General features: G+C 61.5%; 2 protein-coding genes across 2 annotated transcripts; both read left to right on the top strand.

Annotated features, from left to right (window-relative positions):
- The first annotated feature begins 32,626 nt into the window (after positions 1–32,626).
- On the top strand, positions 32,627–47,728 carry SLC6A19 (solute carrier family 6 member 19). Its single transcript, XM_027606254.2, has 12 exons — positions 32,627–32,863; positions 38,477–38,617; positions 39,490–39,627; positions 41,118–41,299; positions 41,667–41,777; positions 42,006–42,118; positions 43,664–43,792; positions 43,877–44,033; positions 45,636–45,840; positions 45,938–46,097; positions 46,961–47,123; positions 47,306–47,728. The coding sequence occupies exons 1-12, from the start codon at positions 32,662–32,664 to the stop codon at positions 47,507–47,509; spliced, it is 1,905 nt and encodes a 634-aa protein (XP_027462055.1). The 5' UTR covers positions 32,627–32,661; the 3' UTR covers positions 47,510–47,728.
- Positions 47,729–51,045: 3,317 nt separating this feature from the next.
- On the top strand, positions 51,046–66,414 carry SLC6A18 (solute carrier family 6 member 18). Its single transcript, XM_027606420.1, has 12 exons — positions 51,046–51,271; positions 55,675–55,815; positions 56,569–56,706; positions 57,262–57,443; positions 58,913–59,023; positions 59,855–59,967; positions 60,974–61,102; positions 62,583–62,739; positions 63,260–63,464; positions 63,787–63,946; positions 64,977–65,139; positions 66,157–66,414. Exons 1-12 carry the CDS (start codon positions 51,082–51,084, stop codon positions 66,343–66,345), a joined length of 1,878 nt encoding a protein of 625 aa, XP_027462221.1. The 5' UTR covers positions 51,046–51,081; the 3' UTR covers positions 66,346–66,414.
- The last annotated feature ends 936 nt before the right edge of the window (positions 66,415–67,350 follow it).

Raw genomic sequence — 67,350 nt, 5'->3', positions numbered from 1 at the left:
AGAACACGCAGCTGGCTGACAAGTCAGTCTGAGTGGTGGGGAGACTCGCCCTCAGAAGCAGGGGCACCAAGGACCCCCAAGCCTGGGCCCTTCACTTTGGAGTTCTCCTTGATGACTCCAGGAGCAGGACAGCACCCTGCACTCCCTACCCAGGGCTCAGCCAGAATCTGGGCTCCTACCGCCTCATTCAGCAAGCCTGTGCCCTGGGGGCTCTGGATGGGCTCAGCAAAACCCTGGAGGCTGCCCCCCAGCAGCAGCCCCTGTGAGGGGAGATGGTGGGTGTCTCGGGGGCATGGCCACCTCCTGCCAGGACTGGGCTCCTGGTAGTAAGCAGAGGATCAGTCACGGGGGTGAGGGCCAAGGCAAGGAAGACACAGAGCAGAGACAGAAGTGCAGCATAAACAGGGGAGAGACAGGGAGGAGCCAGGGCCCCAGGTCCTCTCTGCCTGTTCCGGGAGCCAGCCCACATGACTGATGGATGCCCTCTCTGCCTGTCCTGGGCCAGGCTGTGCCTGCGCCTTGGGTCCAGTGGGGCCAAGAGGGGGTACAGCACGTGGGGCGGGAAACTCGCGGTGTGTGAGGCAGTCCCTGAACCTCAGCAACAGTGTCTGCGTGGCTGCTCTGGGTGCTGGACTCACTCACGTGGCATTTGCCTTTCTCTGACTGACTGACTTTGTTTAGTATAATACTCCATGGATCCACCCAGGTGATTGCAATGGCAAGATTTCATTGTCTTTTATAATATTCCGTTGATTATACATACCACATCTTCTTTATCCATTCATCTGTCAATGGACACTTGGGCTCTTTCCATACCTTGGCTACTGTAGATAGTGTTGCTATAAACATCGGGGTTCATGCATCCCTTTAAGTTAATGTTTTTGTATTCTTTGGGTAAATAATGGATGTGCGATTGCTGGGTCGTATGGTAGCTCTATTTTTAACGTCTTGAGGAACCTCCATACTGTTTTCCAGAGTGGCTGCACCAGCTTGCATTCCCACCCACAGTGTAGGAGGGTTCCCCTTTCTCTGCATCCTCACCAACACCTGTTGTTTCCTGACTTGTTAACTTTAGCCATTTTGACAGGTGTGAGGTGGTATCTCATTGAGGTTTTGATTTGGATTTCCCCGATGAATGATGTTGAGCATCTTTTCATGTTTCTGTTTGTTGGCCATCTGGATGTCTTCTTTGGAGAAATGTCTGTTCATGTAGTCCGCCCATTTTTAACCAGATTTTTTTTGGGGGGGTGATAAATTCTTTATATACTTTGGACACTAACCCTTTATCATATATGTCATTTGCAAATATCTTCTCCCATTCCGTAGGCTGCCTTTCAGTCTTATTGATCATTTGCTGTACAGAAGCTTTTTATTTTGATGAAGTCCCGATAGTTTGTTTTTGCTTTTGTTTCCCTTGCCTGAGGAGAAATATCTAGAGAGAAGTTGCTAAGGCCGATGTCAGAGACATTACTGCCTATGTTCTCCTCTAGGATTTGTATGGATTCAGGTCTCACATTTAGGTCTTTCATCCATTTTGAGCTTATTTTTGTGTGTGGTGTAAGAGAATGGGCCAGTGTCATTCTTCTGCATGTGGCTGTCCAATTTTCCCAACATATTTGTTGAAGAGACTATCTTTTTTCCATTGGACATTCTTTCCTGCTTTGTCGAAGATTAACTGACCACGTAAGCATGGGTTTCCAAATAAACCTGTTTTTGTTGGTAGAATAACTGTTTTGTTTTTAAGGCTCACAAGATTCATGTCACACACCCATGCCCCCCAACCCATGAACCCTATTACCCTCAAACACCCAGCTGGAGGTCGACCTTCCCTGGCTCGATGGAAGGCAACCAGATCCCACTTGAATTTCAGGCTCCGGAAAAGCAATGTGTCACCTCTGTGTGAAATGCACTGTCCTCATGTGAGAGCAGGGGCCACCCCCATTCCTGCAGGGCGGCCGGAGGGAAGGGGGTTGGCAGCCGCTCTGGAACATTCTCATGCTCAGCAGTGGGGGCTCGGAGCCCTGGAGGACCCAAGTTCCCTCTGTTCCTTCACTGTCTTTTTTTTTTAAAGACTTATTTATTTATTTATTTATTTATTTATTTATTTATTTATTTGCGAGCGAACAAGAGAGATCACAGAGGCAGAGGGAGAAGCAGACTCCCCGCGAACAGAGAGCCCGATGCGGGGCTCGACCCCAGGACCCTGAGCTCATGACCTGAGCCGAAGGCAGACGCTTCACCGACTGAGCCACCCAGGCTTCACTGTTTTTTAAATGCTGCCTCGGTTTTGGTTCTGGGAAGGGCTGGACGCTGGTGCAGAGCTGCTCCCGCCCTGCCCGCCACTCACTCCCACCCTGGCTGCACCTCTGAGACCAGGAGCCAGGAGCCGCCCTTCTCCTGCTAACACTCAGCCAGGCTCACAAAGGAGGGAACACTTCATACGGTAGATGAGTTAGGAACATATTGATTTTGGCTCATCAGTTGTAACAAATGTAGCACATTAACACAGGGCGTTCAAAACCAGGGAAACAGGGCATCAGGGGAGGGGGCTAGGGGAACTGTCCGTACTCTCCATTAAATTGTTCTGTAACCCCAAAACTGCTCTAAAAAGTCTTCGAGTTAAAAAAATCAAATGGTTGGGAACACATTATATTCTTTAAGACATTGAAATGAACCAGCTGGGTTATGACATCCTGAAAGACTCATATTTTTTCTCAATCCGTATGACCCGTTGATACCCAGGAAGGCAGTGGCTAGCAGAGACCTGAGGGCTCAGGGAGTGATGTCCACATGGGCCAATCGCAGGGAAGGCCCCATCAGCCAGGCCCCGCATGGTTGGGGGCAGCATCTCCTGGGTATCACGGACCCCCACATGCGTGGGCAGAGAAGGCGTGCCCCAGGTCCCCGTGCTCTCTAGGGGAGGGAGGACATTGCCGCCTGAGCCTCTCCCTCTGCAGAGCCTGGCAGGGTGGCCCAGCCCTGGACGCGGGTAAAGGGACAGCGTGTGGCACAGCTCCCACAGCGGTGCCCACCCCTCTTCCTCAGGAGGCACAGGGATGCTCCCATTTGCTCTAGACTCCAGGAGGTGGCTCCTTTTGGGGTAACTGGAACTGGGTGCTGAAGGGCTCTGGGTGGTGGTGGAGCTGGATCCAAAGTGGCCAGTTGGGGCTAACTCGGGCTGACATCACCCGCGATCCTTGCCTCTGCAGACAGAGGGGCTGGTTTCCATCCCTGTGCGGTCACAGACTCAGCAGGAGCGTTTGGACGATGGGGCAGCAGATACTCACTCCCCTTCCTCTCCCAGAGTCAGGGCACTTCCCCACCCCAGTGGTGTTGGGCTGGCAGGTGGCTTGCTCTGGTCATGGAGCATTAGTGACTTCCTGCAGATGGGACTTGTCCTCTCTTGCCGCCACGAGGAGAACATGCCCGGGTGGCCTGCTGGCTTCAGATGACGAGGAGCCACGGAGAGCTCTAGAGCCAGCCTGCAGTGTGGGGCCAAGCCTGGATCGATGGACCCCCAGCTGGCCTGGTGATGCATGAGTGAGGAGAATAATCATCGCCTTGGGGTGATTTGTCACACAGTCTTGACATAGCAACTGCTAACTCATACACTTGTCCTGTGAACCAAGCAAATTGTCTCAAGGTCTCAGTTTCCTCCCGTTTGAAATGAGAATAACAATGATGCCTTTCCCATAAGACTGGTACAAGGGTTCAATGAGCCAGGTTATGGCATTAATTGCAAAACACCAGTGAACCCTGCTCTTGTCACTAACTCTATAGGCGGCCAGGACCAGATGAGACCATGGGAACTGGATGTGTCCTGGCTGTGAAGAGGATGGCGTAAGGCCCTGGCTCAGAGCCTGCGTTTGCCTGGCTCACAGTTCTCTTGTGCACTCTGCCATGGGCAAGTCCTGCCACTGCCACAGCCCTCTGTCACTGGCCGTCAGGAGCTTGACGGAGAGATGCAATGAGAGGGCACTGGGGCAAAGCTGGGGCCAGGGGTGTGATGGAAGATGCTGGGCATGCGCTGGGCTCCCGGACGTTAGCCAGGAAGTGATTCACACTCAAGACCCCGGCGGTGGCAGGGAAGGTCTCCCCCCTCCCCGCCCACTGCATCTGAAAGATGTTTCCCACCTGAAGAGTCCTCACTGCACCAACGAAGGAGCATGTCAGCCATTCTGGGGAGATAGAGCTGGGCCCCATACACATAGAAGGTGCCTCCTGGGATTCCCAGGACAATCCAAGGGAGAGTTAGATTACCTTTGGTACCACTTCCCCCTTTTGAAATGTCCTCTGGCTCTGAACCAGGGCCCCAGAGGTTCCCTGTGTGCTTGTTGGATGGCTCCTATCGGCCCAGCAAACCCTCTTGGACAGAAGCAGCTGCCCATGGAACTTGGTTTTCCCAGGGGCCCCTTCTGTACTGTTTCCTGCTTTACTTCAGCACCCAGGATGGTGTACAGTGCCTCTAACATTCAGAAATTAATATGGAATGATGGATAAATGGATGATGAAGGGATGCATGGAGAGATGGGAGGATGGATGATTGGATGGATGGTGTACAGATGGATGGAGAGATGATGGATGGATGGAAGGAGGGATGATGGATGGAGGGATGGAGAGGGCTCATGGATGGAGGGAGGGAGGGATGATGAAGGTGGTTGATGATGGGTGAACAGATGATGGATGGATGGAGGGAAGGAGGGACGGTGGATGGAGGGGTGACAGACGGATGTAAGGAGGGATGGTGAATGAATGGTGGATGGAGGGATGGAGAGATGATGGAGGGGAGGAGGGATGGTGGATGGAGGGATGGAGAGGGCTCATGGATGGAGGGAGGGAGGGATGATGAAGGTGGTTGATGATGGGTGAACAGATGATAGATGGATGGAGGGAGGGAGGGATGGTGGATGGAGGGATGGAGGGCTCATGGATGGGGGGAGGGAAGGATGATGAAGGTGGTTGATGATGGGTGAACAGATGATGGATGGATGGAGGGAAGGAGGGACGGTGGATGGAGGGGTGACAGACGGATGTAAGGAGGGATGGTGAATGAATGGTGGATGGAGGGATGGAGAGATGATGGAGGGGAGGAGGGATGGTGGATGGAGGGATGGAGGGCTCACGGATGGGGGGAGGGAAGGATGATGAAGGTGGTTGATGATGGGTGAACAGATGATGGATGGATGGAGGGAGGGAGGGATGGTGGATGGAGGGATGGAGGGCTCATGGATGGGGGGAGGGAAGGATGATGAAGGTGGTTGATGATGGGTGAACAGATGATGGATGGATGGAGGGAAGGAGGGACGGTGGATGGAGGGGTGACAGACGGATGTAAGGAGGGATGGTGAATGAATGGTGGATGGAGGGATGGAGAGATGATGGAGGGGAGGAGGGATGGTGGATGGAGGGATGGAGGGCTCACGGATGGGGGGAGGGAAGGATGATGAAGGTGGTTGATGATGGGTGAACAGATGATGGATGGATGGAGGGAAGGAGGGACGGTGGATGGAGGGGTGACAGACGGATGTAATGAGGGATGGTGAATGAATGGTGGATGGAGGGATGGAGAGATGATGGAGGGGAGGAGGGATGGTGGATGGAGGGATGGAGGGATGGTGGATGGAGGGAAGATAGAAGCATGGATAAATGTCTGGAACTCTCCTTCTGGAAGGATTGGCACTCAGTGAATGTTGACTCTCATTATGTTCTTCTGGAAAGTGTTGGAATGGCTATTTGGCTTACCTTCTGCAGCTCTCCCCTGAATCGTGTGCTGAGGTATATTAAGCCCTCGAGGAGTTTGACCTAGCTAAGGAGAGGGAGAAAGAGAAAGGTAAGGGGCCGGGCACATGGGAGGGCACATGTGGCGGGGTGTGCTGGGGAAGATGCAGGGATTGGCTTCAGAGATGGCAGGCTGACCCTGAGGGCTGGCTGGGATCATCTAGTGGGGTTGGGTAGAAGCCAAAGCAAGGGGCTGGGGGGAGACCACACGGGGGGACAGGCTGAGCAGCAGGGAGTGACCACATTGCCCTCCATCCCCATGGCCATTCCCTCTTGCCCTCCTGCCCTGCTGGGGAAGCCCAGGTTTGTCCAGATGACCACCTCTCTGGAAGGACTCCAGCAGGCACCCACGATCTGAGCCCGTCTCTGTAGCCCCACCCTCTTGCGGGGCTTTGGTGTGGATAGGTGAACAGTGTCTAGCCAGTGAGCTGTGGGGATAGGTGTGAAGGGCGAGAGTGGGGCAGAGAGGACACTTCTGGGAATGATTTCTATGGGCCAGGGGATAATGTTCCACCTGGATGGCAGTCCCCTCCTCAGGCCCGTGGCAGGGGTGTGGAAAGCCCTATGCCTAGGTATGCAGTCCATCTGCTCGCACCCTGTGGCTAGCACAGTCGAGGGAGCCCTGTCCTTATCTGGGGTCATTCAGCAGTGGTGTCTCGTGCTGTGGGGGTCGAGTCAGACGTGTCAGCCCAGATTCTGAAATCAGTCTTGGAGGACCCCAGGATCAGGGTGCTCAGACACCCCCATGATGGACTCCTTGTGCCCCTCCTGCCTGGAAGCCCCAGTCCATGGCCATGTTGCTCCCAAGTCACTGGGTCAGCCTTTTGCCATGGGCCCCTCCCTATGGCGAGACCTGCCCCACTTTGGATGTGTAAACACGGAGACTCGGGCCACCCGACCTGCTGCCTTCCTCCGCATAGTGACCTGATCCTTTGGGCTCCCTTGGCCCGTCAGTCCCCTGGGAGGTCAGGTTTCCTGGGCTGGGCATCTCAGCCTACTCAAACGAGGGGTGTCCGGGGTTATCCCAGCCCCGAGTCTCCCCGAGCTACGTCCCAATAGTGTATCAGACCCTGTGGCCCTCAAGCCTCAAGAGGCAGCAGACCCCACTTGGCTCTGTTTCCCATTCTGGGTGGCCTGGGTGCTGTCCATGGGTAGGCAGTCTGAATCTCAGTGACTTCTCACATCACAGACTGCTTTTTGGGAATGGCTAAGACAGAACGCCTTCAGTACATGCAATTTACTTCCCATCACCCATTCACCATCCATCCACCATCCATCCACCATCCACCATCCATCCACCCATCCACCCATCCATCCACCATCCACCATCCATCCATCCATCCATCCATCATCCACCATCCATCCATCATCCATCCACCATCCACCATTCATCCACCCATCCATCCACCATCCACCATCCATCCATCCATCCATCCATCATCCACCATCCATCCACCCATCCACCCATCCATCCACCATCCATCCATCCATCCACCCATCCACCCATCCATCCACCATCCATCCATCCATCCACCCATCCACCCATCCATCCACCATCCATCCATCCATCCACCCATCCACCCATCCATCCACCATCCATCCACCATCCATCCATCATCCATCCACCATCCACCATTCATCCATCCATCCATCCATCATCCACCATCTATCCATCCACCATCCATCCACCCATCCACCCATCCACCCATCCATCCACCCATCCATCCACGATCCATCCATCCATCCATCCACCCATCATCCATCCACCATCCACCATCCATCCACCATCCATCCATCCATCCATCCATCCATTCACCATCCACCCACCCATCCATCCACCATCTATCCATCATCCATCCACCATCCACCATCCATCCATCCATCCATCCATCATCCATCCATCCATCCACCCATCCATCCATCCATCCACCATCCATCCATCCATCCACCCATCCACCCATCCATCCACCATCCATCCACCATCCATCCATCATCCATCCACCAACCACCATCCATCCATCCATCCATCATCCACCATCTATCCATCCATCCATCCATCCATCCACCCATCCATCCACCATCCATCCACCATCCATCCATCATCCATCCACCATCCACCATCCATCCATCCATCCATCATCCACCATCTATCCATCCATCCACCATCCATCCATCATCCATCCACCATCCACCATCCATCCATCCATCCATCCACCATCCATCCATCCATCCACCCATCCACCCATCCATCCACCATCCATCCACCATCCATCCATCATCCATCCACCATCCACCATCCATCCATCCATCCATCATCCACCATCTATCCATCCATCCATCCATCCACCCATCCATCCATTCACCATCCATCCACCCATCCATCCACTATCCATCCATCCATCCACCATCCACCTACCCCTCCACCCATTCATCAGTCCTCTCATCCATCCACCCATCCACCCATCCATCCACCATCCATCCATCCATCCACCCATCCACCCATCCATCCACCATCCATCCACCATCCATCCATCATCCATCCACCATCCACCATCCATCCATTCACCATCCATCCATCTACCCATCCATCATCCACCTCTCCACCAACCATCCATCATCTATCTACCTCTCCCTTCCTCCTTCCCCCCCTCCATCTATCCACCTTCCTTCCCCCCCTCCATCCATCCATCCATTATCTGTCTACCCCTCCCTCTCTCCTTCCATCCATCCATCCATCATCCACCCATCCATCATCCATCCACCATCCTTCCACTCCTCCATCCATCCATGGTATAGGGAATGTGGAGGATCAGCTGCTGCACTGGGCTGGGGACACAAATAGGAGCCCCTGTGGTGGCTCTCCTGAGGTGCCTGCCATCAGGAGGAAAGCAAGGGGATCCAAGGGTATCTGTGAGGAGCCCAGAGAAGGGCAAAGTCATGATGGACAGTGCAGTGGGGAGGGAGCATGGGGCCCATCCTGCCCATCAGGACAAAGATGGGGGTTCAGAGCAGTTAGGAAGAGACAGAAGATGTCTGTGCATAGGCCCCAGGCTGCAAGCAGCTTGGAACAAAGGAAAGATGAGAGATTGGTCCTGCTTTCAGCTTCCTGGTCATGTTCTGCCTGTGAGGCTCCCGAGCTCTTCCTTCTGTTGTTGAGAAATTTTCAATTTGTGCGTCTGTCACTTAAGGTCCAGAAAGTGATAATGAAAATGAGTGAAATAACCTCCTCGATCCAGTGCTCCCTTTTTCCTCCATTCATGCTGCCCTCCACCTGGAACCTTCAGTGGCTCCCTATTTCCAAGTCTAACCCCTGTGTGGCTGTCAAGGCTTCTTGTGGCTCCCCCGCCACTCTGCACACTCAACCCCCATCTCACCCTCTCCTCTGTGAATGCCTTGGACCTCCAGCCTTGCCCCCAAGGGCCCCCACTTGCCCCCCCCCGCTCACTCCCGCTCCCCTCCCCCTGTTTGCCCCCCAGCGAGGCTTCCTCCTCCAGGGTTGGCTCATTCCCAGCATCCCCTTGCTCTTCCCCGTCACCTCCTGCTGCTCCACCAGCCCAGCCTTGTCCCTGAGTTCTGTCGGGTGCGTCCGACCCCTGTGTCGGCTCAGACGTGCAGAGGTCCTTCCTGCACAGACTCCGCTTGGAGCAGCACAACGTTGCAGCCGAGGACGGACACGCCCGGACACGCGGGCGCTCCGAGCAAGGCCGGGCACCGCCTGGGTACAGTTCAAGGCAAGAGCAGGGCTTTCTGCCCGAAATGCCTGCCTCCCCGTGGCCCCGGCGACACAGGGGCGCGTGCACCGGGCAGGTGGGCTCAGAGGCCGGAGCTCTTCTCCAGGCGTGGTTCGCACGAGACCTCAACCCGTCAGGGCAGAGCTCGGAGGGCCCTGTGTTTGCACAGCTGCCGCCGGCACAAGCAGAGATGCACCCTCGCCCGGAAAGCCCTCTCGACCCCCAGGTCAGCACTGCCGGATCCCGAACTCCGTGTGACCCGGATGGCGCCGTGTGTGGCTGGACACACCTCCTCCCTTCCCGCCACCGAGCGAGATGCCAGTGTGGACACACTACAGTCGGTTTCCCCGTTTCTTCGGCTGACGGAGGCCGCATTGGTGCAGGGGGCGCTGCTGGGGGTAGGGCCTTGCAGGCCTGCGGGTGCCAGCACCCGTGTGGACGTTTCACTGTGTCCGCCTCCCCTGGGTGGACACCGCGGGGCGGAAGGGCCATCCCACCCACTGCAAGCATGTTTAATTTTCTGACAGAGTGTGTGCCAAACATTTTCCCAAAGGGGTTGTCTCGTTTTACCCTCTTGGGGTCCCTCCCCTAGTTTCATGAGGCAAATTGTGCTCCATGCCCACACCTGGCCTCTCTCCCGTGTTGGCATTTGGTCGACACAGTAGAATAAAAGCCACACTCAGCGCTGACCGGGCCAGGGACCAGACAGGCACTTGATGCACATTATGCCATTTTTACAGAACATTTTAATTGACAGATGGGGAAACTGAGGCCTGGGGCAGGAGTAACCTGCCTGGTTCCCAGCTGGTCGGCACTGAGCAGGTTTGCCCCGACTGTCTGACCTCAGAGCCTGACCTTGAGGTGTTTGTCCCCCATCAGCCCTGGAGTCGGACCTCTGCTCTCCTGGGCACTGGCCTCGTCCACTAGGGTTTGAAATCCCCTCCCCGTGGATCCTTGTGATCACTCTGATTTGCTTTTCAAGGTTCGTCTCCCTTAGGAAAAATAACTCGGGTGGGCTTGGGCTGGGCTTGCTGGCTGTTGTTTGGGTGACGAGCGGATCTGGGGTCTGTGAGCCCCCGGCCGGGCAGCCCACGTGCGGCCACAGCCCTCTCTCCTGTGAGGAGGCGTGCCCTCCGCAGAAACACACTGCAGTAATTCACACATGAGAGTGTGGGCGACAGGTGTTGGGTGAGGTCTTCTGTCCTCTTGGTTTGGTCCCAGGACCCTAAATCGTGCTATGAGCCAGTGGCCTGGCGCCCTGGAGAAAGGTGCGGGAGGGGCCCGGAGTCGCCCAAACCAGGAGAAATGGCCGGGATGGGCGTGCCGGGTAGGGGACCCTGCCCAGATAGGGTGCTGCTGGAGGTGTCAGCCCCCACTTCCGTGGGACCGACAGGGGCTCCGGCAGCCCTCAGGGCCCTGGGTGTGCGTACCGAGCCCGTGGATGCTGTCTGGCTTGTGCAGGGAGGTAAGGAGTTGGGGGGACAGCTCCCATCGGCTGCAGAAAACCCTCCCTGAGGTCCATGCCTCCACCTCTCCACCTGGAATATGCAGTGTGGGGGCCAGCCTCCACGCAGCCACGAACGCGGCCCAGCCCCTGGAGGAGGAAGCCAACAGGTGGCCTCAGACCTGTGGCGGAGGGGTCTCCACCCTCACCGCTCCTTCATTCAGCCCTAACCCTGACTGGGGGGCACAGCGAAGTCTGCACTTGTCTCCCCGTGAGAAGGCCCCCGGGGCGGCTCTCACAGACCCCACCGCAGGACCCCACCGCATGGCCTCAGCGGCCCCACAGCCAACCCCACCCAACCTCCCAGGAGCTGTGGCCAGCAGGGGCCCTCCGCCTGGCCCAGGGCCGAGCACAGAGGCCCGCCGGAGCTGCTGGCCTCCCCCGTGCGGCCTGAGGGGCTGGACGCAGCCAGCACTTGCCCTCTCTGTCCCCCCTCCCTCTGCAGAGCACGGCTCTCCTCCGCGTCGGCCTGTGGGCTCTGGCCTTGGCGGCTTTGTGGGTGGGCCGGCACCCCATCCTGGCCTAAAAAGCAATGTTGGACATTTAGGGACTTGTGGGCTGGCTGTTAAACAGCAGTAGCTTGAAATCAGCCATGCTGGAAATATTTTCACCACAGAAATTGGCAAACGCCACGAATCAGGCTGTTCTTTTCTGAAGGGCTGGTCACCAGCATCCCATTCTGTGTCTGGGGACCCCGGGGCTTTGTGACAGAATCAGGCCAGAGCTGGGGGTGAGGGACAAGGGTATGCAGCCTTGCTTGGATGCAGCCACGCCTGTGGTGGAGCCAAAGTGCCGACTCAGGTCCCGACTCGGCCCCATTTCCCGGACGTCCTGGGAGCACTGGGTGGGCCTCCTGTGGTGCACGTGGCACACGGTAGCCCTGGGATGCGTCACAGCTGCCACCGAGCCGCACGGCGCCCGGGCCTGAGAGGCTGCTCGTGGCTTAACTCACTGTAGATGGAGCTCATGGGACGTGGCAAGCAGATAGGTGATATTTTGCGAACGTGGCTTCTCGTTTGCGGAGTTTTTCAACTTGAAAGAAGTAGTTCACCTTTTGAGCGGGAGAAACAGAGCCAAGATTGCACTTGTGTTCAGAATACTAGGCTTCATCTCCCCTTCTCCCCTGATCGTGAAATTCCATCCCGTGCACATCTGTCTGTCACCTCGAGTCCATTTGGGAATAGAGAGGGATCTAAACGCCACCCAACCATGTCCCAGAGTCCCTGGCCGCCCCTGGCCCCTGGCAGACTCGATGTGGCGGTGGTCGATGCTCACACTCGGCGTGGATCAAGCCCCCCGCCTGGCCACCACGGGGGTCTCTGCAAACTCGGGGTCCCAGCCAGGTAGCTCTTGAGAAGACACTTGGGCAGAGGAGCCCTGCTGGAAGTCTTTGCTGAGCCCTGCAGGATACTGACACAGACACATATTAAGTGCATAGTGAAGGCGAAGGCTTCCATTTCTCACTGGAGACCGGGCTAAGAGAAGGCTCAGGGAGGGAGGGACACCCGGGCGCTGGGTCCCACGAGCTTGGCCGCGTGGCAAGCCACGCAGGTGGGAACGTCCTGTGGGGCTCAGTGGTAACTGCAGGTGACAGAGAGGCCGTCTGTGAAGCCAGACCCTCGAGGGATGAGTGGGGCAGCCTGGCCAGGAGGACGTACCTACACATCCATCTGCCTCAGCCCAGACTTGGCCGCCCCCTGGAGCAGGAGCCCAGCATGCTGGACCCCATGCCGCACGGCCGGCCCAACAGCACAGGCCTGGGGCTGGCATGGTTCCCTCGGTCAGTGGGGCAGGGGTCCCCATCCCAGGACGGGCACGGGTTTGACTGGCAGCTTCCGGTCGCTCATGAGAACTCACGTCCCCAGGAGGAGATGGAGGGCTCAGGACTGAGGCGTGAGGGGGCCCCTGGGGCCTTGGAAGGACACCCAGGAGACCGGAACATGTGCGCTGGCCCAAGTGCACCCAACGAAGAGGTCCCACACCGGCGCTATAGCCGTGGGAACGGTCACGTTCTGGGTGCTGCGGGGTCTCCACGTGGTAGAAACCAGCAGGATCCAAGGACCTGAGTGCTCAAGACATTCCAGCCCTAAGCAAAGGGTCTTGCCAGTGGGCGGGATCCGGAGCCCTGGGTGTCCCTTCAGCTGCTGAGTGGGTCTCGGGAGCAGCGGGTGCAGGGGTGTGGCCACTGCCCTCACCCTGGGGGGAGGCACCAGGCTCCTGTGTATTTGGGCACCCCCGTGGCATTACAGGCAGAATTGTTACTGCTGAACTGTGTTCTCCCAGATTCATGTGCTGTGTTTGGAGATGGGTCTTTAAAGAGGTGATTACGGTACAATGACATCTTTGGGTGGGCCTCCTCCAACACGCAAGAGGCCATGGGGACAAGACCGGCACCAGGAAACGCGCAAGAGGAGTGGGTTGGGGGGGCACATGGAGAGACGGGGGCTCAGGGCCCCTCCTGTGCCCAGCCTGCTCTGCAGGGGTCTGGGGAGGACCGATTCGCCTACGGGGCAGGCGGGGCAGACACGCAGTACACTCTGTCCCCAGAGCCCTCGCGAGAGTCGCTGCACTTGAGGGGTCCCGGCCTCCTGGGGCTTTGTGGGGGTCCTTGAGGCAGGGACAGTCAGCCCATCATCATGGCTGGGGCCCCTTCGCGCCCGTCCCAGGACCCTGCTGGTGCCTGGCTCCAGACCAGCAGGGCTGCCCACTGGGTGCTTGGGCACACATGCTCTTCGCCCTCCTCAGACCCTCCCCCCAAACCCCACGTGCTCCTGGTCCCTGACTTTGCCCTCATCCGAACCCCCCCCCCCCCCGGCACCAGGCCTTCCCCTGGATGGCCCTGCTTCCAGCCTGCATTCCTCCTAGGCTTTGCTCAATGTCCCCCATCCAAGGCCTCAGCCCTGGTGCCCTGGTTTCCAGGCTAAGGGGCACCAGTTGGCCTGCACCTCGTCCCACCAGCCCTGGGGGCGAGGGAGCCCTGCTGCTGGCTGACCCGGGGCTGGGTTGGTGCTCTGGCCTCACCATCTGCACATTTGCTACTGATGCACCTGCGTCCACGGCACACAGTCAGTGCCCTCCTATCCACCAGTCCCAAGGGAACTGGTACCCTTCAAGCTCTCAGACTTCATGGGAGGCCTTGCATGCTCTCTGGAGCTCCGTTCACCCTCCTTAAGGTGGAATGTTCTGGAATATGCAAGGATCCCCCAGAAGGGGCCGTGATTCCTGGGGGCAGAAGGCAGACAGAGGGGTCAGACATGCATGGGAAGCCCGGAGCCTGTGTGCATGACCGGCTGTGGACACTGTGCCCGGCAAGGCCCACACAGGGTCTGGAGAGGCCAGGATGGCCCCTACCCCAGGGCACTTGCAACAAGCCTGGCTGGTCCCCAAGACGAGCTGACAGGCACAGGAGAACACCCGGAAGGCAGACGTAGACGTCACAGGAATGTCCCTGATGGCCAAGTACCACATGTGCGAAGAAGGTGGCGTCCAGCTGGTGAGCACGCCTCGGAATCCACCCTCTGGCCCTCGAGCGGTGGCTGATGCCACGTGTTTGAAGCAGGAGGGGAAAGGGTGAGGGCCGGCCACCCCAGAGCGACTTGTGCCTGGACCCTGTCCCACCCTCCCCACGCGCCCCCAGCGGCCGCCCGGGCTGACCAGCTTCCCAAGAAGGGCACCAGGCGTGCGCTCCGCTGCAGGCCTCCCTGTCCACTGACCACCCCTCCTCTGTCTCCGGGGGCTTTGGACGGCTGAAGGACAAGTCTCGGTGTGCACCCCTCCCTACCCGCACCGGTCGCCCTCCAGAACCTTCTCTGCGGTCCCCGACGGACAGGCGCCCCTCCCGGGGAACATCTCATCTCCTTGCTCGTGTATCTGAGTCTGGGGGCCGCCCCGGGGGTCTTGAGCACAGACGCTTGTCCTGGGTCTGGAGCCGGAAGTCTGACCTCACAGAGCGGCAGGGCCAGGCTCCCTGCACAGGCTCCGGGGGAGGCCCCGTCCTGCCCCTTCAGGCCCTGCGTCTCTGTGCTGTCCCTCGTCTCATAAGGACACAGTCATTGGATGTGGGGCCCTCACGCCCCCCGCCTCACCCCTTCTCTGCCCTCAGCACGCGCCCACCCGTAGCGACGCCATCTGCACGCCGATGGCCTGTGTCTATCCCCCAACTCCGGTGCCCCCCGCACCTCCGCTTGGAGCTGCGACACCTCCCCGTTGCCAGTTCGCCCTCATGAGCAGCCTGCACTCTCCTCCAAACCCCGGGGGCTCTGGGAGCCACAAGCGGAGGGCGGCCCTGCCAGACAGTCACACTTGTCAGGCCGAACCCAGGATGACATGCAGACTGATGGGACCCGCGTCGGCGCTCCGCCGCTTTGCCCTGGGAGTGACAGCTGGGCTGCGCTTTGGCGCCCGCGAGGCTTCCGTGAGGCGCTGCTCACGCATCGTGCATCGCGCTGCCTGCAAGGAGAGGAGCCCGAGGAAGCCGGGTGTGTGCTGGAAACACCTTTACAAACTGAGCTGTAGCAGCGCGGCCTGCGCATCGCTCTTGCCTCCTCCGATGCGGGGAAGCTCCTTCCACTGCTTCCGACCCCCCTCCGACATTTTCCCCTCTCGCAAGCTCAGCCTCCTGGACCAGACAGCCCCTTATTACCCGGCACCCACGAGCCCCCAGATTCGTCCGAATTATCCCCCGGGGTGGAGGCTCCGCGTGCGTCTGCGGACCTCCCACACCGGCCTCTCTCTGGGCTTCTAGTTCCACCGCGACCACATGGCCCTGGAGGGTGTGGGTGTCTCCCGAAGATGCAGAACCAGCGCAGGGGCCGTGCCCTCTTCCAGGACGGTGTGTGTGTGAGGGGGAGGGGCTGCCTCAGGGCGAGCGGGGGCAAGCCCTGGACGCCGTGGACCGCCCTGGTTCTGGGGAAGAACTTGAACCAGGCCCTTTCAAGTCTGCGTGCCGGGTCCCGCCCGGGCAGACCCCGTCTCTGTGACTTCCTGGACGAGGCGGTGAACACAAGCTCCCTCTGGCAGCTCCCGCACGCCGTCAGCCCCCACCTGCTGTCCCCACGGCACTGCTTGAGGCCCCTCTCCCTGTCCCATTTCAGGGAGCCTGTGACGCATCCCTTCCCGTGGCCCACTGGCCCGTCCTGCCTCCAGCACCCGCCGCGGCCCCAACACGGGGAGCGAATGGCCAAAGCTGCCCTCTGAGCCCCCACGTGGACAAAGAAAGGGGGGGCCACCTGAGACAATCCAGGGTGAGGGGTTCCCCACCAGCCTCCCCAGATGCCAGGCCCGTTGCAGAGAGCGCCGGGGGTGGGAAGGGGCCAGAGGGTGGCAAGAGGGGGCCCGTGGGCCGCAGACACCTGCTGGGGGACCCCGTGTGGCAGCGCACATCCAGGACCAGCCAGGCCCCACCCTGACGCGTGGCACAGCCGCGCCCGCGTCTCGGGGGCACCCGGGTAGCTATGGAACCCGAGCCTGCCCTCCCCCGGCCTCCCCTGCCTGGGCAGGAGGCACAACCACAACCACAATACGGAGCCAGCAGAAGTGTGCCAAAAGCAGTTAGGTGTGTGGTGTCCGGCTTGGGGGCACGGGTCTGTCTGTGTGAGCAGAACTGTGGGCAGGTCGGTCCTCACCCTGCCTGTGAGGGGCCTCGGCCTCCCTGACCCCAGGCTGATGCACGCCGGCCCAAGTGGGCCCGAGCCCCCCTGCTGACGTGGCGCTGGGTGGGCAGGACCTTCACCCCCTGCCAGGAGCTCCCGGAGCCCACCCTCCCCTGCCTCGGGCCCCTGGGGCGCCTGCCTTCCCGCCTCACTGTCTCCCCAGGGTCCTGTGCCTGAGCCTTCCCTCCGTGGTGACACTGCCCTGTCCCTTCCCGGGAGCCGGGTGTGAGAGAAGCAGAGACAGAGATGTAGGGAGACAGAGAGACAGGGCAGAGACCTAGAGAGACAGTGAGACAGAGACAGAGAGACAGGCAGAGACGTGGAGAGACAGTGAGACAGAGACAGAGATGTGGCGAGACAGAGACAAAGAGACAGAACATATAGAGACAGAGACAGAGACGTAGAGAGACAGACAGAGATATAGACAGAGAGACAGAGACAGTGAGACAGACAGAGATGTAGAGAGACAGAGACATAGAGAGACAGAGACGTAGAGAGACAGAGAGAGACAGATATAAAGAGACAGTGAAACGGAGACAGAGATGTGGAGAGACAGAGACAGAGACGTAGAGAGACAGAGACGTAGAGAGACAGAGAGAGACAGATATAAAGAGACAGTGAGACAGAGACAGAGATGTGGAGAGACAGAGACAAAGAGACAGAACAAATAGAGACACAGAGAGACAGAGACAGGGAGACAGAGACAGAGACGTAGAGAGACAGAGAGACAGAGGCTGAGTGTGGTGTCGCAGCGATCTTCAGAAACACTGGAACTGGAGGAAGTACTAACTGTTAGAAACAAACACATAAAACCCGGAGGAGACCAGGCTTTTTTCATCCAAGTCCCTGTTTCCTCAGAAGACATGGAGCTGGTGGCATTCGCTGGAGCTGCCGGGTCAGCGGTGTCCCCCTGACGTGACAGGTGACAAGTGACCCACAGCCGGAGGCGACCCCTGACCTGTGATCTCGTCCTCGATTATGGGCCCGTGCCGGAGGCGTGGCGTGTGCGGACCAGCCCTGCCGGCCCTGGATGCAAGTGCTCTTCCCCAGCCCCCACCCCGTCACCACCGTACCCCCACGGCCCCGTGACTTCTCGGCGGAGGTGGATCCGAAAGGCCTTCATCAGCCCATCTCTGAACCTGAATCTCGGGGGAGTCGTGGGGGCCGTGTGAGTGTGCGTGTGCACGTGGGGACACCTGCAGGGGTGGGTGTGTGTGTAACCTCGTTTTCTTTGAGTGTTTGCGCCCTCTGCTGGTTTATTGGGACACTGCCCTCAGCACAGCTCCCGGGATGATAGTGACCTGGTTCAGCTGGGAGCAGAAGTTCGCACAACACCCCCCCCCCGCCCCCCACCCAGGGCTTTCAACTCGCCCAGAGCGTATTCCTCTCACGTTGGAGAAGCCCACAGGAGGGGCCCAGGGCTGGCGCAGGGCTCCGGTGTCGGGGATACAGGCCCCTCGTGTCCTGCCGGCTCACTGCTCCACCATCAGCAGCTTTGTCCTTATGGCCCAGGGTGGCTGCTGAGGCTCCAGTCATCCCACATGCCTTTCCACAGGGGTGCGGCATGGGTGCTGGGGGCCCAGGGTCCAGGGCGCTTCTCCCGCTCCCTGCGAAGCCACAGGTTTGGGCAAGGACCTCCGTCCGGGCCTGTTTCCCTTCTTCAGGTGAGAGTTTAAAAATCTCTTTTGTGACCCCAGGGCAGCCGGGGTTCCTGATGGGAGAGAGGAAGCAAGCCCCCCCTCCCTCCCAGGGGTCTCCACCAGGCAGAGGACCCGCCATTCCTGGGATCTGGTCACCTGGGTCACACACATCTTGTTCTGGGTGTGGCTGGGCTGCGACGGGGGATTTCTGCCCCCATGGGGTCTCCCCGGCGAGCCCTCTCCGCCCCGCCACGGAGGCCGTAACTCCTCCCTGTCCCCAGAGCTCTGTGACTGCCTCTCACTGGGGACATGGCCCAGAAGCCAAGGCAGATCTCCCTGGACCTCTGCAAGCACTTTCTGCCCCATGTAGCCATCGAGGCCGATGCTGTCAGCTGACACCGGACCCCAACCCCCACCCACGCCCGCCCCGAGGTAGCCGGGGCTGGGCATCTGCAGACTCATGACTCCACCCAAAGGACCAGGGCCCCCTCCTTCCAGCAATGCCCCAACTTTCTCTGCAACCTGGAAAGACAGCAGCATCACTTGGGTTGAGACTGTCGCTCCTGCGGCTCGGGCTTGGACCCCCGTTTGTGTATTCCCTCCCGACCACTGCCGCTACTCGGGGACTCCAGGGTGGCCAGGACGCTCCAGCTTCCCTGACCTGCCTGGGCGGTGAGGTCACAGGCAGCTGCCCACCCGCCCAGTGCTTCTGGTTCCAATTGTTCTCCTGGGACCACCTCCAGACCTTCCCTTCACTTATCACTCTCTGCCAAACAAACCACCCAAAGCTCGAGGAAAACAGCACCCAGCTGTTACTCCTCCTGATTCAGCAGTCAGGAATTCAGGCCGGCCTCAGCCCTGCACCATCCTCAGGGTCTGCCTCCCCTGGAGTCTCCCTCCCCGGGGTCTGTGGGACTCTCCCCCTCCTGGGGCCCTTCCCCCTCCTCGGGACCCCTCCCCTTCCCTGGCTCATCACGTCCCCCCAAGTTGCTGGGATCTGTAGGTAATAAACTTGTGAGCACCTCCTTGGTGGGGGTGTATTGAAGCTGTGCCCTCCATCACCATGGTCCCCGGTTCCACTTTCCCACGGGGAAGCCCAGATGCTGAAGGAGCCACCTGCCGCCTGTGGGGGGGCTTGTGCCCCTCACGGGCAGGTGGTCACTGCATGCTCTGGATTTCCCACGTTGGCTCCAGCATCGTGACACGCCCTCCCGGGGCCTGTCTGCGGCAGGCCTGCTGCTCTCCTGGGCCGGGCATGGAGGCACGGGCCTGGGCTCTGAGCTGTGCTGATGGGAACGCCACGTCCAGGAGCAGCCAGGAGCCGGCGCACAGCCCACACCTGGACGGGAGCTCTCGGACCGCACCAGCCGTCACAACCCGCCGCCAGTCCGAGTGTGTCACCAAGCTCCCAGCCAGAGCCCAGCACAGGGACCTGGGCCGTGGACACCAACAGGAATGATTTCTGCCCACGCCAACCCCGGTTCTTTCAAAACGACTTCCGGAAGCCTGTGGCTCTCGCCTTTTTGAACGCTTCCTCCCCGCCCCCCAGGCGCTGTTTCCTTGGCAAGCAAATCGGTGTTTCCTGAATGGCAACGCCTAAGGCCCGAATAAAGCTGTTCCGTTGCTTTATGGTTTGGGCTGGTTTTGGGCTGAAGTGACTAAGGCTCCACAGTGGGGTCAGACCTTGCCCTGAGGCCAAGGTGAACCAGCAAGGACGCAGGGACGGGCTTTGAGGGCTGACTCCAGACGCAGCCGCAGGGCCCAGCCATGGGAAGGGGGAGAGGCCTCGCCTGTCCCTGGACAGTGAGGGGCAGGATGGGACCCCGACTCCTCTCACCTGCGTGCGGCCAGTGCGGAGCTTCATGGTTGTACCTGGAGACACAGACGGGGCTCCGGGCCCTACAGAGAGCTGGGGCGCGTGCCTGCTCCGGGAGCGCACCGACAACATGGGAAGCTGTGTCCCCCGATGCTGCTTCTCTCCCACCCCGTGGACTTTAGGATGGAGGGTCTCTGCCATGCTCCCCCAGCCCTCACTGACCCTGCCTTTCCCAAACCATGGCCCACGCTCCCCCTCTTCCTTCCTCTGACCTCTGACCTCCAACCCCTGGGTCGGGTCGCTCCTCTGAAGACTCTGGCCTACAGGACAACTTTCTCAGCTCCGCCCATGTTCGAGAGCTGACTCAGGCGTTGCCCACCCTGCCGGCCCTCTGAGCCTCCCAGCCAGTGACCTTGCCCTCTGAACCTTGGCCATCACCCAAGACCACACCTGAGGCCAGTCACTCCCTGAGCCTAGGCTCTGCTCCCAGTGTCCAATCTGACCCCCAGCCCCAGGTCCCGCCCCGAGCCCAGGACTGCGCTGTCAGCCTGGCCTGCTCAGTGCTTCAGTGCCCTTGGCCTGTCCCCAGCTGGACCCTGGCCAGCCTGCCTCAGGGCCTGACAGCCCCGCAGGCTCTTCTCCACCTTCGACCTCCCTCACCAATGCCCTCCCCTGTCCTCATGCTCTAGAACCTTCTCCCAAGCACTCACCTTAGATCCAGCCTGGCAAAAGGGTGGTGGGGGCAGGGATAACCCTTCCTGTCTCCTCCCTCCAAACTTCCTGAATTCTGCTGGGCTGGGCCCATGTGTCCCCCAGAGGTGCTCTCTGACCCTCCGTCTCACAGGAGGGTTCCCAGGAGCCCCTGCTTCATTTCCTTCCCCTCCTCCACCTCAGCCTTTCAGTCAAAGGCATCCGCACCCCCTGACCTGGGGGCAGCTCCTGACAGCCTGCTGGGCCGTGTGGGGGTTGAGCTCCGGATCCTCAGGCCCACCCCCTCCATGGTCTCTCCCCCACCCCTCTCCCCCTCCAGCAGCCTGAGCGGCAGGTGGGCAGAGGACCCCACCCCGCCCCTGCCTGGAGCCTGGTTTATTCGCGTGTCCTTCCCTTCCGTTCTTGGGACAGGTGCCGCTTAATGTACGGAGAAGACATTCTGCTCAGAGCCACCCCCCTTCTCCACCTTCACCTACTTACCTTTCCAAGATCCACTCTGGCTTCTAGTCCCCGCATCCTGCCCCAGGTCTCCGACCCCCAGTCCAGCCGCCTCCCGCGCTGTGTCCTCCAGCAGCTGTGGGGGACCCGCGGGGGACACCTGCCACACCTGTGCACTGCAGGGAGGGGGCGGCTGCATCTTCAGGGGCTGGGAGGTCTTCTTAGCCCATTCCTTTGTCAATCTCAGGTCCCATCAGCCCCCCACCCCCAAGTGAGCCCATCCGCAGTGCTCCCTCCCTGGACCGGGCCTCCCCCTGCCCTCTCCATTCATACTCCCTGGGCAGCCAGCACCTTTGAGGGGTCTCCTCACCCTGTCTCCTAGCTTGGAATAACTCCCTCCCTCAGGGTGATGAACTCCCACCCTGTTGGCCTGACAGCTGCCCGTTTCTCGGGCCCACTCTCCAAACCTGACTCCTTTGGGCATCCTTGAATGTGGGGGCCCTGGGGCTCCTCACCGGCCCCTCTCCACCCCTGTGCACTTCCGCAGGCTCAGGTGGGGTTCGCGGTTGGTATTTGCTGTCCTGTCAGGAGCACAGGGGACCTGCATGGAGTAGGTGCTCAGGAGGTGCTTGGGCAGCACCTGACGGGGACGGCTGCCCGGGGGCCGTTGTGCTGCAGGCCTTATGAGGTCCACCCATGAGGCATGTCAGTATAGACACAGCCCCCTTTGGCTCAGTCGTGGCCCCTTCATCAAAGAAAGACAGAGGAGCATGACTGTCATGGTGTCCCGGCAGAGTCTGTCCCCTAGCACATGGGGACAGTGTGAGGACGGCTCAGCTCCCAGTGCGGTCCCTGGAGAGACAGTTCCCCAACGATGGCTATGGTGAACCGCGAATTTAGTTCCCCGAACTACATTCCTGAAAGCACATTTGCACCACTGGCCCACCTGGCCTGTTGAAGGTCCACAAGGAACCTCTAGCCAATGTCCTTTTAGTGGCCGACCCCACGCAGTCCCAAGCAACGATGCCGCGGAAGCCTCTGTGCTCAGCCCAGAGCACATGAGCACAAACGCACAGAAGTGTGTGCTCTGCCTGGGCAGCCCTCCCTGACCTGTGTCATCTGCGTGCACCTACGGGCCCCCAGTGGGGAGCGGGGGGGCAGCCCCGGGCTGGGTCCCTGAGCTCATTCCCCAGGGCCTGAGGAGGGATTTGGGGCATCACTGAGGAGCCGGAGTGCGGGGAGCGGCCGGCTTGCGGGCGCGGGGAAGGTGCAAGGCATAAAGGCAGCCAGACTGCTCCGGGAAGGGCGCAGGAGGTTTGGGGAGGAGGGGTCTGAACCGGGAGGGGTGAGGGTATCTTGTGAGGTGCCGTGTGGGGACCCCCGAAGGGCCACAGGTGCGAAGGTGGGACTCCTGGACTGTCCCCGGCACCCTGGCTCCTGCCTCCACACCGAGGGCTTTCCTCAGGGACGCCGGGTGGGGACCAGCGTCCAAGGCCTGTTGGAAAAGTACCGGCCAGGAGTCCACTGAGAAGTCATTTTCTCAGGTTGATGGTTAATTGCGTGTGTCCCCTTGAACACAATTTGACCAGTTTCTGGTAATGCCCCAGGTGGGGAGGAGCTAGGGGCAGCTGCTGGGTGGGTGGGGGCTGCAGGTCCCTGGGGGCGGGTGAGGGCCACCCCCACACACAACTGTCGGGGACCCCGGGCCCCTGTGCACATGCACACTGCCTTTCTCTGGGCTGCAGAGGGAAGGCGTGGGGCTCCTGATCCGGGGTCTGGGCTCTTTCACCAACCAGCACCCCCGCTCCCTGCAGGCCCTCAGGTGGGAGGTGGTATAGCCCTTGGGAGAGGCTACTAGAAGTCCTTGTTGAGGGCAAGGGACAGGCAGCTGGGGAGCCGTCCGCGGGGCCTCGTGGCAGCAGCAGGGAGGGAAGAAACCAGGGGTTGGTCCCCGCTCTGTCTCCAGCCTGGGTGGGCCCACATCCCCAGGACTCAGTTTCTTCGAGTGCAGGGGAGGGGCCCACCCTGCTGCCCTCCTGCAGAGGCTCTGTGTGAGGGGAGCAGCAGGTGCATGGCTGGGGGCCACCGTCCCCACCCCCCCATCTCCTCACACCATCCCACCCTTTGGAGACTGAATGTCCTTGCTGAGCCTCATGTGAAGTTCTGGAAACAGATGTAAAGCGTGGCTGGAACCCCCAGAGCTGCTGTAAAGTTCCTCCCTGAAATGTGGGCTCCGCCGTCCGTGGCCGCCCTGGTCCTCCCCGCGGAAGGTGTCCCAGGCAGATACTGCCTTCACTGGCGGGGTCCAGTCTTCCCGAGCCCAGCTGCAGGGCCCAGCGGCCACACGGGGCAGACGCGGGAGCAGGGTGGTCATGCAGCCCCAGGGTCTGCCCTCTCTGAAGTCCCGATCTCGGCTCCCCACCGCCTCTGGGTCCACATTTCCCGGCTCCAGGTGCAGGTGCTGCTCCAGGCTACCTGATGGTCTAGCTGTTTCGCTCCCTCCCTGGGCCCTGGGCCCTTGAACAGCTCTCAGCACCTCGCTCCACGCAGTCCCCGTGCCATGCTGCCTGCCAGGGGTCCTCACCATCCGGCTGGGCCTCCACCTCCATCTGTGTCTCCTGCCGTCCTCAGACCCAGACTCTTCTCCTTCTGGACATTGTTCTGATCAAGGTGAACTCCAGCTGGGGTGCCCGTGGGACTTCTATGTCCATAGCTTGGAATCGCACCCTTCCAGCCTTTGGGTGCTTTCTGACTGAGGCACAACGTCTCCCCCAAGAGGCTGGCCCAGTGAGTTGAACCAAAGCTCAGGGATACCCACCACAGAGGGCTTGTGGGGTCGTCTTGATGTACTGAGAGGTTGGGAGAGACCCATCCCAGAATCTGACCACCCAGGGAGGAGGGGATTGAGGATCAGAAAAGTGCCCAGAGACCTCCACCCTGGAAAAAGGGGCATCGCAATGTGTAATGAAAACCCTCAAATAACTACAGAAATCTACGAAAATATTAATATAGGCAGGAATCAGACGTACAAACCAATATCAATAAGACACCAATTCCTACTTATTAAATTGGCAAAAATTAAAATGATACCTGGTGGTTCCAAGGGGGTTAGTGAAGCGGATGCTCCTGCTTCAAGATCTTTCCAGAAAGCAGTTTTCATAGCCTTCCATCTAATAAGTCCCTTCTAGAAAACTCTGTCCAGGAGTTCAAAGATGGGGAAAGGTATTTAAATAAAGATATTTATTGCAGCAACATTAACAGTAACACCCGGAATGCCATAACTGCCGACTGTAGAAAAACGGGTGACGATTGGAATGTATCCCGTCTGCAGGGCTTGTGAGTTTGACGGGACCGGACGCGCTCACACCTGAAGTGGAGTGTGCCCGCCGACCCCCGTTGTGAGCGCAGCAATCAGAACAGATCTGTAGTCTGTGTGTGCACACACAGGTATCAGAAGAAAATGACTTACTCATCTCCTGTTCTGCATCTTCCAACTATGTTACAAAAATGTGTTACTTTTGTAATCAGATAGTTCTCAAAGTTTACAGGGGTGCCTACTGTTATCTGAGAGCACGACCTCAGACCCTTAACCTAGTGCCTCCTCGGCTGTTTCCCACCGAACAAAGGGGAGGGCTCTGCGCGATGGACTTCCCCGGCCTCCTGGAGGTCCTGGCAGCTCTGTGCTCCGCCCACTGCCCCCTCACCCCCGGGGGGGGGGGGGGGGCTGCAGAGCTGCTCTTGTCAAACAGGCAGACTGACCTGCCTCCCCCCAGCCTATCCCCCATGATGGTGATTTCCTCAAAGACCCGGGTCAGTGACAACTCAGCAGCAAACCAACAGGCAGGATGAGACTCCAAGTGACTCTGGCCTCTCACTGGGCCAGGTGAGTGACTGTGCCAGGGAGCTCCCTGGTGAGCTGCCCCGGGGGTGGGGGGCCTGGGCGTCCCTGCTCCCCACGAGCGTGGCACTGGGAGCACAGAGCCTTCTGCCAATGCCGAGGCCGCCACCCTGGGTGCCTGCTGGTGCCGGCAGAGGTGCGAGCGGACAGGACAGCTGGGCACCAACACTCTGTGCCTGTCTCAGTCTCTCCCCCCGCCCCCCAGCTCCCCGTGGCCTCCTGTCCCTGCCCACAGTGCTCGGCTCCCCCTTCCCCCTGGGAAGACAGGGGCAGAGGAAGCACAGATAGATCAGAGTGGACTCCGATGGGATGGGGGTGGGGGGAGGCAACCCTTGGAGCTTAACTCCAGGCCCAGAAGTCCAGGAATGCAGGCTTGGGGGCGGGGGCGGGGAGGCATCAAACATCCCTTCCGGAGACTTCTGACTACTCAGTAACTCGGCTCCTTCATGAAAACAAACAGCCCTGTTTAAGACAAAGGTTAATGACTTTGGAGATCACGGGACAGCCCAGGGCCCGCCCTCACCTGATGTGCCCTCCCTTACCTACTCACCCGCTGGGCCCGCCCTCACCCCTGTGATCACCCTCACCCGCTGCGCCCGCCCTCACCCCTGTGATCACCATCACCCGCTGCGCCCGCCCTCACCCCTGTGATCACCCTCACCCGCTGCGCCCGCCCTCACCCCTGTGATCACCATCACCCGCTGCGCCCGCCCTCACCCCTGTGATCACCATCACCCGCTGCGCCCACCCTCACCCCTGTGACCACCATCACCCGCTGGGCCCGCCCTCACCCCTGTGATCACCCTCACCCGCTGCGCCCGCCCTCACCCCTGTGATCACCCTCACCCGCTGGGCCCGCCCTCACCCCTGTGATCACCCTCACCCGCTGGGCCCGCCCTCACCCCTGTGATCACCCTCACCCGCTGCGCCTGCCCTCACCTGCTCACGGGCTGGGAGGACTTCAGCATCTGGGTGTGTGTCACTAGCAACCAATCCCCATGCCCTGCCTGTTGCCCCCAGGCTTCGGGGCGTTGTCCTGTGCCCCAGGGGATATCCCCAGAGCAGGGCCCCTCATCTTGGCTCCCTGCCCAGCACATGAAGAGACCTCACCCATTCTCCATTGATCTGAAAGGCGGGGCATCCTCTCCTAAGACTAATGTGTAAAAAATAATTTAATGGGGTTGTGTTCCCTGTTGAAATAAAACCTGACAGACAGAACACCAACACTGATTAAGGACCGAATCCACTCTGTAAAGGCTTCAAGAAGCTGTCTGGTTCACGTGAACTACATGTGTCTAAACTTGTGAAGTTAGCAAAGATGTTTAAGTGAAAATGTCCATCGTCAGTGACCATGCCGTGAGAGGGCGCCTTTTCCTTCCTGCTGGTGGGCACGACGCTCAGCATTTCTATGGAGCAACCTGTGGTCCATGTCCGCGCTGGGGACACACGCCCGGCCCCCTCATTCCCGCACAGCCATCTGGCCTAGATGCAGTCGGAGTGTGGATTGACTCACATGGTCAAGGAAGAGATGTAAAAACTCTAGATTAATCTGTGCCGAACCGAGTCCAGGGATTGGAACGACTGCGCATGATGGACAGTCGGGATTCTTCAAGCATGTGAGATCATTCCACGTTTAAAAGTCAAGCCATGTAATCAGAACAGTTTATAATCATCTCAAAAATGCAGAAACGCATTTCATGAAGCTGACACTCATTGATAATACACAAAGGATCCTGAAGGGCAGGGCCGGGGTCTGCGCCTGAAAGGAGCAGGGACTCTTTGGGGAGGTGAAAATGTTCTAAAGTCGGCTGCTCAACACCAAGAATACACTAGAAAAAGAGCGCGTCGTAGATTGTGATAGTTACATCTCGGGTGAAACGTTACAGAAAAGCGAAAGGGCCCCTTTGTCCGGTAAGGGCAGAATGGTGTTGGTACACATGTCTCCATCGCCCTTTGGGGGACCCGCGGGGACAGACGGAAAGCTCCACCCCACGGGCGACGGGCACCTGCTGTCACCATCTCTGTGGGCCCAGCACCCTGCTGCGCGTGCTGTAATAAGGCAAGAAAAATAAAAGAATAAAAGACAAAAGGATGGGGAGAGACGGACTGAAACCATTGCTTTCAGTCTGGGTAACTTTGTACTGAAGTTACCTGTAAAAATCAGTGACTAGAAGTACAGAAGCAGCTTTGGCTATAAGGTCAGTACACAAAAGCTAATTGTCGTCCGGTGCCCGGCATGATGTGGGAGACCATGGCAGCGACTGCAATCACAGTGGTGCCGAGAGTAATCAAGCCTCGGACTAGATCCACCCAAAGCCCTCCAAGACCTCCAGCCCGACTCTCAAACCTCCCAAGAAAAAGAAGGCCTGGGAGGGAGGGGTTTACTCCCTTGGCTGTCTGAGGAGCTCCGTGTGGCTGGGAGCTCAGGCTCCCGGCGCTGCAGGCAGAGTCCCCGCGTCTCCGTGGGGGGTGTGCGGGCCTGAACAGCGAAGCAGGGACACCCCCAGCAGGTACGCCTGCCGTGAAGCCACAGAAGGGAGACGCGTGCCCGCAGCCCACGTCCTCAAGAGGCTGATGGAACAGCACGGGGGGCCAAGGACGGACAGCAGCTTCGTGAGGAGAGCGGCCCCAAGGACGGTGGGGAAGGCAGCATTCGGAGCAAACAGTCCTGCGTCCTCAGACGACACGCGAGCAGCTTCGTGGTCTAACGCTTCTAGAAGGAGACGCGAGGGCATGTTGGCGACCTGGCGGCAGACCGAGCCTGCGTGAGGATAGGAAGCTGCTGTTGGTCGCCGACGCCGGCGACAGCCTAGCTGCGTGGGGCAAGATGCCTGTGTTCCAGAATCTTCCAAGCCATCCTGAAGATTGACAGGAAGGGTCAGCATCTGGTAGAGAGGGACATTTGAAGGGGTGTTTTGAGGGAAGATAGCCGATGCCTGTAAATGCAGGGTCGGAGCTCCGCGTCAGGCTGCCAGGGAAATGCCAAAGAAAAGCAAGGCCTCTGCTCTGGCCGCACGCCGAGGGGGAGGGAGAGGAGCATCCCCTCCGGTGGGACATGCACGCGAGCCGGCCAGGAGGCAGGAACTGACTTTCATGAAAACCGCACACACCAGGCGTGTCCCCCAAGAGAATGGCTGCAGGCCAGGGGGCACTTCATGCCTGCTGGGAGCCCGCCCCACGCCGCGCCGTGGGAAGGGAGGGACCAGCCCCACTGAGCCTGGGACGCGGGCAGAGGGGCCAACCATCTGGCCCTTGTGTGCGGACGTGTGCGGCATGGTTTCAGATCTGCAACGTGGTTCCTCTGGCGGAGGGCAGATAGCACCTGGGAGGGGGCGCGGGGGGATTCTAGAATGTTCTGTGTGCCTGCTTTATGGAAGTTCATTAACCTGTAAACCACTAACGGATGTGCATACAAATACATTGGTCACAGGAAAAATGGAAAACAGCAGAGATGAGCCGCATTAGGGAAATTTTCTACAATAAATTACGGTATCCCCAACACACTGACTTCTTTTCGTGTTCCACATCAAAAATGGCATTTGAAAGAAAAATTTAATAAAAAGTAATAAAAAATGAAATAAATAAAATAGCAAATGTAGTTTAAAATTTTAAATTTAGTAAAAGGAAAATTCTCAAAATACAATATTAAGTAAAAATCATGTACAGTTTAATTTCAAGCAGGGACTGAGTGTGCAGGGGTACTCGCACACACACGCACACTCAGGTGACCCTTGAACAACGTGAGGTTGGGGGCACCGTCCCCGCACAGTAGAAATCCCACCTATAACTTTTGACTTAACTACAGTCGCCCACTGCTGACCGGAAGCTGCACTGAGGACATGAAGTCGATGAAGGTGTCTTCTGTATGGGGTTGTATTCTATACGGTATTCCTACAAGAAAGTCAGCCAGCAAGAAGATGCCGGGGGAATCACAAGGAAGAGAAAGTGCACCCGTAGTCCCGCATCTATCACACACTCCGCGCACCGCGGACCCGCGCAGGTCAGGGCCGCGCTGCCCAGGGTCAGCGGTAAAACCGTGCGGAACCATCAGAGCTGTGAGCGCTTATCTGCAGTCGACAGCTGAAAACTCTCCTTTACTAAGCACGTATTTCTCTAAAGAACTGTTGCTCGGGCAATCGTGGGTGCAGACCTGCGATCTGAGCACGCGGCTGTGGACCCCGGCCCCAGGCCCGTCGCGAGGGAGACCGGGCGCCATCACCCTCACAGGTGGGGACTCCGTTCCAGGGTCCTCGCCGGCCCCAGGACCCACGTCCGCGGTGGACGACTGGAGCTGCTCACGTTGTGCCCCCATCGCGTGTCCAGCTGGGAGGGAGGCATCTGGGCCTGGTGCCGCCCCAGAAACCAGGACGGGGTGGGGAGGTGGCCTCAGTCTTCCTATTTTCAATCACAGTTGTAGTAAAAGCAAAAGCTCACTGAGTCAGTTCATCCGTTCTTCACCTGAGCTACCTGGCGTTTCTAAAGGGAAGTGACCTGTCACGAAGACCCTGGAGCATGGTCCCTGGAGAGCTGCCTGGGCGAGTGGAGCTGGGAGGGGAGCCCCAGGTATGTGTCCGGCCGCCTCCCTGCACAGGCCCATCTTGGGGTGGCGCCGAGGGGACCCTTCGCTGGGTCGATGCTGAGAGTTCTGGGGCCTTGGGCGTGATTGGTAAGCAAGAAACAGATTCCTGCCTGTGGATCTCACCTGTGGTGCGAGGACAGAAGATGAGCAATTAGATAACAAACTGCACAGCACGTTAGAAGGAAATGATGCTATGAAACAGGGAAAGGAAATTAGGGGATCAGAGGTGGACAGAGAGGCCAGCCGCGGTGCTAGGAGGGCCGGGGTCACCATGTGGTGTCCATGCCACTACTGGAAGGTGGCGGACCTGCCTGGTGGATGCTGCCGGAAGACAGGCAGGAGGCGCATGCAGTGCAAAGGCCCTGGGGCAGATGTGGGCCTGGGGTTCAGGGGTGACCAGGGGGGCCTCGGGCTGGAGTTGGGGGGACAAGGTCAGGGTCAGGTGGGACCTCCCGGCCACCAAGGCCTTTGCTCTAGACAAGCAGGGGCTGATGTGCAGGAGCCGGAGTGAGAAGGGGCACAGGATCTCTCAACCTCAACGGGGCTGTGGAGCCCGCCCTCCTGCCTTGTCTATGTCCGCGCCCCGCACCCCGCACCCCGTATCTGCCCCCCAGGAAGGCAGGGCCTGGAGGTCATCCTCAGAGACCACGGCAAATCACAGGGGCACCCAGCCTTGTTGGCACTGTGCTGGGACCCCTCTCCCCGGCTTGTGAGGAAGAACTGCCTTGCTGTGGGGCCCTAGCAAGGTCCGGGGCCTCCAGGGAACCTGGGGGCCTGCCGCAGCCCCTGTCCCCGTTGCCGAGACCCTGGTCTGCTCAGGCTCAGCCCTGGGCACCCGGCCTCCTTTTGGCCTTCCGGGTACTTTCCCGGAAAGCAATCGCGGAGCTGCAGATCATGGTGGTGTTTCACAGACGGGGAAGCTGGGCCTCAGAGCCCGAAGAGCTGGGCTCAGCTCGGGGGCTCGGGGGCTGCAGGGAAGGCAGTCCAGGTCTGGATTCCTGCGGAAGCTTCCAGAGAGAGCCACCCAGAGGAAGTCCCAGGTACACCCCTCAGAAGGGCCTGTAGCGGGGCAGGGACCCTCCCCCACATGGAGGGTCTGCGTCCTGCGGGGGGGGGGGCTCTCACTCGGGACACACCCAGGACGGAGCCCTGGACCGCGCCCCACCTTACTCCTCTCACCGGCCCTCGGGTCCAGGCGACACCCCCCGTCTCCAGATTGTCCCTGTCCCCACCCCGGGCCTGGGCCAGCCTGGGACGCCTCTCTCCTGTCTCTCCTTCTGTCTCTGTCCCTCTGTGTCTCCCCTCCGTCTCTGTCTCTGCAGTGGCCTCTGCTCACCTGCCCTGCACTCTCAGCTCAGGAACTAGATGCCCCTAAATTCTGAGCTGACCCCTCCCTTCCGGCCTCCACCCTTCCCCAGTCCCCCTGTCCTCGGGGCAAAGTCGGGCTCCTGAACTCACCCCTCTCTGAGTGGCCCTCACCCATCCTCACTGGATTGTTCCTCAAATGTCAGCGTGAACCGGTCTCGTGGGGTGGGGTCGGGGTCGGGCAGACAGCGCCCGGCCTTGGGGACGTTATTGTCCGGCGGGGCAGGTCACTGAGGAGACTGATAAGCAGACAGCCACAAGGACGGAGCCGTCTCTCCGGGAAGGACCAGGTGGCCCCGAGGGCTTCGTGCACCGCTGACCCTGAGGGCTGGCGGAGGCCAGTGAAGGGCGTCGCCCGGGAAAGTCCCGCGGGCGGGCGGGTGTGGCCCAGTCGCCGGAGGAAAGCGGCTGGGGGTGGGGGTGGGGGGCGGGGGGTGGGGAGCAGGATTGCGGGTCTCAGGACTGCGGTGGGGGCGCGGGGGCAGAGCAAGGAGGGGCAGCCCCCCGCTCCCTGCACACAGACTCTGCCCCAAAGTCCCTGCTGAGACGTCAAGCCCCGGGTGGGGTTCTCTTCTCGTCCCCCCTAAGCCTTGATGCGAGGCTGGGCCCCCATCCTGGCCCCCGTCCATGCCCTGCCCTTCTCGGCCCTGAGGGCGCTGGTGGAGGCCACGTTGCTCTCTGCGTGTGCCGTTGGCTTCCCTGCATCTCCCTGCCTGACCGCTCTGTTCTGGGGGCGGGGACCCCGTTTCCCATCGTGGTCCCACCACCCAGCTTGGGGGGGCTGCCCCATGCAAGGCACTGGGTGCGAGAACAGAAATCCTGCCGCCCTGGGGAGAGGCTGGGCGGCAGACGGGTGATGCCTCTGGGAAGCCTGTGGGCTCGAGTGCCCTGGAGGCCAGTCTGGGTCCCCTAGGCCCAGTCTAGAGGCCCCAGGTCTGCAGTAGCTCTGGGTACCCAGATGCTGGTGAGATTTAGAGCCTAGAGCTTAGGGCCAGGAGGGGTCCAGGCAGCTCCAAACTTGGTGTGAGCAGGGCAGTGGGCTGCTCCCAGGGCCCAGGCTCCCGATCATGTCCCTGGCCTGGGACGGGGATCAGGGATGCCCCAGCACCCAGCCCGTTGGCAGAGAGAGCTGGGGAGACAGGGCCGCTCCTGGCCATCTTCTGCGGCTGGGGGGACGGGGTGTGGCAGCGAGCAGAGCTTCCAAGGGTCTGGGGAGGAGCAGTGTCCTGCAGAGCCAGGCAGGCCTATCAGAGCGGGGGGGGGGGGGTCCGGCCTTGGGAGCACTCTTGGGGGTGGGGGCCAGCAGACATCCGCATTTGCGCAGCAGGAGGGGCTGGCCGGGGCCTGTGGAGCTGCCTCAGAGGGTCTGCGGCGCCTCTGCCGATAAGGCATTAACAGTTGGGGCGGACTCACCTCTAGATCTGCTGACGCCAGGTGCCTGGGGCAAGGTGCCAAAGGTTCCCTATAAAGTGCTGGGGCTCTGGGCCCGTGGCCACTCACCCTCTGGCTGCTGGCCTACCTCTGCCGGAGGGACCTGCCCAGCGACCACCATGGTGAGGCTCGTGCTGCCCAACCCGGGCCTGGAGGACCGGATCCCATCTCTGGGCCAGCTGGAGACCATCGAGACACAGGAGGCCAGCTCCCGGCCCAAGTGGGACAACAAGGCCCAATACATGCTCACCTGCGTGGGCTTCTGTGTGGGCCTGGGCAACGTGTGGCGCTTCCCCTACCTGTGCCAGAGCCACGGCGGAGGTAGGCCGCGGGGCTGGGGAACAGGGGATGGTGGACAGCAGGCCGGGGCCCTGGCTGTGAGCAGCTCACCACCCCCCGGGGCCCCCGCGCCCCCAGGGCCGCGGGCCGGACAGGCACACGCTCGTGCCCTCGCTCAGAGCGCCATGAGCCTCTGCGTTCGCACCCGGGGCTGGGCGGCCAGTGGTCCAGGGCCCTACGTGGTGCTCTGCTCCTGGCTCGTGGCAGCCGGGGAGGGATGCCCACGGTCCTGACCCGGCGTGTCCAAGTGTCCAAGTGTGGGGAGCCCTGCGCCGCTCTTGGAAAACACACCCGACCTGCGTGTGGGGGTCCGAGAGGAGCCGGCCACTCCTCCGGACAGAGCCCCCTCCTCTGAGTGTGGATGGCGGCAGCAAGCCCAGCCACCCTCACGTCCACCATGGAGGTCCCACGCTCAGCCTTCCCTGTGCTTCATCCGTGTCCTGAGCCCAGAGGTGGGCACCACGTTCCTGGATGGACAGAGGAAGGCACTGGGCAGGAGCAGGTGACCCGCAGAAGGGCACCCTGGCCTCAACCTGTCATGCTGCCTCCAGAGGCCTCCGAGGGCCTTGCCGGGAGCCCAGGGGTCTCCTTCCACAGGTCGAGGCTGCCCCTCTCCTCCACCTGCTGACCCCCCAGTGGTTCTGGGTCGGTGTCTTCATGGCCTTGCCCCCTCACCCACCCTCCCGGTGCCTGTGGGCTACAGGGATGGGGCCCCCCTGTGTCCATGGCTTCTGTCTGTCTTGGCCCCCAGCCCTGGGAGCGGTGTGCAGACTGGGGCTGGGTTTGCAAAGGCGGATGGGTCTGGGGCAGGGGCAGGGGCAGGGGCAGGGGCAGGCTCTGCGAGCTGGCTGGCTGGCTGCCCTGGGGATGCAGGTGCTCCGGTGATGTGAGTTAGTAGGGGTTATTTTCATTCTAACTCTGAAGGACCTACAGGCTCTCACCTGGGCTTCAGGATATAAGAGTGTCAGGAACAGCAGAAGTGGTTGTTCCTGGGTCAACCTCAGCAGCCCTGAATTTCCCAGGGCTTGAGCTTCCCAAAGTCTGGGAAGGTGTGTCTTACAAGTCCCTGGTCCCTCCTGCGCTTCTGGGAGGCTGGGTCCATGGCGCTGGGGGGGAGTGGAGTGGGAGGAGGGTCCCCAGACATGGAGTCCCTGATGTCAGCCGCCCCTTCCTTCTGGGGGTTCCTGGTCACATGTCCCCCAGGGACTGCCCTTGGGGAGGGTCCCAGCATCTCCCTGCCGCATCTACCCCTGCTCTGTTCCAACTGGGAGCTCAACACAGGGCAGACTCCCCCCCAACCACTGCGGGGTGGGCAAAGCCAGGTGCCCGGGGAAAGGGGCCGCCCCAGGGCTGTGCAGGGCCCAGGGGCCACTAGGGATGCACCCACTTTGTGGGTGGAGGCCAGATGCTTGTCCCCTGGGAGGAGGGTGGGTGGCACGCCCGGGGCCCCAGGGGAACGCCCAGGACCGTGCTCACAGTGGCTTGGAGGTCTTCAAGGCAACGGGCCAGAGCAGTTTACCGAGTAAATCCCAGAGGCTGTGGGGCCCCCACGGAGAATTCACCCTGGGGAATGGGGGCTTTCGGGTGCAGCCACACACTCGTTCTGAATCCATGGGGGCAGCCTGGCAACCTTGCCCCCAGACACTGTGGGCTGAGGGGACTGTCCCCGAATCACCCCCTGGGAGCCACATCCCCACACCCCGTTCCCACGCTGGCAGCGAAGCATGGGGTCTCAGCTCCGGGATGGGAAATAGGGTGGGGGTGGGAACAGGGTGGGAACAGGGAAAGCTTTCCAGTGTTCTGCTTTGGGAGGCAATCTTGGGTGTGGTCCCAGGCAGGAGATGCCGGGCGGGGGCATATCACGAGCTAGAGGGGTGCAGAGAGGGCCTTTGGAAGTCCTCTGCGTGGTCTCTCCATCCCTTCTCCCAAGCTCCGCACCGCCATGGCCGCTGGCTCTCTGGGCACGGGCTCCCCTCCTCACGCACACCTCAGGGTGGGCTTCGCTTCGGGGGATTCCTCCCCTGTGAGCTCAAATAGCGCTGTCCTTCCAGGCCTTGGCCTGGGTGAGACCGCGCTGCCCCTCCCAGGCCCTTCCTGTGCCGCCACCCCCCTTGCAAGCTCCTGAGGGCCCGCCCGCCATGGCCTGCACACTTAGATCGCACCAGCCCGCAGGCGATGAGCCCCACTCTGACCAGGAGGCCCTTGATCTGGGGACGGTGCTTGAGTCTCCATTTCCGGCCCCCAGACCCATCCTTGCTGCTGGGAGATGTGCTCCTGGGTGCGGGATCCCCAGCCTCCACACCCACGCTCTGTCCACGGCCCGCTCTGCCTCCTGGGCCGACTCGGGGCGCGCCTGGGCTTGGAGGGCCTGCACATGGGCTCTAGGGTGCAGGCCCCAGGTGAGGAGGGCCCTCGGAAGTGTGGGACAGGGTGGCTCCCCTTCTGGGGTCATGACCTCCAGGCCCTGGCCAAGGTGCTCCTGCCCCTGGCCGCCCTCTCTGGCCCTAGCACTCCCTGGCAGCGGCTGCGATCGGGGCAGCACCGTGCGGTCCTCCATGTGCTGACTGGGGCCCCCCCAGACCAGACAACCCTCTAGAAGGGAGGCCAGCAGGTGGGCCAGACCCAGGGAGGGCGGAGCGGGCGGCTGCGGCCTTGTTGCCACACAAGATGGCTGTCCAGCCTGTGGGCACGCGTGGCTCACGATGGGGTCGGTCTGGTCTGGGCTGAGGGCAGAAGGCGGGAAGGCCCAGAAGGCCCCGGGGGCGGGGGGGGGTGAGCCGCCATCCTCCTCTGCCTTTAGGGACACGGGGGAGAGGCACGCGTGGGAGGGGCCGCGCCGGTCCGTGGACCCCTGGGGGAGACAGGCAGTGTCCTGGGAGGTCGGGCCCCCCAACATGTCCGCTCCTCATCCCGTCTGCAAGCCCAGAGACACGACACCCCATTTCCTGGACCAGGTCGGATGATCAGTACAAACCAAATCAACCCAGCCGTCCTGGGTGCCTGTGAAGGCCTGTGATTACCCCTCGAGCCTCCCATGAGTCTTCACAGTCTCACGGTATCCGCCGGCCACCAAGCCTGCGCACCCCGCCCTGTTTCCCTGCCCGGTTTCTGCACCAGCGTGTCTGTCTCCTGCGGGCGCCGGCCGCCCCCCCGCCCCCCGCCTGTCGGCCCACCGGTGCCCACGCCCTGGCAGCACAGCCAGGCCCGTCTCCTGGGACCTTTGGAACCGCATCCAGGCACCACCGTGCCTGCTGGCCGCCCTCCCTCCTCTGCCCTTCCCTGCTTCTTCCACCTTTACTCACGGGAGGAAGTAAAGCCGTGAATTCCCCGCGCTTCATCTGGAAAGAGCACCGGTGTTGCTTGAGAACGTGCTCATCCCTGGAAAGAACGAGGGGCCGAGGTCCCGCCGCCCTGGGCTGGGGGTGCTGGGTGGGCGGGCCCCACACCGTGGGCACACAGAGGGCTCCCTTTGGGGGGTGTGGGCATGTGTCCCCCCTCGTCTCCCACCCCCCTCCCCCTGGCTGTGCCCACTGAAAGCTGAGCCTGACTTACAGGGATCCACCGGCCTGTTGGCCCCGGGGAACTCATGTGAGGGAGGGGTGCTGGGAGCAGAGGGGGCCGCAGAGGCTTCCTGGAGGAGGGGCTTTCCAAGTGGGGTCTCCGAGGATGAATCGGAGTTTCCTGCTGGAGATGCAGGGGCAGGGAGACCGGTGGGTGAGAGTGGTATCCTGAGGAAAGGGGATGGGAATGAAGGACATTCACAAACCTTGTGCCAAATAGACTGGTTTTCTTGGTCATTTTGCTCAAAGATTTTCAAATCAAGCCCCTAAGGAGACATTAGAGAGGCAAGTCTTTCCTTATCTTAACTTGACCCTCACGGACACAGTGACCCAGTGAGCAGGTCCTGCTGGGCTCTGAGTGGCCCCAGGTTGTGCCCCCACACCCAGGGGGATCCGGCTGGTGGCCTTTCCTCTCCTGGTGCCCGTCCCTGGATTTGCTTTTTTGTGACTGTCATGCCCACACCCCTTGAGTTCCTGGAACTTGGACCTCAGCTCTGATGCAGTCCCAGCATCCGAAGGAGCCTGGCCCTGGAGCCCCGCGTGGGGAGAGAGGCCACTCGGGCAGTCCCGCGTGCAGACCGAGGATGACCCACAGCCGGAGGCCTGTCCCTCCCAACAGGAGGACCCCACAGACAGAAGGACGGGGGGGTACGTGGAGGGGAAAGAAGAGAGAGAGGGCTCTGGCTCTGTCACACTGACTCACACACACGCAGGCATGCACAGACACATGCACACATGTGGACACACACCACACACCTACGAATGCACACAGGCACACACGCACACTCCCACGCGCGCGTGGACACAGTGCCCCTGCCTGCCTCCCCCGGGCCCCTCTAGATCAGGGTCTGAGCCCCGCCCTGACCAGGAGACCAGCACACAGAGGTGGTGGCCGCCCGCGGAGGTGTGGGGGCGGGAGGAATGGGGTGGAGGGGACGTGAGAGCTCTGGTGAGAAGGACAGACAGAGGGAACGCGTCGGGAACGGAGGGGGCGGGGTGGTGCGGCTCTGGGCCAGGGGCTGGACAATATGGGGAGAAAGGACGAGGGGGCAGGGGATGGGGGACAGAGTGGGCTGGGGCTGCGCCAAAATGCTCCTGCCGCTTGGCTGCGCTGCGTGGCCCTCGTGGGGCAGGACCCCGGGCCGGGCGGAAGGGAAGCTACCGTCACCCCCGCCGGGCCCCAGTCAGCAGGGACTGAGGGGCATCCCGGCAAGAAAACATCCCAGGTCAGTGGGCTCGGCCCATGGGGGTCCAGGGAGCCCAGCGCCCGGGGCTACAGGCAGGGACCCAGAGGCCCTCATCAGTCCTGAAGCAGGAAGTGTCCGGTCTCAGCGCAGAGCTGCGTCCTGGCTCCGACTTCCAGCCTGTGGGGACCGCGGCTATGCTGATCTCTGCTAGGTCACGCTGGGCGCTGGCCTACTCTGTGGCTGTGCCCGGAGAGCCTCCCCGGTTTCCTGGTGCCCACACCGGCGAGGAGCGGCCCAGAGCCCCGACTGGTTGCCTTTACAAGTTCCCTTCTGGACCTGCTCTCCTGCACCGAAGCCAGGGGGGCTTGAGAGACGCCAGGGGATCCTGGTGACCCCGCGCTGGCGGTGAAGCCTGGCTCCCCCGGCCGCGGGGGCGGCCCCTGCATCCGCGCGTGTGGATGGTGCTCGCGCGTGTCCAGGGCGCCCTCCCAAGGCTCAGACTGACCCTCCTGGTGCGTGACCTCCTGGTCAGCCTCCGAACCCTGGGCTCCCGGGACCTATCCCCTCTGACCCTTCCACACCTCGAGTGGAGGCTGCCCTGCCTCCCCGCACTCGGCCCAGCACAGGGACACCTCTGCTCATTCCCAGGAGCTGTGGTGCGCGGGGGACAGACGCCACCATTGGGAGGCGGTGCGAGGCGGCTCCGTGTGAAATGGCGCCTGTGGCCGTGAGGTCCCAGGCTTGTGTTTGTGCCACCATTCTGCAGGTGCTTTCCACAAACACCTGTGTCCCCAAAGGAGTCCCCGTGAGCTGTCCCCTGCCCTCATTGCTGCCTTCTCCCCACGCAGGGGCGTTTATGATTCCATTCCTCATCCTGCTGGTCCTGGAGGGCATCCCCCTGCTGCACCTGGAGTTCGCCATTGGGCAGAGGCTGCGGAAGGGGAGCGTGGGCGTCTGGAGCTCCATCCACCCAGCCCTGAAGGGCGTAGGTGAGCGTCTGGAGCCCTGCCTGGAGCGAGGCTCCGCAGCAAACACCCCTCCTTCCCCCTCTGCTCTCTCCGCCTGATTTCAGGGAGCGGAGGGGCCCAGGACTCGGCACCCAGGCCTGTGCAAACCCTTCCTTAGGGTCTCAGAAACCGTGGGCCGCAGACCCCATCCAGACCCCATCACTCCCGGCCACCAGGGACCAGCCGGGCAGCAGAGGCCGTCCTGAGTCCCAGGCGCCCAGGGGATGGGAGGGTATAGACACACAGAGAGAGTAGAGTCCCTACTCCCTGCCCAGATCAGGGCTCAGCAATGGCCAGACTGACCCACAGGGGCGCTGACCCTTGAGGTTCCTTCCCAGCACGGACCCCTCCCCCCAGCGCCGACCCCTCCCCCCAGTGCTGACCCCTCCCCCAGCACAGACCCCTCCTCCAAGCGCTGACCCTCCCCCCAGTGCTGACCCCTCCCCCAGCACAGACCCCTCCTCCAAGCGCTGACCCCTCCCCCCAGCGCTGACCCCTCCCCCAGCGCCGACCCCTCCCCCCAGCGCTGACCCTCCCCCCCCAGTGCTGACCCCTCCCCCAGCGCCGACCCCTCCCCCAGCGCCGACCCCTCCCCCAGCGCTGACCCCTCCTTCCAGCATTGACCTCCCCCCAGCGCCGACCCCTCCCCCAGCGCCGACCCCACCCCCAGCGCTGACCCCTCCTTCCAGCATTGACCCCCCCCAGCGCCGACCCCTCCCCCAGCGCCGACCCCTCCTTCCAGCATTGACCCCCCCCAGCGCCGACCCCTCCCCCAGCGCCGACCCCTCCCCCAGCGCCGACCCCTCCCCCAGCGCTGACACCCACTCCTGAGCAGTGACGGTCTCGTCCCCCAGGTATTGCGTCCATGTTCGTGTCCTTCATGGTGGGTCTCTACTACAACACCATCATCGCCTGGGTCATGTGGTACTTCTTCAACTCCTTCCAGGACCCTCTGCCCTGGAGTGACTGCCCGCTCAATGCCAACCAGACAGGTGAGGCCCTGGGGACGCCGGTGTGCGGTGGGGGGCACCGCCACCGGCTCTGGGGAGAGCTCGCCTTCGACCATGCGGGCTGACCATCCACGAAGAGCCACCCTCTGATTTTCCAAATTCCGGAGGGCTGTAGCTCAGGTTTGGCAAAAACCAGAGCACATTTAAGCCAACAGGGCATTAAAAAAAAAGTCATATTGCAATAGAAGAGCCCTTAAAAAGGCTGGCTTCCCTCTCAGGAGGGGCCGCTGTTATGGAGGAAAGGGGGAGACCCGCCCACCTGGCCTCGTGGTGCAGGCAGCAGAAGCAGGGCTCCAGGTCGCCAGCAGGGTGTGTATGGGGCTTCCCTGAGAGCTGCTCCCTGACATTTCCAGGCCAGCATCCTGTTCCCCACTGGCCTTTCCCACTCAGCCCCCGGAGGCTCTGTCTGCAGAGAGCTCCTGCCCCGCACCATCTGCTCCTTCTGGGGTGCCCCCAGGGAAGGGGAGAGCAGGCCCTGGGCTGTGGCCCATGGGGGCACGGAGCTGAGTGCTAGGCTGGGCCGCTGGGCATGCAGCCCCATCAGGACGTGAATGGCCTGTGTTGTGAGTGTGGGTCCAACAAGCAGACAGTGGCCAGTGTGGTTTGCTGCACAGATCACACCAGATGTGCTGGGGCTGGCGCTGGCAAGATGGGCACCTCAGGGTCAGGAAAGGAAGGGGCCCACCCCCATGGCCTCCCTCACTGCCCTGGGGACCATTCAGGGGCATGGTCCCTGTCTCTGGGGATGGCGTGGGGGCCTTCCAGGACTAGACTGCTTCCCCATGGCAGGATGTCAGGCTGGTCTAGAAGGGCACCCAGGACCCTGGGACCCACAGGGATGAGAACGTGTGAGTTTGAACACCGTTGCCCGGGGTGGGCCCCAGCCAGGGAAACATAGAGACCTGTGACTGGTGCATGGCAGAGCACCTGGCCCAGAGCAGACTCCCAGCTAAACCTGTGGGTCTCTTGTGTGCCTGCAGCAGGGGCAAGAGGGAGAAGGCAGGCAGTGGAGGCCTGGGGTGCACACCCACATTGCACATGCATGAGGGTGTGCCTGTGCACACATATGTGCAAGTCATGTATGCAGGTGTGCGCACACGTGTGTGCGTGTGTTTGTGCAAATGCACAGCACGTGTGGCATGTTCATGTACGTGTGTGGGTGCATGTGCCCATGGGTCTGCATGCATGTGCACATGTGTGCGCGTGTGTGAATCCACACTGTCTGTGAGCATGTCCATGTACGTGTGTGTGCATGTGCCCATGGGTCTGCATGCATGTGCACATGTGCGTGTGAATGCACACCATGTGTGGGCATGTTTGTGTGTGCATGTGTGGGTGCGGGTGTGTGTACGGGTGTGCACAGGCAGGCCTGTGTGCATGGACACCCCTGTTGTCACTATCTCAAAGCACAGCTTGGGCCCGGGGCTCACACTCTGTGACGCGCGCTGATGTGTGCAAATGCCCGCCCCCAGGCTATGTGGAGGAGTGTGCCCGCAGCTCCTCTGTGGACTATTTCTGGTACCGGGAGACCCTCAACATCTCCACCTCGATCAGTGACTCTGGCTCCATCCAGTGGTGGATCCTGCTCTGCCTGACCTGTGCCTGGAGCGTCCTCTACGTGTGCACCATCCGCGGCATCGAGACCACTGGGAAGGTGCTCACAGGGGTGGGGGTGCCCAAGCCGCCACACCCTCGGCAGCTGTGAGGGGCCTGGTCCCGCATGCCCGCTGTCTGGGAGGGGCCTCTGCTGCCCAGACGCTCTTACGCATGAGCTCAAAAAGCCGTGGGCAAGGGGCACGCGTGATCTCTAACTGGGACGAGCGAGGTACCCGCAGTTTACAGGCTGAAGGGCGGGGTGCGGAGAGCAGGGGCCCATCTCCCCGCCGGCAGCCTGGGGGCCGGGGGCTCGAGGGGAGGGTGGGGCAAGGCCTTGTACTATTGCCGCTTCTCCTTGAGAGCCTGGGTCTCCCTGTCCGCCTGGCACTACCTGCCCCTTTGCCCCACACTTGTCCTGTCCACAGGCCGTGTACATCACCTCAACGCTGCCCTATGTGGTCCTAACCATCTTCCTCATCCGCGGCCTGACGCTGAAGGGAGCCACCAACGGCATCGTGTTCCTCTTCACGCCCAACGTGAGTCTCCCGAGGTTGGCCCAGGGCCCAGATGGCACAGGGGAGGCCAGGCTGGGGGACGGCCCCCTGGGCCCCTGTGGCGTGCAGGCAGGGCCTGTCTGCTCGACGGTGGCCGTGTGGACTGAGGGAGGCCACCACTGGGCTGCGCATCAGCTGCCACCTCCAGGGGCCATGCGTCCCAGTCCCCAGTCCTCTTGAGCAGAGCTGAGGGTCCCTGTCTGGCTGCAGGTCACGGAGCTGGCCAACCCAGTCACCTGGCTGGACGCGGGGGCTCAGGTCTTCTACTCCTTCTCGCTGGCCTTCGGGGGCCTCATCTCCTTCTCCAGCTACAACTCTGTGCAGTGAGTGTGGGGGGACCTTCGCCACGCCTGCCCTGTGCCTCGGCCTCCCTACCACAAGGGGTGGGTGAACGAAGGAAGGCGTGCAGGTGACCCCACCGACCCGGGGTCTCTGCGGGGCTGCGGCCACAGGGTGCAAAGAGGTGGGCTGATGCCTTGGGAGGCTTTCATGAGCGAGGGACCCCCAGGGAGACCCATTTACGACCTGGCCTCCCCTGGGCGCCTCCGTCCCAGCGATCGCAAGCCCTGGTGTTCATGCCCCCACACACTCCCCATCACGCCTGCGCACCCAGGGCCCCAGGAGCGCCCACCCCTGCCGCCGCCCCTGGACGGGCACCACGTGAAAGGGGCCCAAACCACGAGGGCCCCCAGGGCCTCCACAGACATAGCTGGTGTCACTTCATCTGCACAAGCGATAATGGGGCACCTGCTTGTGCCCCAGCTGGTGCGCCGGGACCGTGTTGCTAGAACCCATGGTCCAGCAGAGAGACAGACAAGCCGCATGAGCTGACACGGAGGGCGTGGGGCCAGGCTGGGCTCGCCCACCGGCCATGGTGCCGGGCAGGATAGGGGGCAGCCGAGGATGGCCTGACAGCAGGTGCTCCCCACGGGGGCCATTGGCCCGCTCAGCGCACACCAGAGGCTGGTGCAACCACGCTCCCTGTGTGGTGGCAGCACGGACACCAGGCCCAGAGCGCGCCCTCGCCCCAGGGGCCCCGCACCCACGGGCCCTGCCCCACCCTGCCCCCCGCCCGCTCCCTCTCTGGGCGGACTCGCCTCCTCTGGATGGCCGGGGGCCGTCCTCTGCATCTGGCTCCTGTCCCTGAGCACGAGGTCCTCATGGCCACCCCTGCCACAGCCTGTGTCGGACATCCTGCCTTTCACGGCCGAGCAATACCCAGGCGTGGACGGGCCGCACTGTGTTTGCCCGCCTGCCCCACGACGGACACATGAGCTGTTTCCACCCTCCGGCGATTGCGAACATTTGTGTCTGAGCTTCGGCGCAGACGAGCCTTCACTGCCCACGGTGCACGCAGGGGCGGGGCTGCTCCGGGTGAAGGGCTCGAGGGGGTGTTTTCTAGGGAGGCCACCCCATTTCAGGTCCCCCCAGCCGGGCAGCAGTGCCCGATCCTTGCTCACCCTCACCAACGCTTGTCATCTGACTCTGCCGCCGGCCGCCAGAAGCATCCAGAAGAAGGATGTTGGCCTCGGATGGGGGTGGGGCGGTCGGGGGCGGTGTTCTCGACACGCCGAGCTGGGGGGCTTTAGGCGTCCAGGTGGGGATGGGGGGCCCTGGCCGCCCGGCCACCTCCTAGATGCCTCACGACCCGGGGAGGGTCTCCAGGGCCAGCGCTGCAGGGGGCCTGGGGAGGTGGCAGGAAGGGCAGAGAGGGGTGGGCTATGGGCCGGCTGTCCCCCCCCGTGGCTGCACCCTCCTCGCTGGGCCAGTGGCTCGGCCTCGGGAGCCCCGTGCTGTCCTCGCTGGGTGCTGACTCGGGCCAGGTGGGCGTGCCCGGCTGGCGGTGACCAGACACCCTCTCACGGCAGCAACAACTGTGAGAAGGACTCAGTGATCGTGTCTGTCATCAACGGCTTCACGTCCGTGTACGCGGCCACTGTGGTCTACTCCATCATCGGTTTCCGTGCCACCGAGCGCTTTGATGACTGTTTCAACACGTAGGTGGCCCGCCTGCCCTGGGAGCTTGCACATCGCCTCCAGGGAGCCCACCGGGCCTGCAGCCAGCCCCACTGTCTTTCCAGGAACATCCTGACGCTCATGAACGGGTTTGACCTACCCGAGGGCAACGTGACGCAGGAGAACTTTGAGGAGATGAAGCTTTGGTTCAGCACCACCAACCCTGAGGCCTTCGCAAAGCTGCACTTCCAGACCTGCGACATGAACACCTTCCTCTCGGAGGTCCGGCCTCTGGGTGGTGCTCCTGTGATTTGGGAGCCGGGAGTGGGGTCGAAGGAGGGCTCCGAGCTTCCCCTGGAGCCAGGGGTCCTGGGAGTCACAGAGCCTGCGTCCGGGGCCTGGTGCCAAGGCAGGGACCCAGGGCCACGGTGGGCCTGGCCTCCTGCAGTGCCTGGTGTGAAACAGGCCAACACCCCATGTCCACGAGGACTAGAATGCCTCCTGCAAACACGCAGAGTCATCCTAACCGAGCTCCCCACCTCGCTTCGCTCTGCTGGCTCGTTGTCCGGGCTGGCTGACATTTCTTGGCGGTCATGGTGCAGAGGACAACATAGCTGCAAACCGTCCTCTGATGCACGGACGTCTCTAAATGCCAAGTGTAATGAGGAGCGATGTTTGCACACTGTTGTGATTTATGGGCCAACATTCACTAATTTTCATTTTGCAATTTTCTTCTTTGGAGGCACGCAATATTCGGGGACATGTCCCACATTTTCAGGGCCTGGCACTGTGTCCCAGTGGTGACAGGCCCTGCAGGGGCGAGGTGTGTGGAGGGCGAGCACAGCCAGCAGACCAGAGGGCCCCCTCGCCCATTCTGTCCCCCGACACGTGCAGGACGAGAGGCAGGGTGGTCCCAGGGCAGCAGAGACTCTGAATTCCTTCTCTTCTGGAAGTGAGCTAATGGAGGAGTCAGTGCTCAGTGCAGGTGCCGAGCATCCCCGGGGCGCTGAGTCCTGACCCCCCACACCGGCCCTGGCCCAGGCCACCAGGCTGGCTGGCCTCGCCTGGTCACCTTGCGGCTCACCTCTCCCTCCCCCTCCGTCCACACGGGCGCGTGACGCTCCTCTGTGCGGGTGCTCAGACGCCGTTCACTACAATCTCCCCAATTCCTCGCTTGGCCCCCCAGGGAGGAGTTCGGGTGTGGAAGGCAGCAGCCCATTTTCCCCCGAACTCGTGCAAATGCTGTGAGGTGGCTTTGGGGCCCCTGACTTGGGAGCGAGTCCTGGGGACAATGGCGGATGTCCTGCAGGGAGCGCTGGGCCCAGGGCCCCTAACGTAGCCCCTCAGCCATACAGGAAACACCCAGGAGGGAGGGGCAGCAGCAGGGGTCTCGCGGACCCGTGTGAGGCCAGACACAGGGCTACAGGCTCAGCCAGGGCCCTGCGTGGAGCCCTCGTGCTTCTGCACCTGCCCAGCCGTTGGAGCACGCATCCTGCCGTGGCCGCTCCCGCCGGGCCCACTGGCCGCAGCTCTGGCACCCTCTCAAGGGCACTCGCTCAGGCCTCGTGGAGGTCACCCCACATTCCAAGCTGAGTGTGTGGCGAGCGACTCAGGAAGCATCAGGGAGCAGACGGTGTCTGCACGGGGCCCTGACTGCTGCTGGACAGTGGGAGCCACTTCCTGGTCGTCAAACCCGTTCAGCTTTTAAAAAATACAGTTGGGCCTGGAGGACGAGTTCTGGTTATCTCCTCAAATGGCTCAGATCAGACTTCTGCTTGCATGAGGGGGCTCGGCGGGTGGGGAGCTGTCCGGGGAGGGACAGGGATGGGGAGGGGTCCTCGGGGGGCGTGTGCCTCCGTGACGCCCCTGCCCCCACCCCTGCAGGGCGTGGAGGGCACCGGGCTGGCCTTCATCGTCTTCACGGAGGCCATCACCAAGATGCCCGTGTCCCCGCTGTGGTCCGTGCTCTTCTTCATCATGCTCTTCTGCCTCGGCCTGTCGTCCATGTTTGGGAACATGGAGGGCGTGGTCGTGCCACTGCAGGACCTCAACATCATCCCTAAAAAGTGGCCCAAAGAGCTGCTCACAGGTATGCGGGGCCGGGGCCGTGAGGACAGCCCCCAGGGGGTGGCCACGGTGCAGGTGCAGGGCCTCGAGCCGCAGCGGCGGTGCTCTCTGTCCCGCAGGCCTCATCTGCCTGGGGATGTACCTGCTCGCCTTCATCTTCACCCTGAACTCCGGCCAGTACTGGCTCTCCCTGCTGGACAGCTATGCCGGCTCCATCCCGCTGCTCATCATCGCCTTCTGTGAAATGTTTGCGGTCGTCTACGTGTATGGCGTGGACAGGTAGGGGGGAGACTGCTGCGGCAGGAGGCTCCTGACGGGTAAGCAGGTGGCATTCAGGGCAGGCGGGACAGGCACGCTGTGACCTGGGGCCGAGCGCGCACTGGGCCTGGCTCCTGCGTGGCTGAGGGCAGAGGAGATGGGTCCTGGACCAGGGCCCACCAGAGCTGTCCGAGCGGGGGTCCCTCCAGCTTCCCAAAGCTTCCAGACCCGGCAGACATGAGCACTCACAGGCCGTGCAGTCTTAGGGGTGGGAGGAGAGCAAACAGCAACCGTGAAGGAAAGTACAGACCCTTGGTCTGACCATGGGATTTAAAAAAGTCGTCACCCAAGACGAGGAGGTGAAGAACTATTGCATCCCACGCGGGTGGCCCGAGCCACGGGAACATCAGACCAGGAGGGGCAGAGCAGTCCCAAGGGCTGGGTTGCAGGCAGCGGATGTGAGGGCCGGGTGTGGACAGGGCAGGGGTTCCTGCTGAGGGGATCAAGGCTGCCCCGTGGGGCCCCGGGGAGGCCACCAGCCCTGGGGGAGGGGAGATCTGCCAGGGAGGCTGGGACGGGGCTGCCGGTTGGGCTGCCCTCCACCCCCAGCAGCATGGACCCTGGCTCTGCATGAGTCCCCGGGGTGAGTTGACAGGCTAGAGCACAGGTGGTGGCACCATGGGGCGGCAGGGGGTCCCAAGCCGGCTTCCGATGCAAACCAGGCTCTTCTGGAGGTGGCGGGTCTCTGGTCAGAGAGAGACCAGGCTGTGGCACCGTGGATGGTGATGTCTGTCTGGGTTGGACGGCTAGCTACCCTTTGCCTTGACGGGATCACAAGCCTATCGACGCCCCCGGTGACGGCCTCCTTCCTGCCCTGTGTCCAGGTTCAACAGGGACATCGAGTTCATGATTGGCCACAAGCCCAACATCTTCTGGCAAGTCACGTGGAGAGTGATCAGCCCGCTGATCATGCTGGTCATCTTCCTGTTTTTCTTCGTGGTCAAGGTCAATGAGGAGCTGATATACAGCGTCTGGGACCCTGCCTATGTGAGCCATGGGGCTGCAGCGGAGGGGCAGTGGGTCCTTGTGCTCCCTGTGGGGCTGGGGACCCTGGGGTGCCCTTCCCCTCCCCCACAAGGGCCAGGCGGTGACCCATAGGGGAGGGGCATCTGCCCAAGGGAGACCCTGCAGGCTGCGTACACGGCTGCTCACCACCGCTCTCTCCCCAGGAGGAATTTCCCAAATCCCAGAAGGTCACCTACCCAGGCTGGGTGTATGCTGTGGTCGTCATTGTGGCCGGGGTGCCCTGCCTGGCCATCCCCGGCTTTGCCATCTACAAGCTCCTCAGGGACCGCTGCCAGAGGCCAGGGGACCGCCAGGGGCTGGTCAGCGGGCCGTCCATGGCCTCCATCAACGGGGACCTGAAGTCCTGAGCAGCCCGGCCCAGCGCGTGTCAGGGAGGATCTGGGCCATACGTGTGAGTGTGTGCGTGTGTGCATGCGTGGTGTATATTGTGTGAGCACAGGCACGTGTATGTGTATACACATGTGCGGGGTGTGCACACGTGAGTGTGTGCGAGTGTGCACATTCGTGAACGCATGTGTGTGCGTGTGCAGTGTGCGCATGCACAAGTGTGCGTGTGAGGGTGCATGCGAATGTGTGCGAGTGTGTAAATACGTGAACGCATGTGTGTAGTGTGTGTGCGTGCACAAGTGTCCTGTGCGTGTGTGCATGTGAGTGTACGCGTGCGAGTGTGCACATACACGAACGCACGTGTGTGTGCGTGCACTGAGTGCACACGTGTGTATGTGTGTATACATGTGTGAGTGTGCGTGCGCACGAGTGTGTATGTGCATGTGTGCATGTGAGTGCACATGCGTGCACAAGTGTGTAAGTGTCTGCATGTGCACGCACGAGTGTGTGCGTGTGCGTAACGGTGTACGTGCGTGTGTGTACATGTGCGAGTGTGTATGTGTGTGAGCGTATGGAGGCATGTGTGTGTGCTCATGTCTGAGTGTGTGTGTACGTGTGCATGAATGCACAGTGGGCATGTGCATACTTGTGTGTGTGCATGACCGTGCTGTGTGTGTGTGTTGTATAGACATGTTGGGCGCCTGTGTATTTGTGCACACACGTCGGCCACGCAGCCCCAGCGCCCTGGTGCTTGCCCTTGTCACGGACGTCGCCACCGCGGCCTGGGTCCCACCCCGCCCGCACGAACAGAGGGCGAGTTGCAGGTGCCGCGTAGTGGGGAGCCTGGCCCGCGGGAGACAGGAGCGTGATGCTCCCTTGGCCCCTCAGTCCAGTCTGATGGCCACTCGCCCTTCGCCTTGCTGTCGACCCTTGACTCAGGAGCTCACAGTAAGGTCGGGGCCCTGGTGCCCACGAGGAGGACTGGCCTTCTCAAGCCCCTAGGCCGTGAGCTCTGGAAGACTCAGCGGAGTCCCTCTGAGGCCTGGCTGCCTGCCTGCTGGCCTTGGCAGCGTGCCAGCTCAGTGAGAGCCAACCCGATTAATCATTGCTTCTGGCTGCTGCAGATGAGCAGTTAGACAAAACTCAGCTCAGCCTAAGTTAAGGCAGAAAGCACCCTTTGAGTTTTCTTAAGAGGGCATATTCACTGCATGAATTTTTAGCTAGGTGTTGGAAAAGGCGGGTTATAGGGTAACTTGGCCACATCCACCAAGGTCGAGGACAATCCGTGCGTGCTGAGCATGGCAGGGATCCGGAAGCCCATCCACTCAGCGCCCCCTGATGAAGGGTTGTTTACTGGGATTTGACAGTCAATCTTGGCCAAAGTCACTTGGCACATGGGGTGGTTATTTTAATGAGTTCATGTCCACTCTCCATGGAAAAATCTGGAAGTTTACGTTAAACTGGACTTTCTGAGCATCTGCGGGGCAGGGGTGGGGAGCTGGGTGTAGGGTGGATCCCGGAGCCCTGTTCCCCCTATTCGGATGCCCCAGGGCCATCTCCCCATCTCACTGCCTCCTGGCCCGCAGTGACACAGAGTTCAGCCCCGCAGCCCCCCGATGAACTTTCAAACACCGGCACGTCCAGTCCGCGTATGCCGCCAGTCATGGATGCCGTGACCTACAGAAACAGCAGGAGGCTCACAGCCCACCATGCAGGGCCATGATGACAGGCACCTGCCCGGGGCCCCCCGTCCCACCCCACTCCAGCCTCCACCCTCCTCTGGAAGCTTTCCCAGCCCCACTAAGAGAACACTGAGCAGCCCCCCCATGGATACGCCACACCGTCCCGGGCACGTGGGGAGGAGACTGGCGGGTGTGGCCCAGGGGGGCACATCCAGAGTCTTTCTGTTCCCTGACGGGCGCCTGGTTTCACAGACTTGGCATATTTGCAAGTTGTTGGAAATGCGTGATTTGTGGGCATAACATGTACCTGTCTAAATAAATCACTCTTTCATAATCTTGGCCTAAATGTTGTCTAAATGCAGAAGGATGAGCCAACAGTGGGGCCCCAGTCGCTCAGGGCCTCTCAGGGACTGTGGTTCTGGTGCGGGGGTGGTTTTCTCTGGAGAAGTCATGATGCCAAGTGGCTGTGTCCGCGGAGCCCTGGGCATGGCGTGTGTCCCTGTGAAGGGCAGGTGGTGGGCAGGCCTCGGGCTCGGGACCGTGGTGCCCTGGTGAGGTCAGGCTGGCTGGCCCGGGGGCCACACTCCTGCCCTCCCGGCCCTCCCTCCCCCTTTCTCACCCTCCCTCCCACCCAATAGAGTCAGTGGGAGCGTGTCCACCAGGACCCACGCCTCTGCGACCCACATATCTGGGCCTGTGTGAGACCAGTGTCCCGGGAAGTGGGAATTTCACATCTGGAGTCCCAGCCTGTCCTGGAAGCATCCACCGGGCGTCCACGGGTCCAGGAGCTCCCACAGGAGACCCAGGCTGAGTCCACCGAGTCAGCCCATCACGCTCCATCCCCCCGCAGGAGGACCCCACGTGTTGGGGACTATTCGGACGTCCCCAAGCCTGGCTGAGCCCGTTCCCCCCGCCACCCCGTGGCCCTGGGTGTCACGCTGCCCTGCCCGCTGCCTCAGGGCGTCAGTGGCGGCTGGGGGGGAAGAGAAGCAAACCTCCCACTCCTGCCCCTGCCCTGCCCCACCAGGGGAGCCCCTCGGGGACACAGGCCCCCACCCCGCACGTGGTGGGTGCTGGTGGGGGCCTGGGCTGGGTGCAGCCACCGCAGGTGCTGCGGGACGCAAGGGTGAGGGGGGATCTCCCTGGAAGAGAGTGCCGCCGGCCAGAGGGTTACACTCAATCCCTGAAGACCAGACGTGGCTGAGACGCGAAGACCACACACCACAGCACCCGGACCCCTCCCCGGCACTACCTGTCCTCCTTTGTGGGGTGAACACACTGTGCGCCTCCGCGGCTGGGTCACTGGAGAGCACGGCTGAGAGGAGCAGGCCCACCCCGAGGTCACACACGGGGACTCTGCTTATGGAACGTTCTAGAAAGGACGGGACGGTAGCGACAGAGAACAGCTGGGAAGCGGGGCAGGAGCTGAGGGCGCAGGTGTGGCCGTGAAGGGGACGGGAGGGACCCCCCCTGTGATGGACGTGTGCCGAACTGGCCTATCACACCGGCGTCCCCGCTGTGACATGGACGAGATATTTGCAAGACGCCGCCGCTGGGGAAACGGGCGAGGATGCTTGGCTCTGCGTCACTCCTCACAGCGACAAGGCAGTCTACAATCGTTCCAGAATCAGAAGGCTGATTGGAAGATCGACGGTTTTTATAAAAGGGCTAAAGGAGCTGCTGTCTCGGGGGTCCTGGCGCAGCCCCCACGGGGAACAGGAAGCCCTCGGGCATCTGCCTCGGGCACGGAATGAGGCGCGGGCGGAGGGCGTGGGGTCAGGAAGGGGCCGCCCGGGGGAGAGCCTGGCCCGAGTTACCAATTAACTGGCTCCACTGGATTTCCTTTAAATAATGAGAAGGTACACGGAGGGGACTACTCGGGGCTCCCACACGGAGGTCCGGGGGGTTCCATGGAGCCCGGGCAGGAGCCAGCGGTGGGCACGGCGCGCGCCGGGGGAGCGGAGCCGTGTGGGGACGGCTGTGCGGACGGGAGGCCGGCGTGGGGCAACAAGGCGCAGTACCTGCTGAGCTGCATCGGCTTCGCCGTGGGCCTGGGCAACATCTGGAGGTTCCCGTACCTGTGTCAGACCTACGGTGGAGGTGAGCCGCCCTCACGGCCCCGCACGTTATCGATCTCCGCGACCCGGGGAGCCTGTGTAGTGGAGGTCCAGCCCACTGCCGTCCAGCTTTCTGGGGCTCAGGGGAGCTCTTCACGTAGCTCACTGTAGTGTGGGGGGTGCGCCCAGGCCAGGCCGCCTACCTCCCGTCTGTGCCCGGCCAGGGCACCCCCTCCCTTCACAAGAGTCCATGGTGATGCCAGGCAAGCCAGCCCTGCCTGTCTCCCACGACCCTGGGGAGCAGACACCGAATGTCGCCCAGGCTAGGCCGGTCATTTTCTGGGGTGCGACCTTGGGGCCGTTGGGTCTCAGTGTCAGGTCAGCTTGCCGTCAAGCCCCACCTCTGCACACGTAAGACCTGAGGCCCCCAGAAGCCCTCCAGGGCAATCCTCCTGCATCCACCGGGCCCCTGGCTGGAAATGTGGGGGCAATTCCTCTGGCCCCCACCAGGAACAGGGCAGAAAGGAAGGTCTGTGTGCGGCTGATGGGGCGTCGTCCTGGCCCCTTTCCCTCCTGGCCGTGCTGGGTGGACAGCGGTCAGGCCGCGCTGGGGGTCTGCAGGACCTGCTGCAGAGCAGACCGGGTGAGGGCAGTGCCAGGGTGGCGTCCCTGTTCATGAGGAACCTGCCTCCTGGAAGTTTGTTGTTTTTTCCTGATTATGAGCAGCTGGAGGAGACATCTTTCCAGGAACCACTGCCCCAGAGGCGTCAGAGCCTCCACGGGGTTGGGGTTGGGTGGGCACGTGGGCCTGCCCTGTGCATCAGGAGAGGCACGTGCGGGCGCCAAGCGGTGACCCACGTGCTGGTGGTCACTCCAAGTCAGGAAATGCTGCTCTGACCAGAATCGGTTGGCCATCGTTCCTCTCTGCGACACGCGGGGACTGTCCTGGGAACGTCACTTCCAGAATCCATGTGCCAGCGCTGCCTGGCCTGGGGGCCTCCGGACCAGCCCGTCACACCTGCGCTCATGGGCTGGGGGCACCCCTGCTGTTTAAATACTTCTTTTAGGCCCTGTTTCCAGGTGTGAAGCCCTTCATGAAATGTCATGAAATATTCAAATTTCAAAAGTCCCACTTTTCCTAAACAAGCACCCCTCCCATGCGAGAACAACCTTTTTGTCTCACGTCGACCACCCCTGATTATTCGATAATAAGATGAGCAGATAACCAATTGCATTTTTATTCTGCACAAACTCATGAGCCCTGAGGGTGAATATTCTCTCTGTCCTTAGTGATTACTCAGGTCTGTGGGCTTCTCTCTAAGGATAAGACTTAAAGGCAACATTGTAACAGAATTGGGGGGAACACTCAGGAGCACCTGCAGGGCGTTCTGTCACCTGTACGCGGCTTCTGGGTGAGTGTCCGCGCCTGCGGTCAGGGCGTGGACCCCACCAGCGGCTGGCACGGGGCACCCAGGGACCCTCCAGGCACCTGCTGGGATCTACGGTTCCGGCCCAGGAATCACCCACAACCATGTCCATGGCAACACACGTGGGGCATCTAGTGAGCGGCCCGCGATCTCCACACAGCCGTGGTGCGACCTCGGCACCCGTGGGCTCCGTGGAGACGGCAGAGCCGTGCACGGACGTGATGACCCTAGTCTGACAGTGCAGATGTCCCTCCCGCGGGGCGAGTCCGCTCGCTCCTCTCCTGGCCCGGTTCTGTGTCGGCTATCGCCATCCCCTGCAGACCTCACAGCCAGGCTGTCAATTCTACGGAGGACTCTCAGGGTTTCACGGGCATCGCGTAGCATGTCTAGATTGTCTGGGGACCAATGTCCACTTGGCAACACCAAGTCCTCCCATCCACAGAGACAGCTTATGAGGCGCCTGCCCTGGTCTTCTCTGTCCTTCGTTTTCTCTCCGGGACAACCTCGGGGTGTCTCGTTCTGTAGATTCCCAGCAGTGCTGGGCTCTGCAGCCGTCCCGGTCAGACAGATCTTTTCTCCGTGACATTTTCTCAGCGGACGGGACCAGTGTGCCTCGCCTCCAGCACCCCTCGGGCCGGTGGTGAGCCGAGGGCTCTCACCAACCCACCGCGTGGGCATGTGCGCCACGATCTCACCATCCCGCCCTCCCGACCAGAAAAAACTCCTCTCATCGATGCCACACGTGTGAGGGTTTTGCCCACACCAACCAATTCTCCCAATCCCGGCATCATAATTTAACCCGTTTCTGCCCATCTACCTGGAGCGAACGCAGACCCCACGGGGCTCAGTCCACAGTGCTGCCTGCACTGCAGAACCCAGGCTCAAGCAGCGGGTCCCTGCATTGCCCACAATTTCCAGCTGATTGTGCTACAAGTCAGGAGCACCAATAACCCCTTCCTCAGTCCAAAATTTGCTAGAAGGGCTCTCAGACCCAGGAAACAGTGTGCTCGCCAGGACCAGGCTTTTATAAAGAATACAGCTCCGAAGAGCCACGTGGCAGGGATGCGCAGGGTGGGGGTGTCGAAGCCCCCCGCCTCTCTGGGCACCGTGCCCTCCGGCACCTCCCGTGTTCTCCAGCCTAGAAGCTCTCCAAACCCCGTGGCTTATGGTTTTCATGGAGGTTCTGTTCTGCAGGCACAGTTGACAGAATCATCAGCCTGGGTGATGAGCAGTCTCCAGGCCCTCTCCCCAACCTGGATGTCAAAGCGGGGCTCAAAGTCCCACCTCTCTAATCACACAGCTGGGTTGTCCCGCGACCGGCGGCCCTCCTCCAAACTGGCTTGGGTTTTATCCAAGTCACTGTCCACACGCAATTTGAGCTAAAATGCACCTAACACGCAGCGGTGCTCCTGTGTGGGCTCCATCTGTGATCACGGAGCTCCTCCCTCTCTTCTCTCCGAAGTGTGGCTGATTCGGCTGCACCAGGTCAGCTATAAGAAGAAAAACCCCTCCCTTCCCCTGGACTGCTCCTCCCGGTGGTCCCTGCTCTGGGCCTGCTGGCTGGGACCCTCCCGCAGAGCAGTGGGTCCGTGGGTCCTGGCCAGCCTGGAGCCTGCAGGCCCTTTCCAGACAGTGGGTCAAACACCTGGGACCCAGAGCCCCTGCCTGACGGCCAGGCACCCACTTCCGGGGCTGGGCAGCTGGCTCCATGTGTCCTTACCATGCCAAAGGTGTGTGCTCGAGGCACAAGGGTGGTTGGGAGGCACACACACCTGCATGAGACCCCATAGTGCGTGTGCGTGTGGGGTGGGACAGGGTGAAGGGCGGGCTGGGGAGGTCTCCTCCATCTGGACCCTGGGCCCCTGGCCTGTGATTGGCCCCTCTCCCTGCTAGGAGCTCCCTGAAGTGGTCAGGCTGTATTCACACCCCCAGCTCCAAGCCCCTGCCCACAGGTGCCTGGTCATCCCTGGGGCGTCCGGCGCATCCCTCAAGGCTGAGTCTCCCAGGATTCCACGTTGTTATTTCACTTCTTTGCGGTTTTGCCGCTCCGTGGATGACACCAGCAGGCACTGTTTTGCCCCAAACACTGGTGTCCTGTGCAGAAGCTGATGTGGTGCAGTGGCTACCAGCCCTCTCCAGGGCCCCGGCTCAGTGTCAACACCTCTGACTGTGATGCAGAATCCCAGGGAGAGGCTAGCCCTCATGGAGGCCAGGCCCGTGCCGGGCCAGCCGAGCCAGGGACACGCAGGAGCATGTTCCCTGACGTGGCCAGCCCTGTGCGTGCAGGTAGGGCAGTGGCTGTCAGTCCTGGAGCATCTAAGGGCCAGCAGGCCCACACACTGTGGTTAACAGGAAGAAAATGCAGCTCCCGACTGCACCGGGACTCCCTTCCCCCAACAGTATGAGCACACCCACAGTCTGCGGGATGCAGGAGCCGACGTCTGCCCACAGGCGCCCCCAGGCAATGTGGCGGGGCCCCTCGGGGCTGTGGGCCCCTCACTCCTCACACCCGTCGCCTTTCCTCCTGATGCCGCCGCTGCTGGCTCCCAGTGAAGAAATGTGTGCCCCTCCCGTCGATCCCATGGAGGTGGTCAGTGGGTGCTCCCCTGGCGGACCACAGAGCCTCACCCCACTGCGGCTACGGGTGCCCACCTCCCAGCATTCGGACGCTGGTGCAGGGGTGATGCTCATGCCCAGGCACAGAGAGACAGGTCCCAGCCCCCACTCAGGCACAAAACTCGAGAGACCATTTCAAAGGTCCACCTTCTCGAACATTCTGCCAGGAGCACAGACCAGCCCCACGTCACAGGAGGGCCCATAACGGGATGAGGGGTGTCCCCGTAGGAACACCACTGCTCATTGTTGCATGAAACCTGCCCCCAAAGCTGCACAAGGTGGGATGCTCCCGAGTGATTTGAAAGAGCAGCAGACCAGGTGCCCGGCGTGCAGGCCCATCTCCCTCGGCTCAAGTCCCCACCAGGCAGCTGTTGACCCTCCGATGACCGCTGTGTCTTTGCAGGGGCCTTCCTCATCCCTTACCTCATCGCCCTGGTCCTTGAGGGAATCCCTATCTTCTACATCGAGCTGGCCATCGGCCAGCGCCTACGGAGAGGCAGCATCGGGGTGTGGACGGCCATCTCGCCCTACCTGGGCGGAGTGGGTAGGCTGCCTGCCTCTAACCCCTGCCCGGAGCTGTTGGGAGGGTGGGGGCTGCAGGTCCCGTGCGTGCCGTGGGTCAGCTTGTCACTCCAGCGCACATTCAGTGGCTTTGACCCTGCAGGAGAGGGGTCTGGACCTAACAGTTCAGGGAGATGCGTGGGGCAGCATCCCTGCGGGAGCTAAGTCTGCTCATGCTCTGAGTACTCGTCTTCCAGGAGGCCCTGTTTGGTTCCCCCAAAGCCCAAGGAGGGACCTGGGTGCAGGGTGCAGCGTGGGGTGAGCTCAGGGTGCAGGAGGAGGCGGCAGGCCCAGGCCCTTGGAGCAGCTGTCCCAGATCACCCAGGGACTATGTCCCTTTGGGCGCTGAGCCCACCCATCCTGGGAGCTTGAGAGTGTCCAGGGAGGCCTGGACGGAGGGCAGGCCTGACACTTGGAGGGTCCGTGAGGTGGGTGCTGCAGGGAGGGGGTCCGGGCGGCCCCTCTGGTGGTGTGAAATGTCCCACAAGGTGGCTACAGCACTGTCTGCAAGGCCCACCGGGAAGCCAGTGGAGAGGCAGACCCTAGCCCAGCTGAGGATGGTGCCACATGGCCATGAAGACGACGCACCGCCCTCGGGTGCATGCAGCCAGATGTGGGGCAGGCGTGGGGGGCCGCGGGAGAGGCCACAGGACCACAGGGAGCAGGAGTTGGGTGCTTGTGTTTGGAGCCCTGTGGCCAGGGAGGTGGGGAAGGCGCTGACCGCCGCCCCCCGCAGGGCTGGGGTGCCTCACCGTGTCCTTCCTGGTCAGCCTGTACTACAACACCGTCCTGACGTGGGTGCTGTGGTATTTGCTCAACTCCTTCCAGTACCCGCTCCCCTGGAGCTCCTGCCCACTGGACCTCAACCGCACAGGTAGTGCTGGGGGGCGGGAGGCTCCCCTAAGCAGCGCGTCTGCGGTCCCGTTCTCCTTACCCCATCATATCTGACCACCGATGGGTCCCCAGAGAGTCCGTGCATTCACAGCCCAGCCACGAGCGGGCATGCACAGCGATGAGAGGCTGAGTGGGCGGGACGGCGGCTTCTGCTGGCTTCAGTGCAGCCCTCAGCCCTGCGCTCCAGCAGAGGAGATCCTCGCAGCCCAGGAAATAGTTGCTCTTCTGCACCGGCTCATGAAGCTGTGTTAACCCTCCTTCCCTTCCTGCCTCTGCTGAGACTAACTTGAGCTTGGCCCGTTCTGAACAAGGCAGCCCAGGGGCAAGTCTGGGCCTGGAGGCTCCCCGCACCTGCCCACTAGCCCCAGCTGCACCTCCTGGGCCACGGGGGGCTGGGTCCCGCTGGGTGTGCCTGGTGCTCCGGCAGCAGCCCCGGCCGGGCTATCCTCAGACTGCAGTCCAGGGTGGAGGCCTGCGAGCCCACATGCAGGCCCGAGCCCTGTGCCAGCCCCTGACAGGACCCTCCTGGCTCCAGGGTTGGAAGCCGAGTGCCAGGCCAGCGGCCCCGTGAGCTACTTCTGGTACCGGCAGACGCTGAACATCACGGCGGACATCAGCGACAACGGCTCCATCCAGCGGCCGCTGCTAGCCTGCTTGGCCGCGTCCTGGGCAGTCGTGTACCTGTGTGTCATCAGAGGCATCGAAAGCACGGGGAAGGTGAGGCCCCTCGGGTAGACCCCAGCACCCGGCTGCCTCCAGCTCCGTGTTCACGCACGGGCTCAGAGGCTGGGCTGGGAGGGCGCAGGCGCGAGGACCAGCGCGCTCCCTGGGGAAGGGCGCATTTACGTGGCAACGCTCTGCCCAGACGCCACCGGGAGGTTTTCTCTGTCCTTTTCTTTTCACCCTTTTTGGGTCTCTGTGTTTAAACTGTGTTTCTTGTAGACGCACACGGCTGGATCTTGTGTTTCTATCCAGGCTGTCAGTCCCTGCCCTTGTTTGGTTGTTTACACCGTTTATGTTTAGTGTGATGATTAATCCGGGTTCCTGTTTGTTTCCTACCTCTGTTCTCCCGTTTCCTGGGTGTTTCCTGTGACCCCCCATGTCCGCCTGTTGGCTCGTCAGCGGTAACTGTTCTACCCTAGGGGTTGGACGCGGGCTTGGCTATCGGTCCGTCTGGGAGCAATGCTGCCCATGGGATGAGGCAGGACACCCTCACTCACGCTGTGCTGCCTTCCTCCGCTTTCCCGCTGCTGGTCACACTTCACTATGATGGTCTGTGAGCCGTGAACATGTCCTGACATGTTCGTTTTAACAGCTTACTACCTTCTGAAGAGATTTCAGTGATGGGGAGAAATGTGTCAGCTCTTACTCATGTGGTTTCTGTGCCAAGTGCCCTCTCTCCTCCGGGGGCAAGGACAGGCCCCGTTCTACACCCATCCTCCCTTTCAACGCCTGTGACACGGCTCCTTGCCTTTCCCTGCCGTAGCTCCCAACGTGCGTTTGTGGCCCTTTTGCACAGATCCAGGCGTGTGCCTGCTCAATTTCTCGGCTGTCATGTTATGGTTATTGTCTCATGAAGGTCTTTGCACTTGAGAGGACCGGAATTACTGAATTACACCAAAGCAAACGTTAGGCCCAACAAGCCACCAGAAATTCCAAATAACCCTGAGATGAACGTCCCTACAGGGGACTGGGGCGACTCCCCCGTCAGTCTGTACTCAGGGACCTGGGGGTGGCGGTGAGGGAAGAGCATCGTCTGCGGATTTATTCTGTGTAGACACCATGTGTGCAGACCCCTGACCACATCCGACTGAGGAGGGGGCGCTGGTCCTATGCTGGGGAGATGGGTGAGGGCAGGTGTGTGGCCCCAAGGCCCCTGTGAAGTGGCTGGTTGTGGCACTGGGGTGAGGGGGAGGGCTGGCGCCTGGGAGGGGGTACGGCTGGGTAAGAGGGAGGCCCACCCACCTGGACGCCCCCCAGACACAAGCGTATATGTGAATCCGCTTGTGACCGTGCGTGCCACACCCCGGGAGCCGGACAGGGGCCCACGCGTCCCACGGTGCCCTCTGCCCCTGCTCGGCTGGAATCCCAGATGAGTGACAGGAGGCCTTTATGGCACTACCTCTTAAAGGTTTTGTATGGGACAGATACCACTGAAAAGTTTAACAATTTGGTCTTTTTTAAAGGCAATTTATTTCACAGCCCTGTTCCCTTACCTGGTCCTGACGATCTTCCTTATCAGAGGACTCACCCTGCCCGGGGCGGTGAAAGGGTTAATCTACCTGTTCACTCCGGATGTAAGTTGGTTTGAAGTCCAGGCTCCAGGCTCAGGAAAGACATGAGTCAGAGGCAGAGCCCAGCCCAGCTCCCTCGATCCCCTGGCCATGTGAATGGCCATGAGCCAGAGGCCAGGCTGCCCAGGGCCGTGTGTGGGTGAGGGCAAGGAGGAGGGGGTTATGGGGTCTCGGGGAGGAGGTCAGGGTCAGAGGAAGAGAGCAGGGGGAGGACTTGGTTTGTGACACGTAGCCTGAGGGATGCTGCTGGTGGGGTTTAGGGGAGAAGCCAGCTAGATGCCCCCCGGTTCCCTGCACCCCATGCCCCTGAGGGCCTTGCTAGCTGCATGCGCCCAACCAGGCAAGGAATCACAGGACCCAAGGGCCCACACCCCTCCTAGGCCTTTGCACACTCTCTAGGACCCCAGCATTCCTTGGGAGCTTCCAGGGGCTGCACAGCAGAAGGGAAGGGGGCACTGGGTGTGGACGTGGGTCTGCCGTGGGCACCATGTCCCAGCCACCGTGGGACCCTTCAAGTCCCTCAGAACCACCATGTCTGAGAGGAGCAGAAGAAACACACCCAAGTCAAGTCGCTCAGACCCATTTCTTAGCCCTGAGCAGTCTGTCAGCCAAGGTCTCAGAACCCCACGTGGGCTTACTTAAGCCGTCACAGAACAGCAAGGCCACGCTTGCCGTGTGAACTGCCATTCTAGTCCTGCTCTCTTGTTGACCCTAAGCTGTTCACACCCCTTCATGAGAGTCATCCCAGAGGAAGCTTTGGGAATGTTCTAGGGCCGTGGGCTCCCCAGCCAGTGTGGTTCGTCTGCAGCACAACAGGATTCTGTGTCTTTCCAGGTGCAGATTCTCCAGAACCCGCGGGTGTGGCTGGATGCAGCCACGCAGATATTCTTCTCCCTGTCCCTGGCCTTTGGAGGACACATTGCTTTTGCAAGTTATAACCCGCCCGGGTAGGGACCAGGCTCGGGGGTGGGTTCCTTCCAACGGAGGGGCTGGGCCTCCTGTCCCGGAGCACCTCCAAAGTAACATCCTGTGTGGCCTGGTATGAACTTGTGATAGGAACAGACTCACGGGGAGTCTACTGGTTACCCAGTCACACACAGAGAGCTGGGGGTAGGGCCCCTATGGCAGCTTCTAGCGTGTTCTGGAGGAAGAGAGCCCGAACACTCAATCCCAGGAACAAGGCCATAACTGGGGGCTGACCCCGACCAACAGGAAGCATGTGTCAAGCATGAGGCCATAAAAGCAGATATGCAGTGTGTGTCAGCTCCCTGGTCACTTAAGATGGACACGGCGCTCCCACCTTGCTGCGGGAACCACGCACCTGCTGTGAGAGCCCCAGGGGCTCAGGCACTAAAGCGTCACCCGCCACATCATAAACCAGGCAGCCACAAGCCATTGGGACCATCTGAACAAACGTGGTTCTATATGGTGGCCAGAACTTCTCCCCCTCCGAAGTGCAGGGGATGGGGAGGTGGGGGGGAATGGGTGCTTCACATGACTGCACCTGACAAGTGACTACCTCACCCACTCCACCTTGTCCTCAGCTCCCTGTGTCCAGGCCTTGGGAGCAGGGGTGGAGGCTGAGGGTTTCCGACCACCCACAGTCTTGAGCTGGGGTGGGCGGGGAGGGGCCTGGTGGGGAGGGGGTCATCAGAGAGGGGGTCTTTGGGGGAAGGGGAGGTGGGGAGGGGGTCAGCAGGGAGGGGTGGTCAGGGAGGGGTCAGAGGGGAAGGGGTCATCAGGGAGGGGGTCTTTGGGGAGAGGGTCAGCAGAGAGGGGTGCTCAGAGAGGAGGGGCTCAGCAGGGAGGTGTGGTCGGGGGAGGGGACCATGGAAGGGGGTCCGAGACCGTCCTGAGACTAGCGGGGACAGCGCCGGCACTGGGGGTCATGGGCATGCCGGCTCCGTGTGCCGGGGGTGTGTGGAGATGGCCCTAAGCGTGCCTGTCTGCCAGGAACCACTGTGAGAAGGACGCGGTGACCATTGCTCTGGTCAACAGCATGACTTCCCTCTATGCGTCCATCGCTGTGTTCTCCGTTTTGGGATTCAAGGCAGCCAACGACCATGGGCGTTGCCTGGACAGGTGAGCATGGTGCCCTTGGCTGAGGGTGGGGTGTGCACAGAGCTCGGCTTTCAGACGCTACCTGATGCTCTGGACCCACACAACCACCTCTTCTTTCCTTAGGGGGGTGGGGGGAGAGTCTCCAGAGGTTCGCGTCCACGCACAGCCTAGAGCATGGCCCGACGTGGAGGTGGGGTCTCTGGCAGATTCTGGTGAGGATGAGGTCATGCCAATCCAATGACTGCGTCCTGATGAGAGACAGGCAGGGACACGTAGACACGTGGGGGAGGCCGTGTGAGGAGGCAGAGGTTGGGGGGACACGGCCACAGTCCAGGAGCTGGACGAGGCGGAAGGGACCCGCCCTGGAGCTGCGGTGGGGGGGAGCGTGTGGCCCGGCTGACACCCCTCCTGTGGACTTCTGGCCTCAGACCTGGGAGAATAAATGTCTGTTTGCTTGAAGGCTTTCGGGGTGTGGCCACCTGCCACGATGGCAGGGGCCACGGAGGCTGTAGGATGCCCCACACATTTGGAACTGCTGCATTAGTGGCACGGTGTTTCGAAGGCCACCAACTCTTACTCACCAAGAGCCCTCCAGAGGCAGTCTGCCAGGCAGACCCGTGGACGGGTGCAGGCTCGGCCTCTGCATGCTGCCAGGCATCCAGTGCCCAGGGCAGCTCCTGTCAACCGTGACACCCATGCTAGCCACGCTCAGGCCACGCTCAGGCCACGGCCCACAGACGGCACAGGGGGAGACGGAGCAGCTTCACAGCCTGAGCTTGGGCACTGCGGGCTGTGTGCACCCACTGGGATGTGCCGGAGAGGCTGCAGTGCCCACGTGGTGAACGGTGTGGCCCCCACTGGGGAACAACAGGGGCAGCATTTCCGGCTGTTTCCACCGAGCACTGTGGACAAGTCCGTGCTCACGGTAACAGCCGTGACTTGTGCCTGCACGAGGCTCCCCTGCCGTGGTTTCTCTGCGACCCACCACCTGGCCGCCACGCAGCAGTGCCACGCTGCACTCGGAGGACATTTTAAACAGCAGAACCACCAGCAAATAGCATAAAACTGTGAACACCGTGGCCCTGAGCTGACTGTAAGGAGGCTCGTGACCCCAGGCAGCTCTGCACATGGCCACTAATAACCCCAGATGCGCCGTGAGTACTAATTACGAGGTTACAAAGAGATTTCAGCAAGTAGGCAAAGTAAGAGATCTGGGAATACCCACGGGCCTGTGTCTGAGCCGTGAACCTTGAGGCCAGTGAACACCTGCTGGTGGTGGCCGGCAGAGGGGTGACCAGGGCCGCTCTTCTTCCTGAACCCTCCCGGGGGGCCAGGGGCTGCCACTGCCCCACGGTGCCCTGAGGGCAGCGTCCCCTCCAGGCCGGGCTCCTCTCTGTCCCTGTAGTGAGTGCTGTCCAGCCCTCCTGAGGGTGCTGGTGTCCTTCTGGGTGTTTCAAGGTGTGGCGTGCCCAGCTAGTGTGCACTTTCTGTGTCTCTGCAGAAACATCCTCCACCTCATCAATGCGTTTGACTTCCCTGAGCAGAGCATCTCCAGGGATGACTATGCTGCTGTCCTCATGAACCTGAATACCACCCAGCCCGAGAGGGTGGCCAGGCTACCCCTGGAGGTTTGCCACCTGGACGACTTTCTGGATAAGGTACCCAAGGGGCCTGGCCTTGCTCCAGACGGCTGCAAATCTTCTCCATGACCTGGCCCAGGCTGGCCTGGTGCTGTGAACAAAGGACTCTAGGCTGGCCCTGTGCCTCTGCAGGGCTGAGCTTCCAGAAAATGCAATGTGTCCGACAGGGCCCTGCCCAGGGGGCTGGAGGCCAGGCTGACCCAGGAGACCGGGTGTTGCTGGTGCACAGAGCTGGGGGTGGGGGCAGAGTATGGGTCACAGAGCTGGGCTGTGGCCGGAGTCGGGCAGCTGCCCAGGGGCGAGGGGCAGCTGCGGACCCCTGGCTATGAGGGTGATTCACCTGAGCCCAACACCCCTGGGCCTGTGGTCACCTGCTAGCTGCAGGGTGTTAGGGGAAAGGTTCTGTTCCCCCGGAGGCACACCTGTGGCCTGTGGTGTAGCCAGAGGGGGCAGAGCCACCACCTTGCCCTGGTGCCAGTGGTGGGGAGGGTGTCAGGCATGTGTCACACTGAGAGGTCCCCATGCACTTATGTTGCAGAGTGCCTCCGGCACGGGTCTGGCCTTCATCGTCTTCACGGAGGCCATCCTCCACATGCCGGGGGCCTCCGGGTGGGCCGTGCTGTTTTTCGGGATGCTGTTCACCTTGGGCCTGTCATCCATGTTCGGGAACATGGAAAGCATCATCACGCCACTCCTGGATATGGGGGTCATGAGCAGATCCGTCCCCAAGGAGGTCCTGACTGGTGAGTGGACGCCCAGCCCACCCTGTAGGCCTGTCTTCCCTGTCCGCCCACCTCCCGGCATCTGTCTACTGCTGTCCTTCCTCCATGCGCGTCCCAGCGGGAGCCTGAGTCTGGTCTCATCACCCCCAGCGCCGGTCCCAGCAGCTCTGCCATAACTTGGCATCCCATGAGGGCCATGGTAGGAGACCTTGGGGTCAGGCAGGGGCAGAGCCCACGGACAGCAAGCCCCCATCGTGCATCCTCCTGCCCCCGGACACGGTGCTGGGAGGGCCGGAGAAGCAGGGTGACGGGCTCCGACGAGGGGGCGCCGCCGTCCCTCCAGGCCTGGTCTGCCTGCTCTGCTTCCTTTCGGCGATCTGCTTCACATTCCAGTCGGGCAACTACTGGCTGGAGGTGTTTGATAACTACGCTGCCCCGCTGAACCTCATCATCTTCGCCTTCTTCGAGGTGGTCGGGGTCACCTATGTGTATGGGATGCGCCGGTGAGTGTGCGTCTCCTCAGGGCCCCGCCCTCCTGCTCCCTGCACCCCGAGTGTCGTTGCAGTGGCTGTCCCGGGCCGCAAGGATGCGGGAAGACCGTCTGAGCCCCTCCCCAAACAGCCTCGGGGCGGCTCCCTGTGGTCCAGGACCCGGCCCCACCCCGCTGCACCGGCCTCCAACCTGTGGGGGTGGGCGGCAAGATGGCCCGTGTCCAGCCGCGCAGGGCAGTCTTCAAGCCAAGGACAGGTGGACACTAGGCCACTGGGGGCCCTCCTGCCCTGACCCCGTCCTGGAGGCCTCTGAGGAAGCCCAGCACGGGTCCTGCCCATCCCCCCTGACTCTGGCCCACCCCACACCTGGACTCAACACTACTCCACACCTGCCAACTCTGTCACTCACGTGTCACACCTGTGCTCACACCTGCATTCACACCTGCGCTCACACCTGTCACTCATGCCTGTCACACCACACTCACACCTGTGCACACACCTGAGCTCACAACTGCGCTCACACCTGTCACACCAAGCTCAGACCTGTGCTCATACCTGCCACTCATGCCTGTCACACAACACTCACCTGTGCTCACACCTGTCACTCATGCCTGTCATACCACGCTCACACCTGTGCTCACACCTGTCACTCATGCCTGTCACACCACGCTCACACCTGTGCTCACACCTGCATTCACACCTGCCCTCACACCTGTGCTCCTGTCACTCATGCCAGTCACACCATGCTCACACCTGTGCTCACAACTGTCCTCACACCTGTGCTCACACCTGTCACTCATGCCTGTCACACCCGTGCTCACACCTGCATTCACACTGTCACACCTGTGCTCACACCTGTCACACATACCTGTCACACCTGTCCTCACACCTGTGCTCATGCCTGTCACACCACGCTCACACCTGTGCTCACACCTGTCACTCATGCTTGTCACACCCGTGCTCACACCTGCATTCACACTGTCACACCTGTGCTCACACCTGTCACACTCGGGCCAGCTCGAGCCCAGTGTCTCTGTGACAGGTTCAGTGATGACATAGCCTGCATGACCGGGAGGCAGCCTGGTCTCTACTGGAGGCTGACCTGGAAGGTTGTCAGCCCGCTGCTGCTGCTGACCATCTTTGTGGCCTACATAGCCGTCCTGGCCTGGACACCGCTGAGCTACAGGGCCTGGAACACCCAATACGTACGTCCTCCAGGGGTTGCTGGGAGCCACCTCGGGCCTGGTCTGGTCCTTCCCTGGTGCCATCCATGGCCCAGATGACATCCTAAGTGACCTTGTGGGCTGCCAGACCTCCAGGGTCCCCTGGGGGCAGCAAAGCCAACCCTGGCAGGGACCTTGGGCAAGGCCTCAGTGGCAGGAGGACTGGAGCAGTTTCCAGGTCCCGGGAGCAGCTCACCCAGGGACATGGCTTCGATCCACACTTCCCACGTGCTGTGGGGCTGGCCTGCAAATGCCCACTCCTGGTCTGAGTCGAGGGAAGTTGTGTAGGGTGCATGTCACAAGGCTGCCACTGAGCGTGGTCAGAAGAAAGGGAGTGCAGGTCAGTCTCTGCTGCTGGCCTTGTCCACTGGGCTGTGCTCTGAGCTGCGGGGGCCCCGCCGACCTGCTCCCCAGGGGGCCCCTCAAAACTTCACCTGTGCCACTGCCCCTTCTCGGGAGCATGGAGGTAATTCCGTTCCCAGTTCTTCTTAGAAAGGGGCCTGGCCCCCATTGCCATGGGTAGGTGAAGGAGGAATGGCGCCGTACGTCTCAAGAATTTTCATGAACACTGTCCTATCAGATTCACACACTAGTACCTCACATTGACCTCAAAAGAGGTGCCTCAAGTCGGGTGGGTGGTGTCACCCCCTCTTACAGAAACGGGGGTGGGGCACAGGGCCCAACCTGCCCCGCAGGTCAAGCCAAGGCAGCCCCCGAGGCTGTGTGGCCCCTCACGGTGGTGGGAGGCATTCTGTAGAATGCCCCGGATCCCAGGCCTGTGTCTCAGAGCCCCAATCCCCAAGAGAGGCTCAGCCCCAAACCCGAACCTTTGGGGCCCTGTGTCCTCGCTGCCAGCACCCACCGTGGACTTAGAGAAGCCTGCTGCTTCATTTTGGGAAGAGGCAGGGTGAGGCTGGCCCATGCCGCTCAGTCCCTGCAGCCAAGGGTCAGCCTCACCTGCCCCTCCCAAGGCTCACCTGTGACTTCATGTCCTTACAGGCACGGTTCCCTTCACGGCAGGAGAAGTCCTACCCGGGCTGGGTGCAGGCCATGTGCGTCCTCCTGTGCTTCCTGCCCTCGCTGTGGGTCCCGGCTGTGGCACTGGTCCAGAGGCTTGCCAAGCGCAGACGGAAGCAGGACGCCTGGCAGGACAGGTGCCCGAAGCTGCAGGACAGAGGGGCCAGCTGAGGGCTGGGCCGGAGGTGGGGGGCGGTGCAGGGAGGACCAGCCTGTGTGCCACTGGACCCCATTACACACTTGGCCCAGACCCTGACCTGTAGCTGCTGCTTCCTAACACCACTGCACTCCGCAAACCCTGCCCCCGGCACAGCCCAGCTCCATCAGCAGGGGGCATGCTGTCCCTCCAGATGGAGAGAGCCTGGGGTCCAGCCCCCAGGGCCCTGCCCTCTGTGACATGGCACAGAGCTGTCTGGGGCCCGGACGCTGTGCCCAGCGAGTCCATCTGTGGGCAGAAGGGCACGCAGGCCCAGAGGCCCAGCAGCTGACAGAGCGGCCTCCGAGGAGGCTCACATCCACGCCCTCTGCAGCTGGGGGCTGGCATCACCAGAGTTGAGGGACTCTGAAGGGTGATCTCCAAGGGAAAGTGGAGGCTGTCCCCTTGGAGAGCAGAAAGGGAAGCCCCTTTTTGTGCTGAGAGCACTCGGGCATCGGCAGGCTCTGTTGGGACCTGTACTGACCCTCTCAGGCAGCAGGAGCCCCGGTCTGTGTCCAGGCCCAGGCCTGGGCAACCTCGTGTGCGGGGAATCCTCATTGCACCTGCAGCCTGGCCACTCCTGCCCCAGGACGGGTCCCCTCTGCGTGAACACAGGCAGGGGCTGGGGTTTGGCTATAGCCACAGCCAGCATCACCAAGTGCTGGCCGCTCCGACCTCACTGCTGAGAAACACCACTCTTCCATCCATCCATTTCTCCCCTCCCTCCCCATCCATCCATCCATCCATCTCCTCCCTCCCTCTGCCTCCCCCCTCCATCCAACAATTTCCTCCCTCTTTCTGCCTCCTCCCTTCCTCCCTCCCTCCATCCATCCACCTGCTCCCCCCCTTCCCACCCTCACTCCCTCCATCCACCATCTCCCTGCCCCCCTCCATCCTCTCTCCCTCCTCCATAAACCAGGGGTCAGGTCTAAGGTGTGGGCCCCGACACACAGGCTTGCTTCTGACTTGCCACTGGAGCC

This window comes from Zalophus californianus, chromosome 5 (assembly GCF_009762305.2).
Source record: "Zalophus californianus isolate mZalCal1 chromosome 5, mZalCal1.pri.v2, whole genome shotgun sequence".
In the NCBI taxonomy this organism is placed as follows: domain Eukaryota; kingdom Metazoa; phylum Chordata; class Mammalia; order Carnivora; family Otariidae; genus Zalophus; species Zalophus californianus.
Note: the sequence above shows the minus strand (reverse complement) of the source record. Positions and strands in the feature narration are given on the sequence as shown.

What these genes read in the sequence shown, in the direction of transcription:
- SLC6A19 (XM_027606254.2), top strand. Translation starts at nt 32,662, where the DNA reads ATGGTGAGGCTCGTGCTGCCCAACCCGGGCCTGGAGGACCGGATCCCA. An exon ending in GTGCCAGAGCCACGGCGGAG is followed by an intron (nt 32,864 to 38,476) that starts GTAGGCCGCGGG and finishes CTCCCCACGCAG; the next exon opens with GGGCGTTTATGATTCCATTC. An exon ending in GCCCAAAGAGCTGCTCACAG is followed by an intron (nt 45,841 to 45,937) that starts GTATGCGGGGCC and finishes TCTGTCCCGCAG; the next exon opens with GCCTCATCTGCCTGGGGATG.
- SLC6A18 (XM_027606420.1), top strand. Translation starts at nt 51,082, where the DNA reads ATGGAGCCCGGGCAGGAGCCAGCGGTGGGCACGGCGCGCGCCGGGGGA. An exon ending in GCATCGAAAGCACGGGGAAG is followed by an intron (nt 57,444 to 58,912) that starts GTGAGGCCCCTC and finishes TCTTTTTTAAAG; the next exon opens with GCAATTTATTTCACAGCCCT. An exon ending in GGGCCTGGAACACCCAATAC is followed by an intron (nt 65,140 to 66,156) that starts GTACGTCCTCCA and finishes ATGTCCTTACAG; the next exon opens with GCACGGTTCCCTTCACGGCA.